The sequence below is a fragment of the Neltuma alba genome, unplaced genomic scaffold (assembly GCF_004799145.2).
Source record: "Neltuma alba isolate B1F8T4 unplaced genomic scaffold, ASM479914v2 tig00007991_pilon, whole genome shotgun sequence".
Classification (NCBI taxonomy): domain Eukaryota; kingdom Viridiplantae; phylum Streptophyta; class Magnoliopsida; order Fabales; family Fabaceae; genus Neltuma; species Neltuma alba.
Window position 1 is genome coordinate 1 of NW_021634921.1, and position 51,557 is coordinate 51,557.

The window sequence follows — 51,557 nt, forward strand, 5'->3', positions numbered from 1 at the left end:
TCTTGTGCGTCTGAGGTAAATGTAATGGCTTCTCTCTTCAGTAGTCTGATTCCCACATGACGTGATGTTGAAAGTTTGCGTTGTTTCTTGAAAGACATTACTATTAATATCGAACCTTAAAACACACAACAAGTATCCTCAATCATTTTTCCAAGTTCAGTATATGTATTTGGATTTTGTTATGTACGAATCAAGCTAATAAAAAGACGAATTCTTCACCTTTTTCACTATCAATTGGAAGATTAGTTGATAATTGATTGATTTATGTTTTATACAAATTCGATAAGAGTAAAACAGAAATGGAAAAATACTTCTCACTTATTGCTTAGTGCATAATTTATATGGATTTAGGATGCGCTGCTCCCTCTCAGCTCCCTCCATTACTGCTTCTTAATTTTTTCTACTTCCAATTTTTCTTTCTTGTTTCCCTTTACTATTAGATTCTAAAAAAATGAGTGACATTTTGATATCTTATGAGGAAAAATAGTGTAGTTTTCAATTTTTTTTATGATTCTTCAAAGAAAAATACTCGAAAATTTGGAAAGCGATAAGAAATAAGACTTAAACTTTGGTTTGACCAAAAAAATATTAAATTAAGTTTGAGTAAATCATAGAAACATTCTTTTTATAGGGGTCATGGGCTATATATAATTAACCAACGACAAGCCACTTTTTTGGAAAAAATGAATACATTCAAAATGTTATATATATTTATATATATGTGTATGCGCGTGTGCGTATAAAATATTATATTTACTAAAAATATATTGTCTATTGAACATAAAGTGGGGTAGTTATTGAGATAAGCATGTAGTCAATAGAAAGAAACATATACGGAAAAAAATTAGAATATATTAAAAAAAGAAAAAAAAATCGTTTTAAGATGGCACAATATGTGGTATATGATCCATGCAGTCAACTTCATTTGATAAGATAAGGATTGATGTTCTGTCTTCGGTCTTTTGAATTTATCATAATTGTCAATTGTAAATTGATTCATCCCTAAGCCCAGCCATTGAAGTTGTGCGTAACCAATATGTTACCATGTTCTTTACGTTCCACCCCTAATATGCCCTAGGTATAAGAGCAAATTGACTAATTTGAGTGGATTAAGGAAGTTTGTTAAGTTAGTTATTTGTAATAATTAGGTATTGTCTTTTCTAAAATACTTGTTGCTAATCATATATTAGTTAAAATTACCAGTTGGTTGAATATTTAACATGTGCAACTACTACAATAACTATCTTGTAAAAAAAGAATAAATATAATAGATAAAATAGATTGAAGTCTTATATTTAGAACTAAATTAAAAATCAAACATACGTAACTACTACAATAACTATCTTGTAAAAAAAGAATAAATATAATAGATAAAATAGATTGAAGTCTTATATTTAGAACTAAATTAAAAATCAAACATACGTAACTACTACAATAACTATATTGTAAAAAAAATATAATAAATAGATTAAAGTCTTATATTTAGAATTAAATTAAAAATTAAACTAAAAGAGCTAAAAAAGGTGAAACTTGAACGTGGCTGAAAAGTTATACCTGAGGAAGCAGCCGTCGTAGACGACATGGGCACCGGAGGTCCCGGGGGGGCATCGTCGGATTTGATCGGTAGCCGCATTGAAGCAAGCGACACAGTCGGCGACGGAGAGATAGTTTCTGCATTGAAAAAGCGTAGCAACAGGGTTTCCTCCCTTGCTTTGCTTTGCCGTGGCGAAGTGCTTGTTCTGGACACTGATCTGCTCTCTGATGTCTCGCAGAGTTCCGTTTAGGTTTTGGTTGAAGACGGAGACATTGGAGTCCAGAAATACGTTGGAAATGAAGTACGGATTACACTCGTTGTTCAGAAGATGGGTCTGTGGATCCGAAACGACGCCGCTTAGGATCCCAAATGAGAAGAATACGAAGGTCCATGAGAGAGGAAAGAGATTAGGAGGATGAAGCATCGATCAATCTGATTGTTGGCTCTGTGAGAAGGAGAGGGGGAGGAAGAAGAAGGGATGTGTGAGAGAGAGAGCAACAAAAAAGTAGGCACAGTGCTTGAAACTAGAGGGACCAAATGGGGAATTGGGTTATATGCTTTGTTAAAGGAATTAGAGGAATTAGTGATTAATCATGGGATTTGGATATTAATTAATAGTAATTTATTTTTTAGTTTAAACTTTTCTAAAATGCTCGGCCGAAATGAACCGGGATAAATTCATGGTCAGCTATATATAATTTGAGCTCCCTTGGTTGACTTGACTGACCTAAATTTTTCATTTTTTATTTTCATTTTTTCTAATAAATCTATTATATATCCTCATTTATAGACTATAAATATTAATTGTTAATATAACATATAAAATCAATGGAAAGCCACATTACTTATATATCATGAATAATGCGATTTATTTTCGTCTTATTAAGATGTGCGGAAATTGACTTCTTACATTTTTTTTATATCATATAAAATTATTGAATTCGGTTCATTATAAATTGTATTCTATAAAAAATAACTCCTAATTAGACCTAAGACGCATATATACATATCGTTATATTTATATATATATATATATATGTAAAAGGAGTTTGATCAAGTTATAAAAATGTTTAATTCGATTATGCTTTATAAATTTTTGGGGCATTTACTTCATCATAAAATTAAATTCTTAATCTTTTTAAGAAAATTAAACAATGGAGTAGAAATTCTCACGAGACATCAAACCTAAAACAAGCAGTACCACTTAACACACACACATATTCATATACACACACGTCATTTAATTTTATTTTTTCCCTCAAAGAACTAGAAATAATAAAATATGCTGGTAAAAAAAAGACATAATAAAATATTATTTGTGTTTTCTACAGAACGGAATATGACTTGGATTTTCTTTTTTTCTCAGTGGATATCCCTCTAATCTCCGATTTTTATTATTTTAATAATTAATGAAATGAAAATGATCATGTCCTTCGACATATGTATAATTAGTTAATTACTATGATTAAGTTTAGTAAACATTTTTGACAATATTACGCAACTCAGATGAATAGGAAAATAATGTTTGAAACTGTATATTTTTGTGTTTTTTAACAAAAGGAAAATTTCAGTTACATATGTATAAACATAGATAATTTTGATTTAAAATATTTTTTGTGGATAAATAAATTGCTGAGGATTAAGTATAGGAGGACGATGATAATTTTTTATCAGAAAATAATTAATAAGGCAATATAAGGTAAGTGAGCCAGAGGGATAATGGAGCCACTTCTCCACATTTCAATATCGTCATTTCATTTCCAAATTCTTGAAGGGTGCAATAGCAACGTTAATATATGAAAAGGATCGCAAAGCAATTTAAGAAAAGCCAAACCGGTCTCCACGCGCTTTGAAATTGTGAGTGTGGCCCATTTGACTTGTTCGCTTGCTTCTAGAGTCAAGCAGAACTTCCAATTTGCCTGATGGGTTTGGAAGACTTTCAAATTTTCAACAATGACTGAAAGGCAAAAAAGAGAAGACTAACATTATGAGGTATCATGGAAGTCACCTTACAAGCGATAGTGTGATATAATAACAAACAACAGCTGGGCTGAGTTATTATAAAATTGGAACTTTTTTTTTAAATAAGGTCTTAAATTTAAGTTTGAGAGAAAGACATCAATTAACAAAATATGAGAATCTCATATGGTTATTTAAAATGTCTTAATTCCTATATAAAGTAAGAGGTATTTTGAGAGGTTAAGATACAAATTCGTTCAAAAATTTTCACTCAGTTGGGCGCCTAAAAGATTTTTGTGTGCAAATTCATCTCAAAAATTTTAAAGCGTAGCAATTTTGCCCGTTACCGTAAAAAAACTAATTAGTGACATTGACCAATGATATTGTTAACATTAAAAAAAATATCATAATTTTAAACTTACACAGCAAATTTGCATCTCAAAAAAATTTCAGGTACTTAGTGTTCTTAAGTGAAAACTTACATAACAAATTTGCACCTGAATGTTATTTTTAAGTTAAGTTTATATGTGAAGTGATGTAATTTTCTTGAAATTAGTGATCATCATTGTCTTAATTGTTGTTGTCATATAATAAGTTACAATTATTACTTATTAAATTGTCATTGTCATTGGTATTTAACAATTTATTTTGTGAAATTAGTTGTTGCTATCTTAATTGTTCTTATTTGATAAATTAAAGTTGTTGTTTATCTAACTATTATGGTTATTTAATTTTTTTCATATTTCATATTTCAAATTAAGGGCATTTAAGTAATTTTTTTACAAAATTTAATCCCAGTTAGTTCTATAAAAGCTTTATTCCTAAATTGAAATATTATTATGTTTAAAAAAACAACTATTTTAATAAAAAATGCGCATATATTACAAAAACTAAAAAAATATTAGTATGTCTAGTTGAACTTGTTTTATTTGATATAATATGAACAATAATCTTGAGAATATTTTATGTTTTTTAACGATTGAACACAATAGAGGTCAAATTCTTGTTTCCATAGTAAACAGTGTGAAAAGCAGAACTTATTTTGTTTCTTAATTTGGGAATCATTTTGTAGCGTGCCAAATGGGGAGTAGAATATATATACATACATATTATATATATATATATATATATTTATATGAGTTTGACTCATTCTTACAGCTAATTTATTCTATGCTGTTTTGGACTTATTTTGTTTCTTAATTTGACAAAATATCATCAGCATTTCAATGAGTCATGATATGTACACACACACACACATATATAAGTATATACAGTTAATGAGTGTGTCAATTGGCAATATTCTTATAGTGGCAGACTCAATCAAAACTGAGTAGTTAGAGTCTGAAATAAGTGGTCCACATAAACTTTGATTAGGCCATATATAATTATATATATATAGTATACATGTTGAAATGATTTATTGCACTTAATTAGAGCAAATAAAAAGGCTACAAATAGATCAAGATTATTAAATGTATCTCTCATTAGGGTAACATTTTGTATTGGCGAAAATGGAAAGAAATGAACAAATAATCAAGGAAATCTTTTTCGTTCACTGACCATTTATTAAGTTGGTATGTTAATTGTGCTCCTTGCAAATTTTTTTCCCTAATGTTTTGTTTGTTACAGAGAATCAATATAAAATAAGTGGGGCCTTTTTATTGTTGATTTGATTTTTTTTAATATTTTCTATTTTTAAAATTTTGCATGCTTTTGAAATTATATTAAAAATAAAATGAGCACGGATACTGTTACTTTACTATTTATTAATTGATAATTGATTTTCTTATTTAAACACAACGATTTTCCCTCACACATGATTGAATTTTTTTTTTTTTTGATATTCAAGCAAGAGAGAGAGAGAGAGTAATGGCACACAACGGTTATACTGATCCAGTCCTAAAAAATTCCTGAGAGTTTCCCTTACACAATGTGTACTACAGACAATCCTGAGCTCAGGTATAAAGAGAGTAATTGATCACTAAGAGATCAAAAGATGTCCACATAAAATGCGTAAAAATATGATATACTCTCTCCAATTCTTTTTATAACATCCTTTAATTTTAACTAAGTTATATAGTTTAAGAAAAGAGTTAAAGTCAGTTAAAAGTAATAAATATGTAAAAATTGAACATTTTTTTCAAGCATATATGTCCTTATTTAATAAACGGCAAATAAGAGAGAGAAATATTATAAATGATAGAAGAAAATGTAGTATGAGAAAAAAATTAAGCGAAAAAAAAGAAAATTAATTAGAAACAAAATTGAATTTAAAAAAAAGGCATTTAATGTTCAAACACCCTCAAACAGGATCTTATTAAAAGGATTAAACCAGTTCAAATTTTAGGATCTTATAAAAAACATGGGGAGGGAGTACATATTGAAGTACATAGGCAGTTTTGAAATTTTATATATATTGACATAGCAAGATTCAACTTTGATGAAAATCAGTTAATTTAAAAAGTCGTTGGAATCATCCAGTGAAGCCTATTTATAGTAGAAAATCGTTTATTGGCCATTGGACAAAAGAAAATAGTCATTACTTAAAAAATCTATCCATTCACCAACTGTTACAATTACATAAAAAACGACTCACCTGTTGATAAATATAAGAAATTGTCGATACGTTGAGTTGAACAGAGTGGCAAAATAAGAAATAAAAATATTTTTGGGATATAGAAATGTAAATTCCAGATATATTAATAGTAGAAATGATTAACTGGATAGTTTTGTAAAGTACCTAAATAAAAAAAAAATCACAGGTTTGGAAATTATGAGTCAAAACGAGTGATCACAATAGTGTTGACAAACTGGACTCACTGTTCATAAACTCTGATGGGCCGTTTGGCTTGATTCCACAAAAAGGAATTACATGTAATTCTCCTGATGCAAATGATTGATTCACATATTTAGTCGGGCTTATGAAATATAAAAAAGATTATATTTTGTAATGCTGATTATATCAAATAATATAAAAAGGATTATACTGCTAGGACATATGAATAAGGATTACAGCGGGAATATGAAAATAGACAATGTTTGCCCTTGTCTTCTCTATCATCTTCCTCCACCCTAACCATTGCCCACACTCCATCGGCGACCTTCCGATACACCAGTGGCGCTCCTCTACCGGCAACCCTTCATTCACCAATGAACTGGGCACACCTCAATCGAAGAGAATAATGATGCCACTCATTGATGCCAAATAAATCGTACCTGCTCGATTACATTGTCTTGCTCATTGAGCTCCTTATTTCAGATAGATAACTTCGTGGATGAATGATGGACTGCTTGATGCTGTAATCCAAATCAAATCAGCGAGGTCTCATGCAGTCTATGTTGACTGTTGGGATGGCGCTGTCGGAGATGGAACTTGTGGGTCTCTATGCCCGAGAAGAAACTATTCACTAGTGGGCTCTCAGATGAAGACAAGGAGGAAAGCAGGGTGTATGAATAAGGATGAATGAGGGGGAATGATAATAGAAGTGAGGGTTGCAACAGTAATAGGCCTACTCACGAGATTTCTATTTCGAGGCTGTCTTGATCTTGTCAGATCAAGATAGGACACGGGACAAGATGTCCTATTTTAATTTCTTTCTTTTACAAACCAATGTCATTTTCTTATGTTGTAATATTTATTTTTTGTTGGGTTTCCAAAGATAAAAACACTGAAAAAAATATTATATAGAAAGCCCAATTATATAATGTAAAAAAAGGTGTAAAAATAATACTGTACAAAAAATACCATAAAAGAAACACTATATAAAAGCTTTATGAATTATTTTATTGAGTAAGAAGATTTTTTTGAGATAACATTGCAACTTAAGAGCTGAAAATCACTATAAAAAATAATTATTCTTAAAAAAGGATGGGAAAATCTCCAAAAAAAATGATCATTAGATTTGAAAATTCCCAATCAGTATTGGATACTATACTCGTAAAGAAAATAACTATACTCGAAAAGTAAATAACAATCCATTTTTGTAGTAATTCCTGATTTGGAATTTTAAAATTCAATTGTCTTTTTTTTTTTTGGAATTTTCCCAAAAAGGATTCAATAATCTAATAAAAATTATTAAAAAATAATTTTTTTTAAAATCAAGGGGAGATGGGACAAGATGACCCCATCCCATGTCTCGTCTTATCCCGATCACTGTTTTTGTCTTGTCTTGCCTTTTAGTTGACTCGTCTCAAAAAAATTTTGTTCCATCCTGTCCGATCCTAAATTGACCAAGATCGAGATGTAATAGTCGAGACAAGACAAGTTAAACACCCCTAGATAGTAGTTCAAGAAGATGAGGGAGGAAGGAATGTATAACACCTCACATAATTATATCAATATACTCAACAAAATATTTAATTTAAAAGTCCATACATATTTCTAATACTTCAAACAACTCATAATTTCAAAATATTTCTAACATAACAACAAAATAAACTATTAAAGTCTTATAGTCATGGCAAATAAAAATATAACATAGCATGTGCTTGAGGAGTACAAAAGCCTTCACGGCTCACTCCATTAGTGCCTTCCCTTGATTCCTACTAGATCTTTTGCCTAAAAATTGTTAATATAAGGGGTGAGATCAAACGTCTCAGTAACTACTGAAATTCTAACCTATACAAGCAAATCATATATGATAAACCAAAAATCTGTTTATATGTGTGTATATAAATATATTAAAAATCACGGATTTGGTATATTCAATTCAATTTCATTTTTCTAATATATCCAAAAATAATGCAATATGCTGCCTCCCTTATATTACCGTCCACCCTTATACCGCTGACTGGAGTCATATGCTAACACATAGTCCGATAGGAACTAATCCATTTTACTGAATTATTCCAAGCTCACCGATACAAGAGATATATCCGGCCAAAGATATAAAGCTCAAACTCGGACTATGGCTCCCCTCCTTTGTGAATAGGGAGGTGTCACATGTCTCCCAGCTCCAATGAATTCCCGGCCAAAGGAAAACATGGAAGAAAGGGCCCTGACAAGTGCCATCCACTGTGCACCGAGTGATGGCATATCACGTGGTAATTTTATATCCATGCAATCTCTTCCTATCCTTAGCCCAACAATACATGTCAGATGCCAATAATGTTACATCATAAATACGTCCTCAAATATTTTAAAGATAAGATAGCAATAAAACTTATATACCATTTAATAGCAACTCATGACAATTCCTTAGCCATCAATATATTTAAATATTGATCATAATTAATAGCAATAAATCTTAACAAAATCAAATAACATATCAAAACATTTATTTGAAATCATAATACTACTTTTCAGTATGATATAAAAATTAGTAAATCCACAATATAATCATACACAATTCACATGTACAAGAAAGAATTTTCAGAGTTACCTGGTACTCTTTAACTTACAAATAATTACACAAAGTTTACTCCAAAATTCTCAAGGGTCTTCTAAAATTACACATAAATATTTATTAATATAAACTCAGAACTACTCCAAAACTACTCTAAAATTTTAAGACTACCCTTTAAACCAAAATTACATAAATATATTAACTCTCCCAGATCTAGCCATTTATAATAGATATAATATTATGTTGAAAAATATAATTTACATATAAGGCTATTTAAAGTTAACAACTTAAGTAAATATATTTTTATTACCCAAAATCTAAATATTTTATATTAAAATTCTCAATTATTTATTATAATCTCATTTAAAAATTTTTTTTTCCAAACCAAACAACTTCTTTAAATTATAAACAAACTGTAACTTTATCTAATTTCACAAAATTCTCAATTTACAATTTTTCAAGCCTTCAAAAATTATTTCAAAAATATATCCTTAACTCATTCAATATTTAAACCGATTAAAACCTCAATAATATATTAAATAACTCAAATAAATTATTTAACTCAAATTTAATCAGTAAAAATATTCTATATCTTTAAATAACAAATTTTTCAACTAAAATCTTAATTTAAAATTCTCAAAATAATCATTAAACAAAAATAAACCGATTAAAATTCCTTAATAATGTATCTTTAAATTTATACGATCATACATTATCAAAACTCAGTATTTGCTCTATATCCAAATAGTAAAATTTTCTCTAAACATTATAATGATACTAATAATATAGAGCTATAAATATATAAGAAATACTCATAAAGAAAATTTGATAAAAAGAAATATATTTGTGTACCTAAATAATCCTCAAATCTTCTCCTATCCTTCAGACAGCATGTACTTCCACACTCTTGATTTTTCTTTTTTCCTCTCGCTCTCTTTCTTTTCTCTCACTCTCTCTTTTTCTCCCACACTCTCTTGCTCTTGCTTGAAGGAAATAACCAGGAGATGATGATATATATAATACCCCCATGTTTTATTTTGCCACAGCTCCTCTTCCAAATTTCCACTTCTATCGTACTTTCTTCCTCTTTTTCTTCCATCCAATTTCTTCTTTCATTTATTATCTTCCATTTTTTTCCAACCCATTTAACACTCCCCCTCAACATTCCTCTTTCATTTAATACACCCCCCTCAAATTCTTCTTTGCCTCCAACTTTCCACCGATTCGGTGGAAAGTTATCTCTCTTTTTTTTTTTAAATAATAAAATATTATTATTATATATATTTTTTATTTACAATTTTTTTTCAGTATGTCACAAAATGAAATGAACCAATGGAAAAATGGGTATATTTGTCCTTTCAATTTTCTTTATATTTAATTAAATATAAATAATAAATTTAGTTCTATTATTCTTAATGTTGTACTAAACAAATTTATTGTAATTATTACATTACATTACAAATCATTACATATTTACATTCCATTGCATTCCCAATCCCTATTAATTCCATCACCCAAACGGGTAATAATAGTTGTTGGTAAAACAAAGCAACGCAATTGTTGATGAAAATGAGTGATTATTGTCAATATTTTTGTGAGAATGAAGCGCTTGTTGACAAAGACAATAACATACACCCATTTAGTTTTATTTATAAGTTATTTTCACCATATTTTATAGAAATCAAGTTAAATTTTATTAATTCTACTTTAAATTTTAATAACTTTTTAACTTTACTCCTATTTAATATGTACATTTTTTTAAAAAAATCTACACAATAATAAACGAAAAATAAAATAGTATACTTATTAAAATTTTAATGATATGACTTGTAAATAAAACATTCTCTTTCTCTTATAAATAAGAAAATCATAGGATTATTTTCATATCTACAAAACGTTTTATGATCATCAAAACATGGGATCTTCACATCCTTGTTTAGCTCTAAAGATTATGGAGATTATTATTTACATATAACTCAAGATTCAAAAATAATTATGCATAATTTAATTAGCCAGAAATATTTTTCCCCCTTGGGCAGCTGCAAATGAAACTCGAAGGGGGGAGGAATATATAAAATCAATATACTACAAATCGCTTAATTGCAGGGTGTGTTTGGGTGACATCCCAAACCATGGTTTGGGGAATAATCTACCCAAACACCCCCTCCAAAAACCAAAACCATGGTTTTGGGTCAAAACCATGGTTTTGACTCCAAAACCATGGTTTTGGAAAAAGCAAAATTTTTTTGCTTTTGGAGAAAGAAGGGAGAGTGTGAGGGCCTATATGATATGTATCTTGTTATTTTTTTTATAAATATATTTTTTTATAAATATATTTAATCTTATATTTTATAAATATATATACACATTAATTATTTATTAATTATATTATCTTATGTATTATTAATTATGTTGGTAAAAAACATATTATTAACAATTTTATTCCTTCAAATTAAAATATATCATAAAATCTATTTTTTCTGCAATTATCATATTAACTTATGTCTTTTTTTTAGTAATTTGTATATATAAAAAGTGCTTCTGATAACAACTATCCAAATACTCTCACTTCTCAGAATCACTTTTTTACAAAATCTATTCTTCACAGAATCTATTTTTCCCAGAATCTATTCTTCAGAATCACTTTTCTAAATCACGGTTTGGTTTCATCCAAACACACCCTTAGTCTCACACTACGTTTATCATAGAGATATTTACACCCAACAAATTCAGAAAATTTACGCAAAACTCAATATTCTCTGTCTCTATTTCTAACTTTTCTTTTAGAAAAAAATAATAAATAAAAAATACATCAAAACTGTGAAAGACTTTTTGGCGTAGGATGGTGATACAAGTTATTAATGACGAGTGTTATTTTCTTGATATTTATGTTATTGACTAAAAATTATATGTATTGTTTAGATTAAATTTCAAGGGAAAAAAAGGGAGAAAATCCAAAAAAAAATACCTCTTAGAATTCAAAATTTCAAGTCAGTCATGTTTACTACATTTTAATAGCAATTGACTATATTTAAAAAGCAAATGACAATACAATTTTTTGTAATAATTCATGATTTGGGATTTCAAAATTTAAAAATTATTTTTTTAAAATTTTCCAAAAGAAAAGAAAAGAAAGGAAGACTCAAGAGTGAGAAAATAAAAACATTCAAAGGAGCCGGCGTTTCAAAGCAGGTTTCAGTCAGGGGGCTTAGGCCACGGTTTTTGAAATAATGTTGAAGCGATGACACTAGCTAAGCCTCTTGCTATATTAAATCAATAAATTCCACAAATATCATTTTGTGTTCATATTCCAAAATCAAATTCGTCAAAATGCTCATACCATTACCAAGAAGCCCCAGTGGCGGCCAATAATATAATAATAATAGAAACCCCGCTTGCACTTGCAAGTCATCAACCATCCAAGTTCTATCCTAATAGCAACTACTTTAAAGTTTGGAAATTTGATAACTAATTTACATATGTTTGAAAAGGTAATTAGGTTAGATATTCTTTTTAATAATTATTCTTATAAATAAAAAGTCATCAATATGAGAAGCTGTTGGAAAAAAATTCTTCAATTTGAAAAGTAAAGGGAATTGAGATTTATATTTAAGATCAAGATAAACTCCTCAACCAACTTCTATTTAAGATAGGAAGTAATTTAACTATCTTAATTGTATCACCTCCGGTTCTTAATACTCTATAAGAAGTAATTGACTAATTTAAGTATATTAAAAAAATTAGTTAAATTTGTTATTTGTAATAAATATGTGTTATTTTTTTTAAAATATTCTTGCTAATCAAGTATATTGACTAAACTTACTATTATTACAAATACTACATTGAGAAAAAAATGTATAAATACGAGAGATACGGTTAGTTAAAGTCTTATATTTAAAATTAAAATAAAAGTCAAATAAACTCTTAATATTACGTACAGAAGGAGCTGGTATTTGAATTGAATTTTGTCAGTGCTTCTAATTAGTCCGCTAATTAGTCCGCCTCTAATTTTGTACCATCTTAGTAACTTCAAACACCGTCCCTATTTATACCCAATAGATTCGCTCCCCCTTCATCATTCATTCATTCATTCTTCTTCTTCTTCTGCTTCCCCTCCTCTCTCTAACTCTCATTCTCTCTCTTCTGCAACTAATTAAGAAAGACATGATGCTGCTAAACCTGCAACAGAAACGTTTCTTCTTGTTCTGGTTGAGCTTCATAATCTGGTCATGGTGGAGTCTGGACGGCGTCGTTTCAGACCCACAGACCAACTTTGTGAAGATAGGGTGCAGCCAATATAACGTCACAGATGTGAACGTGTTCCACCAGAACCTAAACGCGACGTTTCGAGAGCTGAAAACGCAGATCAGCAACCAAAGCAAACACTTCGCGACGGCGCAGGCGGTGAAAGGAAACAACCCGGCTTATGCCCTCTTTCAGTGCAGAAACTACCTCTCCATCTCCGACTGCCTCAAGTGCTTTGACTTCGCCGCCGATCACATCCGCAATTGCTCCACCGGCGTCACCGGTGCCCGCATCATCTACGAAGGCTGCTTCCTCAGGTATGCTCATTACTTTGACTTTTCTTTCTTTTTTTTTCTTTTTTTCAATGCTCATGGCCATAGATTTAACATTTTATAGTTATAATATACTATCTTCAATCCTAAATATAAAAATTAGTTGACTAATTTAAGTATATTAAGGAACTAAGTTAAATTAGTTATATGTAATAAATAAGTGTTATCTTTCCTAAAATATCTTTGCTAATCAAATTTATTGGTTAGAGGTACTATCATTAAAAGAATTATTTTAAAAATAAATAAATAAGTATGAGAGATAAAATAAATTGGGGTTCTATATTTAGGACCAAAATAAAAGTCAAATGAGATCTTATATTAACGACCACATGTAGTAGAAAAATAATGGAAATAAATTAATTTTATTTTTCAAACAAGGGTACATTATAGTCAATCATTGCGCATATATGTTTGTTTACTGGACTTAAGTAAGTTTTTATATTTGTTATATGTTTTTTTATCTTTAATAAAAATGCATAATGATGACGTATAAATATTTTATTTATATTATGAATAGCGGATCTTCCAAAGTAGGACCACCAGAACTTCCCAAATTAGTTTGAGCCACTTGGAGTCGCCATTTTTGACAATCAAAGATTGGAAGCATTAAATATTTTGAGAGTGTGCATCTGTTCCAATTTTGACAATCAAAGCATATTTTATTATTTCGACGCCCACTCTTTCTATATGTGTGTGTATCTCCATAATATACCAATAATTGATTCGATATTTGATAATTCTTTAAATTGTATCAATTGACTGAGAAGATCAAATTTAAAAACAAATAATAAGATATCACACCCTATTCTTAAATATAAGATCTATTTTATAATACAAATTATATTGTAAACTAAATCTCATATTAAGAACTGGAAATAGTATATCAAATCTCAATGTCTTCTTTTTAAGTGATAGAAATATATAGTTTGGTTCATATTATTAGAAGCCTTCCAGAAGGAATTTTTGGTCCATTTTATAAGAAGATTTGGTAGTTTCAATGAGCATTAAATATTTTTTTCCCATATATGCCCATATTTAATTAAGGATAATGAGAGATAAAAAAATTAATATGATATTGAAATCTAATGTGGTTAATAAGGATAATATTGAGACTTATTTCATTATAAATTAAATACTTTTAACTATTTTTATTAATAGGTGTGAATTACTTAAAAACATATTATATTATAGACCAAAAAGATTACGTTTTTAAGATACTACCTCCAGTTCTAATTAGAAGAGCTAGTTGACTAATTTGAAAAAATTAAGGAAGTAAGTTGAGTTAGTTATTTGTTCTAAATAGGTGTTGTCTTTCCTAAAATATCCTTGCTAATCAAGTGTATTAGCTAGAACTATTATTATTAGAAGGATTACTTTGGGAAAAAAATGTATAAATATAAGAGATAAAATAGATTGGAATCTTATACTTAGGATAAAATAAAAATCAAATAAGGTCTTATATTAAATACCGGAGTAGTATTTAATTATTATTAAACCATGAATAATTACATTGATCATGCAAAACAATTGGGTAGATACTGGTATAACATTTTTTATTTTCTAGATAATATGAAATCAAATTGTAAATGACAAATTTACCTTGACTCATAATCGTGCTTCGAACATGCATGAAATGCAGGTGTTAGATAGCATATTGGTATTGCCATTCTCTATTCTAAGTGATATATACTTGCAAGAAAATCATTATGCTATGTAGATTTAAAATATATGTTGCAAAATAGTATATTACCTTTTTGTCCTATTTTTCTTTTACTTTCGTCCCCCACGGTTCTTTCCCCTTTTTTAATGGATTATGCAATGCAAAGGGATTGATCTAATTTATGCAAGTGCCATAACTCTAACGTGCAAGCATCTGAGCCCTGTTTGGATGGCGACCAATAAGTACCATCATCATGATCTAATTAGGGCCTGCTTGGTTCAATAGAACACCCTTTTTGGATTTTGGCAATGCAATGTGATAACGAAGCAGAGAACAAAAAAGATTCTGTTTGTCGAGGTCAATCAGCCCCTTACAAATAATAGGGGGAGTAGTAAAAGAAAGAAAAGGAGCATCAAACCTATGTGCTTCTCTAGCTAGCCAATTGGCACACTCATGGACATAGGGAAAACGAGAAAGTTAAAATGTGTGAATTACGTAAAACTAACATGCATAGAGAGCATATAGGAGAACATTCTTTTTAAGATAACCTCAGAAAAGTTCAAAGCATATATGCTCTCAAAATTACAAGCAACTTGCGTGAATTCCATATCTTTTCAATGCATGGATTTTATGAAGCTACAAAGAATAACTTTTGGTACTCCCTTTCTTGTGTTTTAACTATGAAGGTACGAGAGCAGTGGCTTCTTTGACCAGAACACAGACGCTGGCAACAACATCGTCTGTGGGAATAAAGTAAGAAACTCCACTGAACTTGCTTCAACAGTGGAACAAGCGCTGACAAATCTGCAAATAGCAACACCAAGAATACCTGGTTATTATGCAGCCATTAAAACGCCAGTGCCTAATAGTAATGGCTCAAGCATTTATGCCATTGCTCAGTGTCTTGAGACTCTCACTCAAAGTGGTTGCCAGGATTGCTTGAATACTGGCTTAAAAAATTTCCAGATCTGTCTTCCCAACTCAAATGCTGAGACTTATGATGCTGGCTGTTTTATGAGATACTCCACCACAGCTTTCTTTGCTGATAATCAAACCACTAACATCAAGCACTTCCTAAAACAAGGTAAGCCTATAATTTACGAACTTTAAATCAAATAGATTGCATACTTTGTATTCTCTTGGGTTAAAAAGTGTGTGTGTGTGTTTGTCAGCATCACAGATAGGTTTAGAGCTATTTGCTATACTTCCATATGTTTATAATAAAAACTTGGAAATGGGGCCAACTTTCTTCTTGTGACTTGCAGGAGGTTCAAGCAAGAAGAAAGCCATTATTGGTGGAGTTGTTGGCGGTGCATCTTTCATTTTGATTCTCCTTGCATTATTTGCTTTATACAGACGATCAACATTGTCCAAAAGGATTCCTAGAGGTAAGATAGAAAGTCTTCATTATTCAAGTTGGAATGAAATATGTTGGTGCTTTGATTTTTACCTTCTTTACCAGAGGAGATGCTATGGTTTTAATACGAAAAGGATGAACCCCTTGCTGCTTTTCAGGTGACATTTTGGGAGCAACTGAGTTGAAAGGCCCTGTTAACTATAGGTATAAAGATCTAAAGTCTGCAACAAAAAATTTCAATAAAGAAAATAAACTAGGGGAAGGAGGTTTTGGTGATGTGTACAAGGTAAACTCTCTAAACATTCATTTTCAATATCGTTTCTCAACAGAAGCTTGTTTGTGTAGATTAAGTCCACCTAGATTTATTAATCATATTTATCACACATGATGCAAAGAGCTTCTGTGTTTCACTATATTATAGTAATATTACATGCCTACAGAGGGAGTTCTACGACCACAACCTCCCTCTTGGTGAGATTAGACTTTATAGTTGTTATATGTTTCATGCCTATGTTATTGTACTCTTTATAAGCAAGTGCTATAGTCTATAACTAATCTTTGTTGAATAGGGCACTCTGAAAAATGGAAAAGTAGTTGCTGTCAAGAAATTAGCTTTGGGCCAATCCAAACAGATGGAGAAAGATTTTGAGAGTGAAGTGAAGTTGATAAGTAATGTCCATCATCGGAATCTTGTTCGACTTCTGGGATGTTGCACTAAAGGCCAAGAGAGATTCCTTGTTTATGAGTACATGAAAAACAACAATGTTGGCCAATTCTTATTTGGTAAACAAATCAAAACTTCAATGAATCTACTTTATAGATTGAGAATCATCTTTAGTTCTTCTATTACCATTTTTTTTTTTAACTCTCTGAAGTGTTGGAAACAGGTAAAAATAAAGGTTCCCTCAATTGGAAGCAACGTTATGGTATAATTTTGGGCACAGCAAGAGGTTTGGCCTATCTGCATGAGGAATTTCACGTTTGTATTATTCATAGAGATATAAAAACCACCAACATTCTCTTGGATGATGATTTCCAACCTAAAATTGCTGATTTTGGACTAGCAAGGCTTTTGCCTAAGGACCAATCTCATCTCAACACAAAATTTGCAGGAACAATGTAAGTAAAAGCATATGCTAGTTATCATATTCTATTCACTTTTATTATTCACACACGGAAACAAGAGTTTATAAAAAATCATGTATTGATAAAATGCAACACTGTTATCAGACCTATAGATCCTTTTCATTGGTGTTTTGTTGTTTCTACAAAGCACAAACATTTCAAGAAAGACATTGTACCCATTTATGACACAAATTATGATCCGACACTTGAAGTTGCATATGAACATATTTTTATTCCATCAGTGTTCACATATGCTTCCCTTGTATCCCACTTTCATATACAGTGCAGTTTTGATCCATTATGCCATGTTTTTGTTAGGGGATACACAGCACCTGAATATGCAATGCATGGACAATTATCAGAGAAGGTTGATACTTACAGCTATGGTGTTGTACTTCTAGAAATCATAAGTGGAAGAAAGAGTGGTGAATTGAAGATTGATGATGCAAGCGAGCTTCTCCTTCAAAGAGTAAGAAAATTGCCTGAACTAATATAAAAAAAAGTTATTTTTACCGAAGAAACTCTATCTGCAGCTTTAGGAGTATAAATGATTTTCAGTAGGTAACATAACAAATGAACATTTTTTGAACTGCTCATCGTTGAAACAATGATATTTGTCTTCAGAACATTATTCCAGATGTTAGGGTGTTGGTAAAGTACACGATAGCAATCATCTAATAAACCTCAAGAAACTCTTATTTTCTTTGCTATATCACTCTGATCCTACTTGGCACTTGGCAGGCTTGGAAACTGTATGAGAGAGGGATGCACATAGAGTTTGTGGACAAAACCTTAGATCCAAATGAGTATGATGCAGAAGAAGTAAAGAAAATCATGGAGATTGGATTGCTTTGCACCCAAGCATCTCCTGGAGCTAGGCCAACAATGTCTGAAATTGTTGTTATGCTCAAAACCAAGGGCTTAATGGAGCAGAAGAAACCCACCATGCCTGTCTATGTTGATCCTAATTTCAGGGCTAGAACAAGCAATTCTACGTCTAATGGTACATCTTCTTCAAATGCTACAGTTTCCATTTCGAGTATATCAGGAAGATGATCGCATATTCAGGAACATCTCCATTCCGTTACTCAATCTTTGAGTACAATGAAACATCAATTCTACAAGTAGGAAAAGTTCGTGTGAAAGTGTGGCCACTCATTTTGGCCTATGGTATAAACTAAATTAGTGAATATATTGAAAGTCTCTGAATTGTGTGACAAAGCACTAGAGGCTGTTTGATATGCAAAAATGATATAGAATGAAGAAAGAAAGAAAAAGAAAAAGTGATTTTATAGTTTGGAAATGTCTTTGGTGCCCCTAATTAAAAAATAATAATGATAATGAAAAGAGATGGTTATTGCCTCTTTTTTTTTTTTTTTTTAATGCAGATATGAGACGGTTGTTGCTATGTAATGATAACAGGAATATACTAGATTTTGTATCTCTCATTTTTAGTGCAGTTGAAAAGAATGTTTTTCAATAGATTATACCAAACGCCCCCAATTGATAATCTTATCTATAAAAATAAGATAAATCTTCCACGCTGAGTTGATACATGAATATTAATCTTACAGAATGAGCCTTATCATACATGTAGTTTAAAATTGTGAAAGTTTATATTCGGCATATTGTCTTATGTTGTATTCAATATGTTACTCATGTCTGTGGGTCTTAGAATAATATCTATACTATCTAGAATTCGAACTTAGACATGTGTCTGACTCTTTTCTGCCACTTACTCTTCATTTCGTTATCACAGTTCATTGAACACTCAATTCACAAATAACTTCCCACGAGAAAAGCATTCTTACTCAGGTATTAGATTTCATGACAGCCTACGATGGATATAATCTTGATAGAATGTCACTGACAGCCAAAACTATGCTGTCGTAACTCTGCCAGACTTGTTGGGTGTCTTTGTCTCTTGCTGCATAATCTAGCTGCATTGTTCATGACATGTATATTAAAGTCAGTCAATGGCTACCTACAATCACTTCAGACAGCCAACTAGACAAAATCACCCGAGAATAAAACATAGAAGCTGAACAAGAAATGTCATATCTTTATCTGAGATATAAATGGAAGAATTTCCTACACAGAGCTTAACATAAAGGATTACCATAAAAACAACCGAGACAAAGGTACCCTCAAATATGGCCACACAAAATAAGAAGGAGGCTAATTTTCGGTTACACGAGTCATGACATTCAAATAAATCACCCTATAAATGCTTGATTATGTAAAAGCAGTCATTAGTCTGTACAGATCTTCAGGCAAAGTTAGTAATCCAACTTGATGGTAGTTTCTCAGTTTCCCAAAGGAAGCAAGCATCTACACCTCAATGAACATGCCTTCTCCTTGATCAACCAATAATGGTTAATTGAAAAGTCACTTCTGTTTGATTTGACTGCAAGAATTTAAGAGCTTGATAGACAAAATTTGCTATAATTCTGCCACCTAGCCTTTTTGCTTTTCCATGGAAGGATTTCTTATCCTTTTACTTTGCATTTTCTCTTGTTAGATAAAAATTTATTTCATCCATATATAAGAAGCTGGACACAATAAATCTGCCAAAGCCCACGAGATTTTTTGATAATTGAGGCAGCAGTATAAATTGAATTAAACTCGTTCAAATATGATTATAGAAATATTGTAGGACTAGGAAATGAATGGAAAAAGGTATAATAGCTGCAAATAAGATATTTAAAATGGAGAACATGCATCTTCCACTCCCATGAAGTATAAAGCAGGATATTGTTACCGTACTTACTCTACTGACATTATTAAAGAGACCAGAATACAGCTTCCTTAGCGGGGGCCTCTCACTTCCAGGCTTGCTATTGATTATAGTATATATATCCTTCTTCAGGAGTGCAGAACTCCTTCGCAATGCTTTTTGTGCTTCTTTCCATGACTCTGTCTCCAATAGATCTTTCACTCGTAATAAGGCTTGCGCATGATTTCTGACCCCACTTTCTGCTTCTTCAATAGTTTGATCAGGGGCCACAAATCCAAAATCAAATCCATTTGCAATTTTTGTGCTAAAATAACCCTCCCCTGCTAATACTACTGAAGTCACAGCTGCTAGAAGTCCCATTCTTCTACTAATCTCTAGTTTATAAACTTTTTGGCCCATCTTTTTGGACTGGAAAGAAGGCTTAGCACAGCATGTAAATGATGGAAACAACGGTGTTAAGTTAGATTGAAAAACGAATGATCTCAACTCCATTTTTAAGTAACCTCTGTTGAAAATATATGCCTTCCACTTCAAACAACCTTCTCCTACAAAAGACAATGTTTTTATTAGCATGAGACAATACCTTGTGATATTTTGCCACAAGGGGGCAGATGATGATCAAGATCAAATGGCAAAATTACAACAATTACTAGATGCGCACATAAGTAGGAATTGTGTGTTCACACTAACACAGCAGCTAGACAGCAGCAAGTTTAACCCAGAATTTGTATCCAATATTTGCCCCAAAAAAAAAAAAAAAAAAGCTAAATCATGTTGCAAGTATATGGGACAGAAAACAAGATTTAAAAGAAATTCTACATAACTGTATCTTTCTAGAAATGAAGATTAAATCACATTAAAGGCCATTAGAATAACAACAGAGAATTGAACAGATTTTTAACTACAAGTTAGAAATCATTTTAAACTCATGCAACATATCAACATGACAACTATAGAAGATTCGGACAGATTACTACTCAATCTGAGTCAAAAACCAAAACAAACTAAAGGTAAAACAACTGTGACAGAAAGAAGGTACAGACAGATTACAACTCAAAAATCAGGTCCAAACAAACCAAGTTCATGTTAAAAGCCACTATAACAGAAGCCGAAGTCTGGACAGGTTACCATTCAAAACTCAAGTCAAAAACAAAAAATAAACTCATGCCAAAATCATCAGAGTACTTGTCACGCCCAAAAATCCAGGTTTGACTAGCCTGACACAGGAGATACCCCAAATCCATTGAGCCTTAGGTCACATACGATCGTTCATATACCCCTCTATGAATTCAATGATATCATAAAAGAGCAATTGCAAATACAAATTTTTATAGATTGAGAAGTCTAACTTCCTAAAAAAACTTTGGCAGAGTTTCCAATATAAATTAGACCTCTCGAAAATTCTACATCAACACAGTCGTCTAATATATGACATGTAGAGCTCTGCCCCGCAATAATACAGCCTGCCCAAATAATAAAGGCGAGGATCCTACCTATAAGATACATGGAGCATATCTAGATATTAAATGTATACAATTATCAAGTTAAACATCTCTAATCAAACATTTAAACAGCCGCAAAATCATGCCCAATTATGCACAGCTAAACAAAGGTCAGAGACCCCAAAACGTCCAGGGACACCTCCATAACTGATGGTGATAATTTATGTCTAAATTAAGATTTACAAAATCCCAAATGAATAGCAAGTTCAAGGGAAACCATCTTCAGAATATAAATTATAGTGAGCAGAACTTATTCCCTGTTACTTCAAATGTCCCTATTAGCATCATCAAAGCTTTCACCAGAACAAAAGATCACTTCTATAGCGTTAAATCCATCGATCAGGAAAACATGGGCAGGCAATTTTGCGCGTGTCCGATATTCCAGACCGAAATCTGCCATTTCTTTTAAACAATAAAGTAAAGATTTTTCAAGCATATGTGTACGCAATTGGACACGACCATTTCTCAATTTATGCTAAATGACCCAATGAGCATTTTGCACTGGATATCCTTATTCGCAAGCCTCATATTAGAAGATAGCCATTGGCACTTAGTATTGGCATAAACTACATAAACTAGGTTCCGTAATGAATTCACTAAGTCTAATAGAGCTGCTCGGTGTTCATTCTGGTACTCCAATACAAAGCCCTCAGTTCAGAGTGTATAACTTACATTCGACAAACTTCCTTATCCTCAGTAACGAGAGGAAAATAATTGAATTATGCATGAGCATAAACAGAACATGTTCATAGTTAGGGAAAAAAAAATTTAATGTATTTATATGCAAAAACTTACCAGATGCCCAAGATTCATAGCCCAGAATTGATGATAAGAACAAAGACTGACAAGAAGAAAGGTTCACTGTTACACCAATTTAAGTACTTTAATCTTTGAAAAACGTAGCAACTGCAATTTTACCTTTTGAAACTGAAGCTGGTTCTTTAGGTGGATGAGGATAATGAGATGCGATAAGTGAGAGATAATTTAACGAAGAAACTTCAACAACGCATGAGAACTATACTGTGATTATCATTCTATCTTCTGGGATTCCAACCCGCAAAGCGTTTCGGTCTTCATTTAAACCGTTGGATTAACATTCTTTGATGTCGACCACCGTTGACTTTCCTTTCTGTTTCACAATGAGAACCCAAAGCATATGTGACAATCAAGTCAAACTAATGGATTAGAGATTATTCTTCATTTTCTATAACATTATTACAACATTTTTTGTAGGAATATAACAACAAATACTTACATCAAGAAGCTTACACGCCTTTTGTACTAATTATCAAAGCTAGTTAGGAAATCAGTTTTAATTATAAATGTATTGTTTTAATCCATTTCATTTCTTATATTTATTATTTTTTTTCAAATTAATTTATCTAATTGACAAACTTATATATAATTTAATGTTAAACAATGTATTTTTAGAAAAACTTGAGACATTTTTTAGAATTAAATAATTTATTTATTTTTCTTAATTTATTTTAATTAGTTATATAACTCTTATAGAGGAGAGAAAATAATTACAGAGTTAAAATCATTCTAAAAATAAACAATTTTAATTTTAATAAAAGGTAAATAAATGTTGCATCACTTACAAGATGACAGTCGTTTTTGGGTTGAACAATTTTTGTATAAATTTAATTCGTTCCAATTGTGGACAATTTTTTTTTGAATAAATTGCACGGGTAAAACTAATTTCCTTCATCAACTTTTGCCTCGTACTTTTACCTGCTTTTTCGCAGATGTCGGAGATGATGCAACGAATGGGCTGATGTGGCTTAAATGGGGAGCTGGAGGATATAATTTCAACTCTTTAAACTGTCAAAGTGGTAGCGTGTTGCCATGGATGCAGCAGGGGTTGGATCAGCTTTATTAGGAAATACTAGTTCCGATCCTTAACATAAAAGCTAGTTAACTAATTTGATTAGATTAAGAAAATTTATTAAGTTAGTTGTTTGTAATAAATATGCGTTATCTTTCTCAAAATACCCTTACTAATTAAGTGTCATTTGATGAAATATTTACCATGTGTAACTATTACAAAAAATATTTTAGAAAAAATAGATAAAAATGATAGACAAATTGGATTGGAGTCTTATATTAGAACCAAATTGAAAGTCAAACTAATTTTTATGTTAAGCATAGGACGTGGTAATTATAATCAGCATCTCCAAGCATCGTTAGCAGCTGGTTTGCAGAACCCAGGGGATCGATATCTACCAAGGCAACAAATCTACATTGTCAGCAGCCTTCTTCGCAACTTCAGCAGCAGCAAGCAATTCAGCAATCAGTCCCATCCAATATTCTGCAGCCACAAGCGCATGCATTGACAGAGAACCTTCTTCAGAAATCACATAGCATTAACAATCAGGAAGACCAAGCACACCAGCAGAGGAATGCTCATAAAGATCCGCTCTTGATTCAAAGTGATCAGTTCCATCAGAGGCTACGGCATTCTAATGTGCCTTCACCATCATATTCAAAACCAGACTTCTTAGATTCAAGCATGAAGTTCTCTTCATCAGTTTCCCCCATGCAAAATGTACTTGGTTCACTGTGTCCAGAAGGGAGTGGTAGTGATATTTTAAACCTATCCAGAACAAGTCAGTCCATGGTGACTGAACAAGTTCCCCAACAATCTTGGACATCGAAGCATCCACCTGTGCAGGTCAGTGCCTTTGGAAGTTTGATGTCACAAGCACGATATAGTGGAAAAGATTCTGCATCAGCACTTTACAATGCACTTCAGAAAACCAAAATCCTACTCTCTTTTGTAATATCGATTCATCTGGCCTTGTGCTCCCAACTACCGTCCCGGCTTACACACCTTCAGCAGTTGATACTGATACTTCAACCATGCAAATAGGGGATTCTGAATTTCAGGGTTATTCATATGCTTGCATGCAAGATTCATCAGAATTATTGCAAAGTTCTGGGCAGGTTGACTCATAAAATCAAACCCAGACATTTGTCAAGTGAAATTATTTTGATGCACCGAACATTATTGACAAATAATCTGCAAGATTCATCAGAACTCTTTCTTTTCACAGGTTTACAAATCAGGGTCAATTGGGCGCTCTCTTGACATTTCCCTGTTCAGCAGCAAGTACATGTTTCATTTGCATTTTTAGTTTGCTGCTTAAAATTGTTCGGCATATGGTGTATACTTGGTTCATTCTGTCTACTTTTTGTGGACTTCCTGCAAAAATTCTTGCAGATCATCTGTCAATAGTGTTTGGTGCATCAAAAAACCTTTCACCTGAAGATATCCAGAAAATGGGAGAGCAGTGGTGGGACTGGAATCTTCAGGTCCTAACTCTGGATAGAGGTTGAGGACAAGAGCAGAATCTCGATCTTGTTTCTGGACAATCTTCAATTGGCTTGTATGAGTATTAAAATAGTTCAAAAACGTACTCCCCATGGCCGAGAGATAATTCTACTTGTATATTACTCTGATTTTACCATTACATATTACCTTGCCTATGAGAATTATGTATGGTCTCACCAACACTTCCTTCAATGATTCTATGAGGATGGATTAGAAGAAGTTGAGATAATATACATGTGCCTATTTTCAACTTGTGTTGACTGCAGTGAAATGCATCAGTTTGAAACCGTTCTTGATAGTGCTCGAATGAGACATTCTATCAGAGCGATAAGTTCAGAGATGCGGGATAACATAAGATTAACATTAAAAAAAACTTTAATGATAAGAAGCTATTTCCTATGGACATGCAGGATCTAAAAGAAGTATACAGGTTGAGTTTTCAAATTATTGCATTTTGCCTAGGTAAGGTTAAGTATAGAAAAACTAGTATGGGCCAGGTTTCCTCAAGTATTCTTGCTTGATTTTTTTTTTTCTTTTTTTGGTGGGAGATTGACTGTGCCCTGTCCAAATCATGCAAAGAGAAACAAATTATGACATTTGAGAATGCAAAAGGTAGCTGCATCACCCTGGAGATGGGTTATTAAGAGTTTTAACATCGAAGCTATAAAGGTTCACTTGAGAAGCAAGTCAATTTAGGCAGCTATTTGCCTTTTGGAAAAAGTGGTTAATGGACACACTTCAATCGTACATGATAGGATGATTTATAACTCTTTATAGAGCTGATGAGCGGATGATTTTGGAAGTACTCATTTTGGATAAGATTGATTGTTTCAATTGAGTCATACTGAACATTGACCTGGGGACATTTTTCATCCTAACAAAAGCCTATGCTTTTCAAACATGCTTGAGAATTCAGCTCCAGTATTTAGAAGATATCCTAGATATTTGGTGAATCGCTTTATCCACTTTCCTTGTAAATTCCCAATAACGCCACCATAAGTACCATCCCTTTTTGAATCTGCTGGGAGAGTATCCATATTTAATACCTAATAGTACTTCAAACAAGATTGTTTCTAATAGGACGATACTTGTGTTTGATAAAAAAAAAAAAAACACGTGCACGTCTAGTCTTAAGCCATCTTGATTGAAGGGGATTCGCTTGAAGTGCCTATTCCTTTGCATGGTAGTCAACAAATTCATGTGTACTTCCAAATTGAGGTCAATGACTATGTTTTGAGCGCTGATGAAAGTAATATCTTGTTGAGGGAAGTTTTCGTCGGAATGCAGGCTTTTACACCCAGTTTTCCTACATGTTCCTACAAACTTGTGCAAACAACCTTTGCCAAATCACTTTACTTGATCTTGAGCTAGCCACTTCATTTTTTGCATCCCATAAGATCCAGTCCTGCAAAGGGGCAGCAAAGAAAAGCTAAAAGTTTGGAACATTTAACATATTCAAGCCAAACATGCATGCTGAGCTTTGGGGCAATCCCCAAGAATATGGAGAGAAGTGTCAAGGGAATCGCAACCAAAAGGACAACTTCTCTGGCAAATGCCAGCTCCTTCAACATTAATGAATTAGCTTGAAGTTGGTCCTAGGCAGCTTTCTAAAGAAAGGATTTGATTTTTTTCCCCCATAGGTTGGCCATTTCTAAATTTTGTACTTATAAGAAGATTTCAGAATTAGCATTAGTCTTCTGCTCTTCAATGGCCTTGTAGCCAGATTTGATATGGAAGTCTTTATCACTAGAAGGCTTCCAACAAAGAATGTCATCTTCCCCATTAGGGTCGGATGACTTAACCCAAGAAATTTGGTTAATCATATCAGTGGAAAGATAACGAATCATTCTGGTAATGTTCCATCTTCTCATTGAGGATCACAGATCAATGACTTTGGCATGGAGGATGTGGCATCCATATTAGAGCCATACAAAGGGGACAAATGAAGAAGCAAAATACTCTGTGAAGTTCAATCAACCTTTTATAATGCAAGGGTAGTTGATTGAAAATATACAATTACCCTTCAATGATATGAGTGTATCTACTCTCTCTCTTTTTTTTCTTTAAAGAATAAATACTCAATGACATTAATAAATCAACAAGAACCAAACAACAAGAGTCTTGAGTTAACATCCTTTATCAATGACAGCTTCTTGCCTAATAGGTAGAGATAATCAAGGGTACAATAGTTAGCCTCTATGCTGCATTAGACTTTTGCTAAGTACTACCTCGATCAAAATTATAAGACCTCATCTGTAAACTACAAACGAAATCTTATAATTAGGATCGGAGATGGTAATCAACAAATAAAAAGTTATCCCTAACTATGTGTAATCAAAACCTTTCAATCTCCATAAATAAATGATTTAGTGTCATGATTAATGTTTTGAAAGGGATGATCATTGATATAAACCCTAATAATTAAACTAATGGCTTCTAAACAATTGGATAAAAGTAAAACATTCATATACTCTCTAGACCAGTACAAATGGAGACCCTAAAGGATCCCTAATGGCTCTTCCACATACACTGCCTCCATTAGAAAGAATCCAACTACCCACTTCCAACTTTATATAGTCTCTACTCTCTGGTCCATTGAAATTGAAGTTGCTATTTGAAACTACCACATGCTTAATTTCATCAATTACTGCGGCTGTGATTGGATCCATGATTATATAATAATATTATAATTTTTTTTTCCAATCTCAAATATAAGAAGCAAACTATTAACCCACAAATATTTAAAAAACAGTTAAAATTAGTTAGTTTGCCCTACTAAATTTGTCAAAAATTATTTTTGATGAAAAACGCCCTCCATTAAATGTTTAAACATATCACCTCAGTTTAATGATAGATAATTAAAATTTTTAATTAATGATGGATAGAGGTGGAAAAATTTATTGGATGCCACAGACATAACCTATTTGTTTCTTATATTTTAGACTAAAACAGCTTTGACAAATTTTTCATGTACCCAAGACCAGGGAGGTCATATAATCCTAAGTATGTTCCGTCAAGCTTACTACAAAAAATGGGAAACTCTATGAAACAAGAACACCAAACGTCATGAGAAACAAAAGGCAGCCATCTCATAAATTTAAAGGAATTAAGTCGAAGAATAAAATATATTTAAATTTTATAAAAACTGTTTATTAAAAAAAACTCTAGCAAAAAAAAAAAAGAAATATGCTCCAGCAGAAAAATATATTTATCGGAATTATTATTTTACATTTTCAAGTTAAATAAAAATTACTGAATCTCAATTAATTTATAGGAATACGGAAAGTATTTTCTTTCGCAAGTCGATTTCCTTAAATTCCTTGTTATCTGATCATGATATATAAAACGAAATATTACCTCCAATTTTTAATAGAAGAATTAGTTTGTCTAATTTAGATAAATTAAAAAAATTTATTAAATTAATTATTTTTAATAAATAGAAACTATCTTTTTTTAAAAATACAAGTATATTACATGTAAGGTATAACATTTGATGAAAATGAATACTAAACGTGATCGGTGATCCTAAGGATTAATCTCGGAAGGCAGAACTCGTTCTCCATTCCTGCATGGAACGCCATGAACTGCATGCGAAGCGTTGTTCGGTGAATTAATCTTACTTTTCTCATTCGTCAATCAATAATATGTCACTTCGTTCTTCTCTTAGTCGCCATCTATTTTTCAGATTCCAAAGGAAATGAGATTCAAACACCATAATTTGCACAGAAAACACCACAATTTCCAGTTCTGTCTATTATGGGATCAAGTCAGAGAGCATTATTATCACTCTTGGATCAATGCCTCACATTGTCACACATCAAGCAAATCCAATCTCTTCTCACCGTTTCAGGCAATATATCTGATCCCTTCATAGCAAGTAAAGTGATTTCCACTTGTGCAATTTCAGACTTCGGCGATTTGTATCATTCTTACCGACTCTTCCGTTGTCTGCCGTGTCGGAATACTGTGATTTGGAACACCATGATCAGAGCTTTTGAAGAAAAGGGTGATCCCACCACTTCTCTGTCCCTGTACACTAGGATGCTCCAGAATGGCTTTTTGCCTAATAATTACACTTTCTCTTTCCTTTTAAGAGCTTGTACTAAGCTTTCTGCTTTATCCATGGGGTTTATGCTCCATGACCATGTCATCAAACTGGGTTGGGAATCCTATGATTTTGTGCAAAACGGGTTGATACATTTGTATGCATCTTGTAATATAATGGACCCAGCTAGGAAACTGTTTGATTCGAGCTTGACCAGGGATGTTATCACATGGACGGCTTTGATTAATGGGTATGCAAAGTTGGGAGAGGTGATGGTTGCGCGAGAACTGTTTGATGAAATGCCTCAGAAGAATTCAGTTTCTTGGAGTGCAATGATCAATGGGTATGCTCAATTGGGTTTTTTCAAAGAGGCTTTGGATCTTTTCAGTGAGATGCTTTCTTCTGGATGTAGACCTACACCTGCAGGGATTGTGAGTGCATTAACAGCTTGTGCTTCACTTGGTGCATTAGATCAGGGGAGATGGATACATGCATATGTGGATAGGAACAAAATGGAGTTGGATACGACATTGGGTACTGCTCTTATTGACATGTACGCCAAATGTGGCAGCATTGAAACTGCTCATAATGTTTTCAATAAAATGCCCATTAGAGATGTTTTTGCTTTCACTTCTCTGATTTCAGGCTTAGCCAACCATGATGAGAGTGCAAGTGCAGTTGAACTGTTTGAGAGAATGCAACGTGAAGGAGTTGCACCAAATGAAGTTACATTCATAAGTGTTTTGAGTGCATGCAGTAGAATGGGTTTGGTAGATCAAGGTTTGAGAATATTCAAAAGCATGAGAGAGGATTATGGGATTGAGCCATGGATTCAGCACTATGGATGTTTGGTGGACCTCTTGGGGAGAGCAGGAATGCTGGTAGAGGCCAAAAGTGTGGTGAGGAAGATGCCGATGGAGCCAGATTCATACGTTTTAGGCGCATTACTGAATGCTTGTAGAATGCATGGAGAAGTCGAATTAGCTAAAGGGATATTCGAGTTCCTGAATGAGCAGAATTTGGACCATGGTGGAGTCCATACTCTTCTTTCAAACTTGTTTGCTTCTGCAAAACAATGGGATGACGTAGCAAAAGTACGGACAGGAATGCAGGAAAAGGAGGTGAGAAAGGTCCCTGGAAGCAGCTCGATTGAAATAAATGGAGCAGTTTGTGAATTTGTATCTGGAAATTATTCTCATCACCTCACGAAAGATATCATGTTGGCTTTGCTTGAGATGGAGAATCATTTGAAGTCTGTGTGTTTAGAAGATAATGGTGATGATAAATAAACTGAAGAAGAGGTTCTTGCCCCTTGTTTGACATTAATTTTTCTTTATTAGGCTTCCCAACAAGGAAGGAATCATAAGAAAGAATCCACGGGGAGCAAGGGAGGAATTAATGCTTTCCCAACATTTGTTTGGCTCAACGCGGATCTAAAACGATAGCACCGAACGAATGTTGACGTATGAGATATGACCAAAGGAATCTCTCAAGTTAGATATCTGAATTGCTTGGGAACCAACAGAAATGAATGAATTATTAAGCATTTGAGCCTTGAAAATGCCGTAGCTTTGGATTTTATATTGCCTTCCATTTTCCAACCATATACGGGAGGCTCTGAGATCACTGGACGTTATGCCCTGAAGTATTGAGCATTGAATGACGAATTTTGGGACGAGGGATCCTTTCATGAAACGAAAGCTTCCAAATCCATTTGCGGGGAAGCAAAGCACACCACCAGATGAAGCATTCTCATCACAAATGAATTTATCGTGTGACGATTACATTGATGATGTAATTTTTTAGTTCCTTTGAATAAACCCTTTGCGGTTTATTTGCTTAGCAATGTTTCTTAGTCATGCCCAAAACAAAATTTGTGGTTTGATTAATTCAAGAACCTGAATGGATCAGATACTCGTGGCAAACCTTTTCCGATTTAATCCTCCTTGAAGTAATCTTTTCAGTTGGGCAAACGTTCTAAATGGTATCTCCATGTTTTCAAGTTCCCACTGGGAACGTGCACTTTTTGACGGATATTGAAACGCTATCTTAAGTAAGAATGCAAGAGCCAAGCATATGAAACCTCGAGACAAAAGCGAGGCGGAATACAAAACAGCAAAGAATTCAAACCTGATCTCTTGAACAACACAGTTGATATTAAAAAGGCAGAGTTCAAGCTTGGTTTATGAAGTTGGAGAAGCTACAGAATGCCATTAATCTCAAATTGGATTCTGATGAGCGTGCTTTAGCAAAGCGCATTGTAATAATGAGGGTAGTAAGTGTGTGTGTGTGTGTGTGTGTGTGTGTGTGTGTGTGTGTGTGTGTATAACGAAAAAAAAAGGAGGAAAATACACTACATTTCACTTCACGGAGCCTCTCGGTAGGATTTTCTTTCACACAAGGATAGCAGCCAAAATTCACAGCCAGCACCGCAGCAGAATTTAGTAGTGTGAGGCCGTGGGAAGATGAGTAGGAGAAGCACTAAAGCAAAATGACGTCGGGTACAAGTAGTAGTTTTGAATCTATTGCGGTTTCAAACACTTTAAGACACTGTCTGTTAATCAATGCCTCCCTATTTCCACTAAGCTCAATGAAATGAAATTATGCCTACTTCTGATGACTTGAAAGGGCAAAAAACAAACATGTGAAGTCCATATAGAAAGTTGAGGAAATGAACCGGATTCAATCAGGGGTCCACACAATTCACATTATCTTTATCTGCTCACAAAAAATTCTATTTACCAAGGAATTTAAGCTTCGAGGAGCTACTACAAACAAAGCAGAACACAGACTTTTCAAATCAAATTAAAACACGTGAAAAGTTTAGCTCACCAACAAAGAAACAGATAAACAAACGAACAGATAAAAAAAGGGGGAACATTGTCTCATTTGCCAGTGATTCTCACCAAGTGACATTCAAACAACTACAACCCCCCCCCAAAAAAAAAAAAACAAAAAATTAAAAATTAAAAAACTGTTTTTAGAGCTAACTTCGTTCAGAATCGCTCAGGCTAGCCTGGCTATGCCTTCAAAAAGGGAGAGTGATGGAGTAGGAAAGGGAAGAATGAAAAGGACCTAACCCACAAGACAAATGCCACCTTATCTGAGTTCTTTCATCATCATCAAGCTTATGCCAAGACGAGAAGGAAAACAGGAAAATGTTTGTAGAACTAAATCAGTAAGGTGAACCAGTGACAATGCTACGCATGGTAAGATATATGATGAAGAAAAGATGAAAGAACAAATCAAAGAAGGTCCATCCAAAATCAAGTAAAAGCCAAGCTCAAGTGCCTAATGCCAAGTCCCATGAATTCATGAAAGATGAAAGAGCAAATGTTCCTATTTTACAACGCCACCGTTAAATATTGAGTAATTTCAAGCTGCCTTAAAGCCTGGTCATCCCTCCCAACACTCACCTTCAACCTAAAAATATACGAGCACTAAGGGATGAGGTCAATCACATAGGCATGTCTGCAGGATTCTACAACTCACATCTAAGTTTATCATACATAGAATACGTATTATAGTCTAATGAATAATTGATGATTAATTGATTGTAGCAGATAATCTAACTTCCAAACGCATCTTCAATACCACAAAAATTGAGCCCGTAGGGAGCTAGGCCTTAAACAGAGAACAACACAGTTCTCAGGCGACAAATCATCTTGGTAACCAGAAACTGATTCTGTTACACTACCAGCAATTCTACTGCCTTAGATGATGATTTGCAAAGGATCAATTGTTGAAAGAAACTACTCGTAGCAGAAAAAGCAAACAAGGCAATTATAACACCCAACCGCTTTTACTTCTTACAATGCATATCGCATAATTCTATCATGTTGCAACTAGGAGAAATTTGATTTAGAAGCTCTTCATTACTATAGAACTTCACTATGGAAGCCACAAAATTCAATAACAACTTTAACTTCTATAGTGATGTAATTTAATAATAATCGCTATTCCACATGGTTTACATCAATTTAATATAAAGGTACAAAGCTAAATAATGTGGAAGAAACAAAAGCGGATAATCCTCCAGGAATCATGGATTAGCTAATCTAGCTACCAGTTTTATCGAGAAAAGTGATGGCTATAAAACTAGTGGGTCCTGAAACAAATCAGTTTGCTTATATAGAAGATAAAAGTTCAAAATCTATAGAACAAGTTAAAAGGTAAACTTTTGTTCTAAGCACATCATTGATTAGATGACATAATCGGAAGCTGCATATATACGATGATGGCGGAATGATAACCAATGTTGCGGCACAATGCTAAGAGAAAGAAGATAGTACAATGTAATGAATTGATGATATAGAATTCAGGAACCCACATATGATAAATCCAAACTTGAGATAATCATAATTCATAAGTAGTCGATATATAATATTATAGACTAATAGCATTCGAAAGGAAGAATCCCAACGAGAACTGATAGTAAAAATACAACAGACGAGATTTCAGTGCTTAGTACGTGAATCTTAGTACGTGAATCATAAGCAGAACAGTAATCATGTCACTAGCAGACACTAGAACAGACCATAAGTTTGCCCGTTTTCTATTAGATTATAGTATGCTTATTAACAATCCACAATAGGGTCGCAAGGACAATTCATTTGACCCACGCTCGAAACGTCGGTTACATGAGTAGCTACTCTCATACTGCTTCTTTGGCTGGTGCAGGCACGGACTCAGCTGCCGGAATCTTTACGTACCCCATTTTCTTGGGGCTTTCGACGCCATCATCATTATCATCCTCATCGACATAATCATCATAAGAACCAAACTCATAGCGGTTAGCAAACAGAGACCACACCAAATACATGGTAGCAGCGGTAAGGGCGCCACATCCGACGCCGAAGAGCAAAGCCACAACAACACTTAGAATGTCCTTGGTCCGATCACGGAGGGAGCTGAAATCATAGGAAGAAAACCCAAAGGGGACAGGCAAATTCGAAGCACGTGGCTCAATTTCCAGCTCCTTTTCAACGGGGCGGGCAGGAAGGCCGCGATCGAAGAAAATCTCAGCGCTAAATGAGGGTTTATCGTTGGTATTGGAAACGACGTAGACCGGGATGAAGGATCTGATGTGGGTGAAGGTAGTAAGGGTTTGAGTAGGGTTTGAATCGTCGGAAGGGCGGCGGAGGGAGAAGGAGTAGGAGGAGATGAAGAAAGTTCTGCACGGCCTGGCGGTAGCACAAATAAAAAGGGAGAAAAGCCATAAGGCGGCGGCGATCTGCAGCAGGAAACAACGGGACGGAGAGGCGGCCATGGCGGAGGAGAAGGAGGAGGATTGCCAACCGCAAAAATAGAGGGAGAAGGGTAGCCAAGTATGAACGGGGCAGGAAGCACACAAATATTTGTTGGAAGTTGGGTGGACTTTTTTAAAAAGGGCTGAAAGGTCAAGACGCGTGGACTGCAAGTTTCAACTTTTTTGGTTTTAGAGAAGAATTTTTATGTTATCGGATTACCAGATCATTGATAATTTTTATTTTCCAAATCTAAGGGATATTTTGTTCTTATATAAATATTATTTCTGATGTTTAATATAAGCATTCGTTTGATTTTTATTTTAGTTCTAGATATACAATCTAATTCATTGTGTTTCTTATACTTGTCCTTTTTTAAAAAAATAATTCTTATAATAACAGTAATTCTAGTTAATATATTTAATTAGTAAGAATATTTTAGAAAAGACAACACATATTTATTACAAATAATTAATCTAATTAATTTTTTAATATATTCAAATTAGTCAACTAATTTTTATATTAAATTTTATTATTAAAATAAAAAATTAAATAAGATTGAGTTAAAATGTATTTTTGCTTCTAAGGGGATCGCCGCTCTAAAGTAATATTGGCCTTCAATTGTAAAAATCATTTTAATATTACTTGTGGACTAATAAATCATAATGTTTTCGACTAGATCGCCGGTCTAAGGTGTGTTTAGATGAAACCAAACTGTGGTTTGAAAAAGTAATTCTGGAGAATAGATTTTGGGGAGAATAGATTCTGTGAAGAATAGATTTTGTAAAAAAGTGATTCTGAGAAGTGATAGTGTTTGGATAATTGTTATCAGAAGCACTTTTTATATATACAAATTACTAAAAAAAGATATAAGTTAATATGATAATTACAGAAAAAGTAGATTTTATGATATATTTTAATTTGAAGGAATAAAATTGTTAATAATATATTTTTTACCAACATAATTAATAATACATAAGATAATATAATTAATAAATAATTAATATGTATATATATATTTATAAAATATAAGATTAAATATGTTTATAAAAAAATATGTTTATAAAAAAAACAACAAGATACATATCCTATAGGCTCTCACACTCTTCCTTTTTTCTCCAAAAGCAAAAAAATTTTGCTTTTTCCAAAACCATGGTTTTGGTTTTTGGATAGTTATTACCAGAAGCACTTTTTATATGTAAAAATTACTAAAATGGGTATAAGTTAATATGATAATTATATAAGGGATAGATTTTATGATATATTTTGATTTAAAGAAATAAAATTGTTAATGAAAATTTTTTTACTAACATAATTAATAATATATAAGATAATATAATTAATATATAATTAATATGTGTATATATATTTATAAAACATAATATTAAATATGTTTATAGAAAAATGAATTTTTTTTTGCTAACAGAAAAATATTAATTTTCTTTAAAGATTTTAAACGTGAAATCCCATAACATTTTTCACAACTACTTTTTGTAATAACATACTACATGTATAATAACCTCTGATGTTTAATACAATTAATTAATTAATTGTCACCACATATATATATTCATAAAATATAAGAGTAAAAATATTTTTAGAGAAGATGAATTATTTTGTTGCAAATAGAAAATCATGTATTTTTCATGAAGATTATAAACATAAAATTGGATGATATTGTTTGATAAAATAGAATAAATACGTCTTAAAACAATTTATTAATTATTAATTATTAAAGTAAGTAATAATTAGCTTGAGAATATAAGGTATAATATTAATAAAAGAAATATAAATAAAGAAATGTCATAATAATTAAGATAATACATCGATACAAAGCATTTGTAATAGGTTTTGTTTTTAACTACATATTACAATCTATAATAAAAGGAAATAAATAAGACATAACTACTATCTTTGTATTGAATTAACAAGTTCGTCTCTTATGCTGTCACGAACTTGTTAATTCAATACAAAGGCTTGGTGGAGTCATTTCTTCAACCTTGGATTGTTTTCTCATGGGTGGTGATCTATACCGCTTTGAGTATGGTGTCTCAGCAGCATTTTTTATTGCAGCTCGACCAGGCACCTGCACACTTGACTCATCTGACCCACCTGAAGATGTCCTCCACCGTGCTAGATATCATCGTCAAAATGGATTTGGCGACTACAATGTCCTCGGAAACAACTGTGAAGACTTCGCAATTTACTGCAAAACAGGCCGTGTTCGCCAGAGTAGGCAGGCGCTGGCGGCATTTCCGGGGGCAGCTCCGGCTAGGGCATGTACTGTGTTAGCCGTCTTGCTTCTGATATAGGAGTACGCCGTGATGTAGCCAAAGTTCCTGTGGAAAGTCTTGCGAGCCATCAAGGCTGAATGAACCAGCCAACACAAGTGAGGTGAAAAGCTTGTAAACCCGTCTGGCTCGGATGAAGTAGCCAGGGCAAATGAGGTGAGCAAAATAAGACTAGATGCAGGTGCACAAAAACTGTATTGGATAATGCAAGTCTTAAAAGTGTAATGATGTGTCACCCGTTGGTGAGTATTTTATTTGAAATTTGAACGCTTTGTTAAAGATATTGTGTAGTTTTTATTTGTGAGTTTAAATATGTAAGATGTTTATCAACAAATGATCAAGTCATTTAAAAATAACGTTACCCTCCGCATTGTTGTTGACATCATTGCAATGCTCTGTTATATGTATATGAAGAATTAGAGGAACCATATCAGTCATTAGTCATGAAAGTGACCTCAAGATGTTCAAAGACCCGCATTCTCATGATCAAATGATGTAGAATGTCTGGTTTTTCGATCCACTCCTCTCGACATTTCTCTCTTAATGTTTTACCCACGACATCCTCTCCTCTTTTATCAGACTCTCCTCTCTCTCTCTCTCTCCCCCCCCCCTTACTCAACGTTTCACATTCACGCCAAAGAGCAAAGCCACAACAACATTTAGAATGTCCTTGGTCCGATCACGGAGGGAGCTGAAATCATAGGAAGAGAACCCAAACGGGACAGGCAAATTCGAAGCACGGGGCTCAATTTCCAGCTCCTTCTCGACGGGGCGGGCAGGAAGGCCGCGATCGAAGAAAATCTCAGCGCTGAATGAGAGTTTATCGTCGGTATTGGAAATGACGTAAACGGGGACGAAGGATCTGATGTGGGTGAAGGTAAGTAAGGGTTTGAGTAGGGCTTGAATCATCGGGAGGGCGGCTGGCGGAGAAGAAGTAGGAGCCGATGAAGAAAGTTCTGCACGGCCTGGCGGTAGCACAAATAGAAAGGGAGAAAAGCCATAAGGCGGCGGCGACCTGCAGCAGGAAACAACGCGACGGAGAGGCGGCCGTGACGGAGGAGGATTGCCAACCACAAAAATAGAGGGAAAAGGGTAGCCAAATATGGACGGGGCAGGGAAGGGGAAGCACACATATTTGTTGGAAGTTGGCTGGACTTTTTTAAAAGGAGCTGAAAGGTCAGGACGCTTGGACTTCCAAGTTTCAAATTTTTTAGTTTGACCAAAGTATATATTCGGAGTTTTTTAACTTTATACTCCTCCGGTCCTAATTATAAGACCCAATTGACTTATTTGAGGAGATTAAGGAAGTAAGTTAAGTTGGTTATTTATAATAAATAAGTGTTGTCATTCCTAAAATATCCTTGCTAATTAAGTATATTGGCTAAAACTATTATTATTAGAAGGATTATCTTGAAAAAAAAATACATAAATATAAGAGAGAAAATGAATTTGGTCTTATAATTAGGACCAAATAAAAAGTCAAATTGGGTCTTATAATAAGGACCGGAGGAGTATAATGTTTTAACTTGATCTTTTAACTTTAAAAGGCAAATATTTAGTTCTTTAATCCTAAACTCATTAAGTTTTAATGACATTTTTGTAACACTCATGAATGTTTTTAAAATTAAACTTAACATACTAACATTTGAGAATATGTTATCAACATGTAAGATCTTAGTGTCCTCATTTTTTTAAAAAATTTTAGGATTAAAGGACTAAATATATACTTTTTAAGGTTAAGAAGTTAAATTGAAATCTTATATAAAGTCAAAAGACTAAATGAATACTTTAGCCTTTTGGTTTTATTATTTTCCAAATCTAAGGGATATTTTGTTCTTATATAAATACTATCTTAATAAGAATTTATTTGATTTTTATTTTAGTTTTAAATATAAACCTCAGTTCATTTTGTTTCTTATATTTATTTATTTTTTTAAGATAGTCCTTATAATAATGATAATTCTAACCAATATATTTTATTAGTAAGGATATTTTAGAAAAGACAACACATATTTATTGTAAATAATTAAATCATTTTAATATTACTTGTGGACTAATAAATCATAATGTTTTCGACTAAGTTTGAGACCACTTTTAAAAGCTACTTTCATGCGAGACAGAACTTATATTTATCTCATATCATGCAAAATTACTTAAAATAAATTAAATTAATTAGCCCTAAATTAACTGAAATAATGGTATGACAATTATGCGAACGGTTGTTTCAAAATGTCACCAATATCTATGATCTTCTTGTGAAATCTCAATAATTTTGTAACAGATGTTATTACATGCTCCTCCAATGTAATTTTGTCAATCTTATTGAATATAAATATGTTTTATATTGATAAAACAGCAATAATAATTATGCCTCAAATTTTATCTTTTCTTCCTCAAAACACTGAACAAACATCATCTAAAATCCTATCTATTTACTGATGCATCAGACGTATTTATAATGATTTGCTTATTCTTGTGATCTTTTCTGCGTTTATTTGACATGCAATTTCCATTAATGAGATGCAAGTTATTGTAAATAGATTATATACCACCTCCGATCCTTAATATAAGATTTTTTTTACTTTTATTTTGATCCTAAATATAAGACTCTAATCTACTTTGTCTCTCATATTTATACATTTTTTTAAAGATAATCCTTCTAACAATAATAGTTCTAATCAACACACTTAATTAGTAAAGATATTTTAGAAAAGATAACACATGTTTATTACAAATAACTTAACTTAACTTCTTTCCTTAATTTCCTAAAATTAGTCAGCTAGCTCTCATAATTAGGACCGGAGGTAGTATATAATAGGAGTATTAATAAATATAGTGGAATTGGAATATTATTAACAGTATTAGTTTTTTGAAAAAAGTTAGTACAAAATCTTTGTTATCATTAAAAGCCAAAAATAAATTGGTTCACCTTGTTAATGTGAACTTAAAATGTAAAAAGACGATATTTTGTTGTCTAACAACCTCAATATAAGAAAAATCCAAGGTGGAGATTCCCTATCGTGAGATTTGGGTAAGTAACAAGGACAAAATACCACCGCAGCGTCTAAAAGAATATTTCTTTGCCTTCTGCACTTTGTGCATTAGGGGGGATTTTTCCTCTTACTCTCCGTTTTGTAATTTTGAAAAATACTCTATTTTTTCTTAAATAAAGTTGAAATTTCAACTTTGTCAAAAATTCGTGCCTATAAAATTAGATACCAAATTAGCATATAGGGGGAAAAAAAGAATTTTTACAAGCATAATTTTTGTATTTTGTAAATAGTATTTCAATATTTATTTTATAGAATAAAAATAAGTAATGAATTTATTTGAAAATTATTTTTCCATTGGATTTCCTTTTCATATTTTGTACTTTTTGCCAACATTTTTTTATTTTGACTTAAAAGCAAAAGGGGAAATTGCAAAAAAAGACCTTGGAATTGTAAAAACGCAGATAGGGACCCTTGACAACTTCACTTTGGATTTTGACAAGAATAATATGCCCTGAAGTTGTCAAAACCCAAAGTGAAATTGTCAAGGGTCCCTATCTGCGTTTTTGCAATTCCAAGGTCTTTTTTTGTAATTTTTCCAAAGCAAAAAGATGTCTGTTTTAGCTAATAAATGTTTTTATCATAAAAAATATTTTAGTCAAATCTTTCATATTCATTACATTAAATTATCTAGCCATATATAATTATGTATCTTATGTTTATGTTTATATGAATTTATAATTAAATAATAATAGTATTTCAGAAATAAGTACTGTGACGAGACAGCTTGATGAAATGGATATGACTAGCTTTACGTTGTACGTTGTTTTCTGAATTTCTAAGCAGAGTTATTCTCGTGGCTTATGCCTTATTTATTCTCCCAAGCCCAGGCCTAGAGACGAAGGAATGAACGAAAACATTTGCGTTTAATCCACTTGCTTCCTCGCTCGATTTCTCCTTTTCCGACAGCGAGAGTCATTAAATTCCCTTGCTTTCTTCAGCCGTATAAATCCGAGAGTTAAGTTGGCGAACAAACCCAGAGTGAGGGATCATGCAAGGGAAGAGGATCGATCGGGAAGAACTGAAGCCCGGTGACCACATTTACTCGTGGAGGGAGGCACACATTTATGCGCATCATGGTCATCCTTTTTCTCCTTATCCTCCTCGATTACTTTCTGTTTTCTGCTCTACTATTGGTCATTGATGCGTGTAATTTTAATCGGGTTACTGTGTCGGGTTCTTTCCGAATTCCAGTTTTGCTTTTTGTGTTTTTTATATGTGTTTCTTATGCAGGTTCTGGTTATACTTTGGTTCCTGGGTTTGTTTGATTGGCGGGAATAGCGGCTGTTCCGTTTAATTTCATCATAAATATTAGATTATTTAGATATCTCTGTTTATCGTTTAAACTTTGTTGGTCAAATTTGCAAGTTTGTGTTGTGTCGTTTAGGGATTATTATATGTTAAGTTCCCAGGTGACATCGATCTTTTGCATGTGTTAGTTATATAAAAGATTTTAAGTGGATGTGATTGCAGAAAGGAAAATGGAATAACTTATAAGTAGTTTATAACCTACTTTTCAATAGTGATTTACGTAACACGAGATAAGTATGTGAGAATAGTTTTGTCTTAATTTACGTAAAACATGTTTACAAAGAATTTTTACTATGATTCCAAACAGATATTGAATGAATGGAATGTAAAATTACTAAAATGGATATGAGTTTTAATAAATAATAAAATATTATTAAAAAATAATTTTACATAATATAATGAATTTAAATTAATTTAATATGAAGAAGTGAAATTTAATTAGTGAATAAAATTTTAAAAATTTAGCAAAATCATAAAAAAAATTTTAAATATAAAGTGAAACATGATTAAAAAATGAATTTACATAATATAATGAATTTAATACAAAGAAGTGAAATTTAATAAGTGAATTAAATTTTAAAATTTAGAGAAATCATACAAAATATTTTAAATATAAAACAAAACGTGATTAAAAAAAATGAATTGACATAATATAATAAATTTAAATTAATTTAATATGAAGAAGCAAAATTTTATGAATGAGTTAAATTTGAAAACATTAAATTCTTTTGACTATCCCTGTTTTGCTCACTCTAGGAATGAATTTAAATTGATCAGTAATATGTCATCATGAAGAATCTGTTTACTTGAGGTGGCAAGCGCTGGTCGAAAAAAACCAAGAAAGGAATATGAGGAAATAATATGGCAAAAGTAAGAGAAAAATATTAACAGGGCAATAAGCTCTAACACATCAATGGTCCAATAAACTCTTCAAAATTAAGATCCAACTTCCAAGTTCTGGGAAACGAACTGTACAATGAGCTTATGAAAGATGAGTTCAATTGGGTTTAAATCCTTCCAAACTGCACTCCATTTCTCAATCAGGCTTCTGCCCAAAATAAGTCACTTTGAGTCTAACGTAAGCCCTTTCAAACAGGCACAAAGGTGATATTGTTATGATGAGTGCCGTGGCTGTGATCCTGTTACATATTCTTCTTCCGAAAGTTAGAAGTTCTTAATTATCACAATTTCTAGATGTCCTTATTTGTCCATACTATGATCGAGCAACCTTCGAACTTTTCGCATGCTGTAGTTGTTTTTTGAAACCACATTTTAAAATTCTGCAAATCTTCTTTTGGAATGGCAAGGATCGTTTTTTTTCTTTCTTAATTATACTGAAATGGCTATTTTGCATTGGTTATTGCTTTTTGTACAACAGGAATATATGTTGGCGAGGGAATGGTGATCAACTTCACTACAGGAGGTCAAGAAAGTGGCCCAGGAACTTTCTGGGACCGTTTCTTTCGGGGTTCATCTTCCACTCGTTCTGCTGCCAATCCATGTCCAAAATGCGGCGGCCAATCAAGGCTTCGTGGAGTCATTTCTTCATGCTTGGATTGTTTTCTCATGGGTGGTGATCTATACCGCTTTGAGTATGGTGTCTCAGCAGCATTTTTTATGGCAGCTCGACCAGGAACCTGCACACTTGCCTCATCTGACCCACCTGAAGATGTCCTCCACCGTGCTAGATATCTTCTTCAAAATGGATTTGGCGTCTACAATGTCTTCAAAAACAACTGTGAAGACTTCGCAATTTACTGCAAAACATGCCTTGTTGTGAGCAAAAACATCGGTGTAGGCCGGAGTGGGCAGGCATCATCATACTTATTAGCTGCTACTTTTGCTGCTGGCGGTATCTTCGGTTATGGCATGTACTGTGTTAGCCGTCTTGCTTCTGATATTGGAGTACGCCGTGATGTAGTCAAAGTTCCTGTGGAAAGTCTTGCGAGCCATCAAGGCTGAATGAACCAGCCAACACAAGTGAGGTGAAAAGCTTGTAAACCCGTCTGGCTCGGATGAAGTAGCCAGGGCAAATGAGGTGAGCAAAATAAGACTAGATGCAGGTGCACAAAAACTGTATCGGATAATGCAAGTGTTAAAAGTGTAATGGTGTGTCGCCCGTTGGTGAGTATTTTATTTGAAATTTGAACGGTTTGTTAAAGATATTGTGTGGTTTTTATTTGTGAGTTTAAATATGTAAGATGTTTATCAACAAATGATCAAGTCATTTAAAAATAACATTACCCTCCGCATTGTCGTTGACATCATTGCAATGCTCTGTTATATGTATATGAAGAATTACAGGAACCATATCAGTCATTAGTCATGAAAGTGACCTTAAGATGTTCAACGACCCGCATTCTCATGATCATTTGATGTAGAATGTCTGGTTTTTCGATCCACTCCTCTCGACATTTCTCTCTCTTCTTAATGTTTTAGCCGCGACATCCTCTCCTCTTTTATCAGACTCTCCTCTCTCTCTCTTTCCCTTATTTAACGTTTCACATTCACGCCGAAGAGCAAAGCCACAATAACACTTAGAATGTCCTTGGTCCGACCACGGAGGGAGCTAAAATCATCGGAAGAGAACCCAAAGGGCATGGGCATATTCGAAGCACGGGGCTCAATTTCCAGCTCCTTCTCGACTGGGCGGGCAGGAAGGCCGCGATCGAAGAAAATCTCAGTGCTGAATGAGGGCTTATCGTCGGTATTGGAAACGACGTAGACGGGGATGAAGAATCTGATGTGGGTGGAGGGACTAAGGGTTTGAGTAGGGTTTGAGTAGGGTTTGAATCATCGAAAGGGCGGCGGAGGGAGAAGAAGTAGGAGGAGATGGAGAAAGTTCTGGACGACCTGGCGGTAGCACAAATAAAAACGGAGAAAAGCCATAAGGCGGCAGCGATGTGTAGCAGGAAACAGCACGACGGAGGGGCGACCATGACGGAGGAGGATTGCCGACCACAAGAATAGAGGGAGAAGGGTAGCCAAATATGGACGGGGCAGGGAAGCACACAAATATTTGTCGGAAGTTGGGTGGACTTTTTTAAAAAGAGCTAAAAGGTCAGGACGCTTGGACTTCCAGGTTTCAAATTTTTTAGTTTGACCAAAATATATATACGGAGTCTTTTAATTTTATATAATGTTTTAACTTGATTTTTTAACTGTAAAAGACAAATATTTAGTTCTTTAATTCTAAACTCGTTAGGTTTTAATAATATTTTTTTAACAATCATGAATTTTTTGAAAGTTAAACTTAATATGTTAATATTTGAGAATATGTTATCTACACGTAAGATCTTAGTGTCTTTATTTTTTAAAAAAAATTTTAAGATTGAAGGACTAAAAGTATACTTTTTAAGATTAAAGAATTAAATTAAAATCTTGTTCAAAGTCAAAAGACTAAATGTATATTTTAACCTTTTGGTTTTATTATTTTCCAAATCTAAGGGATATTTTGTTTTTATATAAATACTATCTTAATATAAGAATTTATTTGATTTTTATTTTAGTTTTAACTATAAAACATCAGTTCGTTTTGTTTTTTATATTTATTTATTTTTTAAGATATTTCTTATAATAATGGTAATTCTAGTCAATATATTTGATTAGTAAGAATATTTTAGAAAAGACAACACATATTTATCACAAATAATTAATTTAATTAATTTTTTTAATGTATTCAAATTAATCAACTAACTTTTATATTAAGATCCAGAGATAATATTATTATAAATAAGAAATAAAATAAGATTGAGTTAAAATGTACTTTTGCTTCTAAGGGGGTTGCCACTCTAATATTACTTGTGGGCTAACAAATCAAAATGTTTTCGACTATGTTTGAGGCCACTTTTAAAAGTTATTTTTATGCAAAACAGAACTTATATTTATCTCATATCATATAAAATTACTTAAAATAAATTAAATTTATTAACCCCAAATTAACTGAAATAATGGTATAACAATTATGCCAATGATTGTTTCAAAATGTCACCAATATCTATGATCTTCTTGTGAAATCTCGATGATTTTGTAACAAATGTTATTACATACTCCTCCAATGTAGTTTTGTCAATCTTATTGAACATAAATATACTTCTTCGATTCTAAATATAAGACCTTATAAATATAAGATCTTTTTTGTAATGTGTATAATAATCTTATATTTAAAACCGTAATAGTATTTTATATTAATAAAACAGCAATAATAATTATGCTTCAAATTTTATCTTTTCTTCTCAAAAAGCTGAACAAACATCCTCTAAAATCCCATCCTATTTACTAATGCATGGGACGTATTTATAATGATTTGCTTATTCTTGTGATTTTTTCCACATTTATTTGATATGCAATTTCCATTAATCAGATGCAAGTTACTGTAAATAGATTATATATATAATAGGAGTATTAATAAATATAGTGGAATTCGAATATTATTAATATTAGTCTTTTTGAAAAGTTAGTACAAAATCTGTCATCATTAACAGCCGAAAATAAATAGGTTTACCTTGTTAACTTAAAATGTAAAAAGACGTTATTTTGTTGTCTAACAACCTCAATGTAAGAAAAATCCAAGGCGGAGATTTTCTATCGTGAGTTTTGGGTAACAAAAACAAAATGCCACAGCAACGTTTAAAAGAATATTCCCTTGCCTTTTATACTTTGTGCATTAACAGAGATTTTTCCTCTTGCTCTCTGTTTTTTTTTTAATTTTCAGAAATACTCTAATTTTCCTAAATAAAGTTAAAATTTAAACTGTGTGAACAATTTGTGCCTATAAAATTAGATGCCAATTGACATATAGGGAAAATTTTTTTTACAAACATCATAATTCTTATATTTTATAATTAGTATTTCAATATTTATTTTGTAGCTTAAAAATAAGTAATTAATTTATTTGAAAATTATTTTGTCATTTGGTTCCCTTTGGAAAGATATCTTTTTTTCTGAAGTAAAAAAACATAAGAAATTTCTTATTTTGATTTTTTGGCCAAAATTTCTTACTTTGATTTAAAAGCAACAAGATGTCTTTTTTAACTAATAAATATTTTTATTGTGAAAAATATTGTAGTCAAATCCTTCACATTCATTACGCCAAGTCACCTGATCACACACGTGTCCTATATTCATGATGAAGTGAATATAACTAGCTTCAACTTTTTTTTTTTTTTTTTTGAATTTCTAAGCAGAGTTATTCTTGTGGCTTGTGCCTTATTTATTCTCCCAAGCCCAGGCTTAGGGACGAAGGAATGAACGAAAACATTTGCTTTTAATCCACTTGCTTCCTCGCTCGATTTCTCTTTCCCTCTCCTTTTCCGGCAGTGAGAGTCATTAAATTCCCTTGCTTTCTTCAGCCTTACAAATCCGAGAGTTAGGAGAGGGATCTGTTGTTGGTGAACAAACCCAGAGTGAGGGATCATGGGAGTGCTCTCGAACAGGATCGATCGGGAAGAACTGAAGCCTGGTGACCACATTTACTCGTGGAGGGAGGCACACATTTATGCGCATCATGGTCATCCTTTTTCTCCTTATCCTCCTCAATTACTTTCTGTTTTCTGCTTTCCTATTGGTCATTGATGTGTGTAATTTTAATCGGGTTACTCTGTGGTTCTTTCCGAGTTCCAGTTTTGCTTTTTGTGTTTTCTACAGGACAGTTTATTGGGGTTTCGCCCCCCTTTTATGGGATTCTTATGCAGGTTCTGGTTATGCTTTGGTTTCTGGGTTTGTTTGATTGGCGGGAATAGGGGCTGTTCCGTTTAATTTCATCATAAATATTAGATTCTTTAGATATCTCTGTTTATCGATTAAACTTTCTTGGTCAAATTTGCAAGTGTGCGTTGTGTCGTTTACGGATTATTATATGTTAAGTTCCTAGGTGATATCGATCTTTTGCATGTGTTATTTATATAAAAAATTTTAAGTGGATGTAACTACAAAAAGCAAAAAATTTGAGTGGATGGGAGGTTGTATTTTGTTGAAATTTCTTAAGCTCGTGATGTAAGAGCGCTGGTTTGATAATTTACGAGTGATAGGACTTGGTCCAGCAACATTGTGTGGGATTCGCCGCGAATTTTATTAGGATGCCTAATAAGAAAAACTAGCGCACAGTAAAATGGTAATTCATTTTACAAGCTCGCGAAGGGTTAGCAACAATGCTTGAGCATTTCAACGTCTAACGTTAGCTTTCGTGTGGTTACTGGTGTGAACTCTTACTGCCGTTTTGCAAAATTGATCCCAGCACAAGTAGGAGAGCCAATCTGAAATTTAGGCTACTTCTGTCAACCCCCAGTAAGAAACCCCAGTGGCTTAGGTTACTTCCATGGTAGCTGCAATATTCCTGAATCAAGTGACATTATTTGTATTATACACTATGAGGGACGTTTAGTGGTGGTGCAATGATGCTTATGCATTTGAAGCTGGAAGTTCCCAAATTTTGACGGCAGAGTTTTTCTTGTTTGACTGCAATATTTGAAGATTTTACACAGGCCCTGTGGATTTAAGGAATGAGAGCATATTGTCTCAATGTTCTCCTTGGAAGTTTGCATGTGCAAAGTAAATTAACGTTTTACCAAGAAAAAGGGAGACTTGAAAGTGATATTTTGATGATGAGTGTTGTGGCTGTGATCCTGTTGCATATTCTTCTTCCGAAAGTTAGAAGTTCTTAATCATCAGAATTACAGTTGACCAACGAGACTACAGGAACATATTGTTATAAAATATTATGGATAGATGTTCTGGTTTCTGGACTTCTGTCATATGGTTTAAGTTATGGTTCGTGTTGTTATTCACTTATGATTGAAGAATTGGGCTGTTGGGTTAGGAGATTTTTAAAAAAATATATTCATGGATATAGAATAATTATGTCCTTTGATGTTCTGCTTTTCTTAGTTATTAGCACAGGCCAAGCTTGTTTTTGACATCAAGAAAATGGGGGGGAAAAAAATTAATGCTGCCTATTTCAGACTATGTTTGAGATACGCAGTCTATATATATATATATATATATATATATATATGATCCATTGAGCAGCAATTCAGGAACTTCAGGTTGAATTCCTTGCATTGGGTATTTTTACTAAAGAACATATTAGCAGGAGTGGCAGAAATAGTATCCGCAGAATACAGCAATAGGTCCTAGATGTCCTTATTTATCCATACTATGACCGAGCAACCTTCGAACTTTTTGCATGCCATAGTTGTTTTTGAAACCGCATTTAAAATTCTGTAAATCTTCTTTTGGATTGGCAAGGATCGTTTTTTTCTTTCTTAACTATACTGAAATGGCTATTTTGCATTGGTTATTGCTTTTTGTATAAGATAACAGGAATATATGTTGGCGAGGAAATGGTGATCCACTTCACTAGAGGAGGTCAAGAAATTGGCACAGGAACTATCTTGGACCGTCTCATTTTGAGTTCATCTCCCACTCATTCTGCTGACAATCCATGTCCAAAATGCGGCGACCAATCAAGGCTTCATGGTGTCATTTCTTCATGCTTGGACTGTTTTCTCTTTGGTGGTCATCTATATCGCTTTGAGTATGGTGTCTCACCGGCATTTTTCATTGCCAAACCTCGAGGAGGCACATGCACACTTGCCTCATCTGACCCACCTGAAGATGTCCTCCACCGTGCTAGATATCTTCTTCAAAATGGATTTGGAGTCTACAATGTCTTCAAAAACAACTGTGAAGACTTTGCAATTTACTGCAAAACAGGCCTTCTTGTGAGCACAAACATTAGTGTAGGCCGGAGTGGGCAGGCAGCATCATATGTGGCTGCTGTTAGTGCAGTAGTTTCTTCACCACTCCGCTTCTTGACCACCAGTTTTAGTGGTTTGGCACTAGTTGGTTGTGGCATGTACTGTATCAGCCGTCTTGTTTCCGATATTGGAGTACGCCGTGATGTAGCCAAAGTTGCTGTGGAAAGGCTTATAGATCCGTCTAGCTTGAGTGAACCAGCCAGCACAAATGAGGTGAAAAAGCATATAAATCCGTCTGGCTCGAATGAACCAGCCAGGGCAAATGAGGTGAGCAAAAAAGACTAGATGCAGCTGCACAAAAACTGTATTGGATAATGGAAGTTTTAAAAGTGTAATGATGTGTCTCCCGTCGGCAAGTATCTTATTTGAGATTTGAATGATTTGTTAAAGATATTGTGTGGTTTTTATTTGTGAGTCTAAATATGTAAGATGTTTATCCCAAACGGTCAAGTCATTTGAAAATAACATTACCCTCAGCGTTGTTGTTGACATTATTGCAACGCTGTGTTTATATGCATATGAAGCATTATAGGAACCATATCAGTCATTATTTTTTATGCAAGTGACCTTAAGATTGTCCAAAAATCTGCATTCTCGTGATCATTGGATGTGGATTCTAATTTTCTGGGTGCTGAAAAGACAAGTCAGGTCACTGTAGCATATTTCCTTTTGGTAGAAACAAGGTATGGAACTAGGGATAACATGGTCAAGAGACTGAGATGCGTCAAGTATTCATCAGAAGCATCTACACGTGTACAACAAACACGCCTCATAAGTAAGGTTACCTTAACAGTGTTCTGACTTGAAGGATGGCTTGCAAATTACAATTGTGCCGTCATTCATAGGTTACGGACTTACGGTAGTCAACCTTTAGAAGGATCAGCCTACTCCCCAAACTTGAAATCGTTCACTCTGAACCTAAAAACAATTTACACTTTTAATCAGATGCCTCTCCTCTTTTATCAGACTCTCCTTTTTCTCTCCTTCCCTTGTTCAACGTTTCTCATTCTCGCCTGGAGATACTCTCCTCATCCTTCTCTCCATCGATGAAGAATAGAAAGGATGAAGCTTTATTATCAGTCTAAACCCAGATTGAATCCAATAAACATTTTATCAGAAACAGATTAATTTTATTCACCTGTTTCTAAATTTTATTCATTATATTCTCCTTTTATGGTCTCATTCTTATTCTCATTGCATCTTGATCTCCCGAATTTTCTCTTTCTTCAATCTTTATCATCACAGGATCTCAACATCCATCTTCTAAATTGTTTTCCCCTTGCTTTCTGACCATAATACCATTCTCGTGCCTCTTCTCCAATTTTTTTTTTTTTTTGCCTTCTGTCTTATCTTTTTCCTTCTTTTTTTTTGGCGATTAAGCTTTAAGGAAGATCGATCAAGGCTTTGGTGGAGGTTCACAGTATCATGCAGACAATTTAGAAATGTTGAAGAGGAGGAAGAAAAGAGGGTCGGATAAAAGTGGAAGCGAAACCCATTGTTTGAATGTAATGGGATATGGTCCGCAGACGTGAGTTTCAGTAAACAAAAAATTCAGTAAAATGTATAGGACCGCCTAAATATGTGATTTGGAGCGCTTATTATTATTGGGGTAATGGCGTATAGTTGTCAAAAAATAAAGGGATATAATGAATTGAACCAAGTTCGCTCATTCACCTTCTTAGGTTCACACTAGGAATAAGTAAAACCAAACTGTAACCGAAAACCGAACCGAATTTGATTTCGGTTTTTCGGTTCGGTTATTTCGGTTCAGTTATATATTCAATTTTTATTTCTTAACAATTCGGTTTTGGTATTTGATTTGGTTAGTAGGAAAAAAAATCTGTTATAACCGAAAAACCAAAATAAATATATTATATATTTATATTTAATAAATATTATTATAATAAATATTTATGTGGGTATATATAAACTCTTTAAATATATTTATATTCGGTTCGGTTCGGCGTTTAAAATTTGCTCTATTTAGTTAATCAATTATTTCGATTATCATAAAAAACCGAACCGAAAAACCAAATACTCATTCCTAGTTCACACAACTTCATAAATTCTTTCTGCTCGAAGAATTAAGGAATTACTTCACTCACACTCTGGTTTTTTAAATTACGTATTCTTCAGTTTCCTTCACTTTTTTTTAAAAAAAAATATTTCATGCTTATTACATTCCATTAATCAACAGTTCAACTCAAAGCTCAATCAAGCCTTCTTCCATTTTTTTGTTGGTTTTTTTTTTGGGGGCCCCCCGGGGGGGGGGAGATCAAGGAAATCATCATCATCATAAAAGGGAAGTTAGGTTCATTTACCAGCATTAAACCACTATATATAAGGCATAACTAATCATGCAAAGGGGCAAACGGAAGACACAAGTAGAATAGAGATGAGGTTTAAAACCCAGAAATGTTGCAATTCTTCTACTCGGTTTTGCTATTCCTGTGTGGTGAATGGAACTGTATACAATTTCGAAGGGTCATATGATTTGCTTACAAAATTAATGTAACATATGAATACGATAAGGACCCTGCACAGTCATAGGAGGGCATACTAAACATACGATTGATGCTAAGCTAACATCCAACATATTCAAACAAAAACTTCTCTTCTAGTAAGGCCAAAGATCAATTCCGCCAGGCTTCTTCACAAGTATTTGATTGTATTCAGGCCTTGATGTCTGCAATGGAAATAATCAATTATTAACATTTATTTGCAAAG

The 51,557-nt window shown here is 33.1% G+C and overlaps 6 protein-coding genes and 1 long non-coding RNA gene across 14 annotated transcripts; 4 read left to right on the forward strand and 3 right to left on the reverse strand.

Moving 5' to 3' along the window:
* Nucleotides 1–34: 34 nt before the first annotated feature.
* Nucleotides 35–13,179, reverse strand: LOC114753566 (uncharacterized). The gene is made up of 3 exons (XR_003741024.1): nt 13,099–13,179; nt 1,555–1,890; nt 35–115 (listed from the first exon to the last, which is right to left on the reverse strand). It is a non-coding gene; the product is annotated as an uncharacterized LOC114753566 (long non-coding RNA).
* Nucleotides 12,939–19,072, forward strand: LOC114753563 (cold-responsive protein kinase 1-like). The gene is made up of 8 exons (XM_028942246.1): nt 12,939–13,400; nt 15,762–16,159; nt 16,341–16,463; nt 16,591–16,718; nt 17,002–17,215; nt 17,320–17,551; nt 17,876–18,026; nt 18,299–19,072. The coding sequence occupies exons 1-8, from the start codon at nt 13,003–13,005 to the stop codon at nt 18,611–18,613; spliced, it is 1,959 nt and encodes a 652-aa protein (XP_028798079.1). The 5' UTR covers nt 12,939–13,002; the 3' UTR covers nt 18,614–19,072.
* LOC114753564 (psbQ-like protein 3, chloroplastic) lies at nt 15,353–22,812 on the reverse strand. Of its 8 annotated transcripts, XM_028942254.1 has the most exons (7): nt 22,715–22,812; nt 22,592–22,637; nt 20,328–20,839; nt 19,369–19,497; nt 17,937–18,039; nt 15,993–16,117; nt 15,353–15,879 (listed from the first exon to the last, which is right to left on the reverse strand). In XM_028942254.1, exons 3-4 carry the CDS (start codon nt 20,784–20,786, stop codon nt 19,393–19,395), a joined length of 564 nt encoding a protein of 187 aa, XP_028798087.1. In that variant the 5' UTR covers nt 20,787–20,839; nt 22,592–22,637; nt 22,715–22,812; the 3' UTR covers nt 15,353–15,879; nt 15,993–16,117; nt 17,937–18,039; nt 19,369–19,392. The 8 variants fall into 8 exon arrangements, with proteins under 8 accessions (XP_028798087.1, XP_028798088.1, XP_028798086.1 ...); XM_028942255.1 differs by lacking the exon at nt 22,592–22,637; XM_028942253.1 differs by lacking the exons at nt 22,592–22,637; nt 22,715–22,812 and having other exon boundaries at nt 20,337–21,485.
* Nucleotides 22,813–28,748: 5,936 nt separating this feature from the next.
* On the forward strand, nt 28,749–31,042 carry LOC114753568 (pentatricopeptide repeat-containing protein At5g66520-like). Its single transcript, XM_028942256.1, has one exon. It carries the CDS (start codon nt 28,887–28,889, stop codon nt 30,462–30,464), a length of 1,578 nt encoding a protein of 525 aa, XP_028798089.1. The 5' UTR covers nt 28,749–28,886; the 3' UTR covers nt 30,465–31,042.
* Nucleotides 31,043–33,464: 2,422 nt separating this feature from the next.
* LOC114753557 (uncharacterized) lies at nt 33,465–34,521 on the reverse strand. Its single transcript, XM_028942241.1, has one exon. The coding sequence runs from the start codon at nt 34,442–34,444 to the stop codon at nt 33,830–33,832; it is 615 nt and encodes a 204-aa protein (XP_028798074.1). The 5' UTR covers nt 34,445–34,521; the 3' UTR covers nt 33,465–33,829.
* Nucleotides 34,522–40,586: 6,065 nt separating this feature from the next.
* LOC114753556 (uncharacterized) lies at nt 40,587–43,346 on the forward strand. The gene is made up of 2 exons (XM_028942240.1): nt 40,587–40,841; nt 42,452–43,346. The coding sequence occupies exons 1-2, from the start codon at nt 40,754–40,756 to the stop codon at nt 43,033–43,035; spliced, it is 672 nt and encodes a 223-aa protein (XP_028798073.1). The 5' UTR covers nt 40,587–40,753; the 3' UTR covers nt 43,036–43,346.
* A 2,962-nt stretch (nt 43,347–46,308) lies between these two features.
* LOC114753555 (uncharacterized) lies at nt 46,309–49,377 on the forward strand. Its single transcript, XM_028942239.1, has 2 exons — nt 46,309–46,582; nt 48,394–49,377. The coding sequence occupies exons 1-2, from the start codon at nt 46,489–46,491 to the stop codon at nt 49,113–49,115; spliced, it is 816 nt and encodes a 271-aa protein (XP_028798072.1). The 5' UTR covers nt 46,309–46,488; the 3' UTR covers nt 49,116–49,377.
* The last annotated feature ends 2,180 nt before the right edge of the window (nt 49,378–51,557 follow it).

What these genes read in the sequence shown, in the direction of transcription:
- LOC114753563 (XM_028942246.1), top strand. Translation starts at nt 13,003, where the DNA reads ATGATGCTGCTAAACCTGCAACAGAAACGTTTCTTCTTGTTCTGGTTG. An exon ending in TACGAAGGCTGCTTCCTCAG is followed by an intron (nt 13,401 to 15,761) that starts GTATGCTCATTA and finishes TTAACTATGAAG; the next exon opens with GTACGAGAGCAGTGGCTTCT. An exon ending in GCGAGCTTCTCCTTCAAAGA is followed by an intron (nt 18,027 to 18,298) that starts GTAAGAAAATTG and finishes GGCACTTGGCAG; the next exon opens with GCTTGGAAACTGTATGAGAG.
- LOC114753564 (XM_028942251.1), bottom strand. Translation starts at nt 20,867, where the DNA reads ATGCTAATAAAAACATTGTCTTTTGTAGGAGAAGGTTGTTTGAAGTGG. An exon ending in TCTTTAATAATGTCAGTAGA is followed by an intron (nt 19,498 to 20,327) that starts GTAAGTACGGTA and finishes TGAACAATGCAG; the next exon opens with CTAGATTATGCAGCAAGAGA.
- LOC114753568 (XM_028942256.1), top strand. Translation starts at nt 28,887, where the DNA reads ATGGGATCAAGTCAGAGAGCATTATTATCACTCTTGGATCAATGCCTC.
- LOC114753557 (XM_028942241.1), bottom strand. Translation starts at nt 34,444, where the DNA reads ATGGCCGCCTCTCCGTCCCGTTGTTTCCTGCTGCAGATCGCCGCCGCC.
- LOC114753556 (XM_028942240.1), top strand. Translation starts at nt 40,754, where the DNA reads ATGCAAGGGAAGAGGATCGATCGGGAAGAACTGAAGCCCGGTGACCAC. An exon ending in ACACATTTATGCGCATCATG is followed by an intron (nt 40,842 to 42,451) that starts GTCATCCTTTTT and finishes TTTGTACAACAG; the next exon opens with GAATATATGTTGGCGAGGGA.
- LOC114753555 (XM_028942239.1), top strand. Translation starts at nt 46,489, where the DNA reads ATGGGAGTGCTCTCGAACAGGATCGATCGGGAAGAACTGAAGCCTGGT. An exon ending in ACACATTTATGCGCATCATG is followed by an intron (nt 46,583 to 48,393) that starts GTCATCCTTTTT and finishes ATAAGATAACAG; the next exon opens with GAATATATGTTGGCGAGGAA.